Below are 72,089 nucleotides of genomic sequence, written 5' to 3' on the forward strand. Positions count from 1 at the left end.
ACTGGGAAAGTTCTCTGTCTATTACAGAATAGTCTGATTCAGAATGAGGCAGTTTCTTGCTAAATTATTTGCTTTTCAGAAACTTCTAGGATTATATCCTATGAGAATATAATTTAATTGTTGACTATTGTTACTGTAAAACAGTAACCAATGAATAAGAACAAAATAAAAACTCTCTTAACCCGAGGTACCACTGCATAGCCATCATGACTGTTGTTGTTTAGTCGTTTAGTTGTGTCCGACTCTTCGTGACCCCATGGACCAGAGCATGCCAGGCACTCCTGTCTTCCATTGCCTCCCACAGCTTGGTCAAACTCATGTTGGTAGCTTCAAGAACACTGTCCAACCATCTCGTCCTCTGTCGTCCCCTTCTCCTTGTGCCCTCAAGCTTTCCCAACATCAGGGTCTTTTCCAGGGAGTCTTCTCTTCTCATGAGGTGGCCAAAGTATTGGAGCCTCAGCTTCAGGATCTGTCCTTCCAGTGAACACTCAGGGCTGATTTCCTTAAGATTGGATAGGTCTTATCTTCTTGCAGTCCATGGGACTCTCAAGAGTCTCCTCCAGCACCACGGACCTCCTCCTTCATGGATCACTGCCTTGTCGTTGTGAAGGGGCTTAAATAACTCAGAGAAGCTATGAGCTATGCCGTGCAGGGCCACCCAAGATGGACAGGTCATAGTGGAGAGTTTTGACTAAGCGTGATCCACCCAGAGCAGGAACTGGTAAGCCACTCCAGTATCCCTGCCAAGAAAACTCCATGGACAAAGACAACAGACATCATGGCTAGTAGCCATTACTATTCTTATCCTCTGCAAATGTGTGCAATCTTGTTCTTTTAAAGCCACTCAGGTTGACAGTGTGGAGAAGTATTTCTTTCTACTGTCCTAAATCTCCCACCATTCAGCTTGAATGGATGAGCCAAGGTTCGTATAGTATTATGACTCAGTATCTAGAACATTCCCAAGCAGAAATATCATGGTTTGGGGGGTGGTTTCTGTTCAGTATTATCATCTTCCCTTTTCTTATTTCCTTGTGAACATTGAACTCACTGGTTGCACTATGGCAACTGCCATGCTCATCTTTCTTCAACGTTTTATAAATGGAGATACCTGTGTCTGCCACCTGGTCTCTTGGTAATCTCCATAAAGCAATGATCCTGTCCTTCCTCTTGACCCAGTGGCGATGTGGGCCATTGCTAAGGCAGGCACAAAATTACTCTGATATGCTTTCTTTATATGCTCCCTTCAATTTTGAAAAATGGAAAGTGTGAGTAAGTACTTTAGCCGAAAAGATCAAGCCCTGCATGGTATTAAATGGAGAATACATACCTCATAGCAGTGCCTTTCTTGCCAGTTAAGGAAAATTACTGAATATGTCTTTTGTGCAAAAATCTTTGTAAAAAATGCTCTTTATTCTGACCCATTGTCAATGAACATTCTTCAGTAGTACATAACTGCTTCAGCTAGTTGCCTTATGCATTGTTATTTTTGTTGAACAGCAGCTCAGTCAATCACACCAAAGTTCTACATAAATCTGGAAAAGAAGGAAGTCAATTAAGTCAATTTTTTCATGCATATATTTTAAGCATTTCTCTTTCTCTGCTACTTTGAAAAAGATTGCACACGTTGCTGGATAATTCCTTTCCTCCTTTTAATGTTGTTAATTACTTAACGTGCTAAAGAGAGGGATGCTGTTGGCTGTATTTCTGACACAACAACAAGATGACAGAACCTACTTGAAGATAGTTTTGGTTAGATAAAGTAAACCCTTGCTTAAACAATTCATAGCAATTTGTATTTTATAGTTCAGTCCCCAGTAGATATTAATCAAGATGGTGTGGAAGCAGGATACAGGGCACAACCACAACCATTTCCCCTGAGCTGAAAAGAAATGCAGGCATTTATAATCTCTCCCTGCTATATTACGGTAAAAAGAACTTGTATTAAAAAGTCCCATTCATTTCCAGCCAAGTATATATGTTTGCTCTAAAATATTTTTCAAAGTCTAATCCTATTATTTAAGGAGAGAGAGAGAATTGTCTTTCATTCATAATGACTTTAGGACAGATATGCAGTTAAATAGAATGTATGTGCATCAAAGAGTCAGGATTATGCTCATCAATTTTCTAGTATTGTTTTTATAGATTGGATCTATGCTAGTTTTGTTCTGTGCACACAGGACCCCATTAAAATATGAAGTCTAAAATTAAGATCTCATTCTTGCTTTCATTTTACCCAAGACTGTTTCTTTAGATCACAGAAATAAATCACCTCATCTTCAAAATTCATTTTAAAAATGAAGGCATGAGCATTTAATATTTTTTTAGTTTAGTTTTCTTCCCCATACAGTTTGTGTGTGTTTAAAATAATCTGTGCAGAAATCAGACATCCAAATTATACCTCGAGAAAACAACAACAACAAAGCACCCTTGTAATAAATGCATTTGACTACTGTCATTTGTTGCAGTTTAATGTTGGTAACATATCCTTTCAAACTGTGGGGGAAGCCAATACAGTACAGTATTACCTCTTCCTATTAAGCTTGCACTATGATCTTAATGAACAGTCATTATAAGATCATATTGCTAAGTAGCACCTTAACTTAGTAATACTAATGCAATTATGTAAGCAGAGGTATCTGTTAAAAAGTAGATACACACATTTGAGTAGGAATGGAAAATGGAAGTGGCTTGCCATGATTATATTACTAAATGCTATGGAGGTTCTAGCAGTGTAACACAATTATGTTCATTCACTGGTTCTTTATCCATATTAAGCTTAAATTAAGGCTACAAGAAGACTGCTGCTGCAGAGGCCAGCGAGAGGAAGAAGGAGAAGGTTACGCTGGAAATGAAGAAGGAGATCACCCGGAAGCACAACGGTGGAATGCGTGTGACAGACCTCGCCAGGGAGTACGGGAGGAATCCATCGACCATCGGGACCATCCTGAAGATGAGGGAGAAGATCCTTGCGACTGATGTAGCCAAGGGAGTCACCAGGATCGTGAAGAACCGCCCAGCTGTTCTGGAGGAGGTGGAGAAGTTGCTGCTCATCTGGTTAGAGGAGAAGCAGCGTGCAGGGGACACAGTGACTGAGGCCGTCATTTGTGAGAAGGCCAAGGCCTTGCACGCAGACCTTGTCCGGCAACAGCCAGGAACCTCAGGCGAGCCAGAAGTCTTCAAGGCAAGCAGAGGCTGGTTTGACCGGTTCAAGACGAGATCTGGAATCCACAGCATGGTCAGGCATGGAGAGGCTGCCAGTTCTGATGTTCCTGCGGCTGAAGACTTTGCAGCGGAGTTCCTGGAGGTTGTGACGATGGAGGGTTACGTTCCACAGCAGGTCTTCAACTGCGACGAGACTGGGCTGTTTTGGAAGAGGATGCCCAAAAAGACTTTCATCACTCAGGAGGAGGCCAAGTTGCCTGGCCACAAGCCCTTGAAGGACCGTCTGACCCTGCTCTTCTGTGCCAACGCAAGCGGCGACCTGAAGATCAAGCCCCTGCTGGTGTACCACTCGGAGAATCCACGAGCCTTCAAGAAACACAAGGTCGACAAGGAGCAGCTGAGTGTCATGTGGCGATCCAACAGTAAGGCTTGGGTCACACGTGTGCTGTTTGTGGACTGGGTCAATCTTGCTTTTGGCCCTGATGTCAAACAGTACCTGCTGGACAACGACCTGCCGCTGAAGGCTTTGCTTCTGATGGACAATGCTCCTGCTCATCCTAAAGGCCTTGAGGAGGAGTTGTTGGAGGAGTTCAGCTTCATCAACATCATGTTCCTGCCGCCTAACACCACGCCACTGCTCCAGCCAATGGATCAGCAGCTCATCGCCAATTTAAAAAAACTCTATACCAAGGAGCTTTTCAGGCGATGCTTCGAGGTGACTGATTGCACCAACATCACCCTGCGGGAATTCTGGAAGGACCACTTCGACATCGTCACCTGCTTGAAGATGATCACCACGGCCTGGGACGGGATCAACCAGAGAAATTTGAATTGCGCTTGGCGCAGCCTGTGGCTGGACTGTGTGGCACCAAGTGACTCTGATGCACCAGAGTCAACAGTGGTGCAGGACATTGTTTCCTTGGGGAGGACCATGGGTCTGGAGGTCACAGAGGAGGACGTCAGCGAGCTGGTGGAGGAGCACGACCACGAGCTGACCACCCAGGAGCTGGTCGAACTGCAGGCAGAGGCTGCGCAGGAGCAGGCCTCGCTGGAAGAGGAGGAAGCAACTGAGGAACGGCTGTCCTCCAAAGAACTGAGGGACATTTGCCAGAAGTGGAAAGATGTGCAGGCTTTTGCACAGCGGCACCACCCTGACAAGGACCTGACACGTGACCTTGCGAACACTTTTGATACGAGGGTCATGTCGTCTTTCAGGGAGGTGCTGAAAAGGCGAATGAAGCAGCAGACCATGGACAGGTTCTTCAGCAAGAAGCAAAGAGTGGAAGAGGAACCTTCTTTGAGTTGTCCCCCAGAGTCTTAGAAAATGTATGTACAGTACTGTACACTTTGGTGATTTTTAAATGTTTTTCTGTCATGTTTAGAAACTTAAATTATTGTTCCTTCAATTTTTGAAATGCTCTTTACAGTATGTGTGACTTTAAAGAGCACTTAATAAACTCTTTTTGTACCAAATTTGGCTTTGTTTGGACTTTTTTTGACCATAGGAACGCATTAATTGATTTTCAATGCATTCCTATGGGAATCCGTGCTTCGCAAGACAAAAAATTCGCAAGACGAAAAAACTCGCAGAATGAATTAATTTCGTCTTGCGAGGCACCACTGTACATCCTAAGTACTTGTTCTCAATGGATTTGATTCGATATTGGAAACTCATACAAGTGATTTCACATGTCTTGCTGCCTTTTAGTGAGCTGAATGATGCTTGACTGAATGAAAGTTTACCACAGGTTTTCTAATCTGAAAAACATGAAAAAGAAAACCCACACCTTAATAAAAAGTTCATGTTAAGATGTGAAATGGTTATGCAGTATACTGTTAGATGCCACCACAGTCTCAGAGTAGTGCTACAATCCAGGCACTTACCCAGGGTTCATGTTTCCTTTAGAATGAGGTACGGCAGAGAGTAAGTTTCCATCTTACTGTCAGGTCAAGCAACTATGTGCAGGATTCCAGCCTCAAAAGCCTAATTATGAGTTTTCTTACCCTGAAATTAAAGGGGTCGCAAAGTGCCCCAGATTAATTGATGTGTAAATGGAGATGTCAATTTGTGAAACAAGCAAAAGAAAAATCAAGGAAACAAAAACCAAAACACTGCCAAAATATCGAGCCCCTTGAAGATACCAAGTGATTTATTCAAAGCAAACTGCTCTTCTTGTAGGAGGCTAGGGCTCACTAATGACTTCTCAGGAGAATGGAATAAGCTAAATGGGGAATCCTTTTAGATCAGCCAGTAGTAAATTAGTTGTACCAGGATCATAATAGAGACTACATAGAATAGTCAGTACTTGGCTAATTACCTTTCAGAATGAAGGTCATGTTGGAATTCACTTGCAAAGAATGATCATTAGGAAGTGTTGCTGAATTAAAAAAGAAAAAACCACCCTTGCTATTTAAAGAGTTTTGATGCATGGGCTTTGCTCCCACAATTTATGTGGGGTGCTGAGGGGTGGGTGCACAAGCCACATCACCTTTGCCAATTCTCATGCCGCTCTCTAAGTTGCAGATTACAGGAGCTATGGCATCCAAATCAGAGGCAGATGTAAACCTTACATTGTGCTTTGTCAAAGAGGCATTCTGGCTTACATTTTTGGTTGTGTGCTCAGCTGCAGAGCCCCCCAACCATGGCATGCCAACTACTGAGAGGTAAATGAATAGACACCATAACTGTCTGGGATTTGAAATGGCCACAACTTTATTGATTTCAGATGTAGGAAGCCTTGGCATAGGCATTGGGCATGTATCCCTCTCAGCCGCATGCTGGGGAACTAAGGCATGACAGGGTCAATTCAGGGATGGGTCCGTCACAAAATGCAGGTTTATGCAGATGTCCCCCAAATGCTGAGGGAAGCTCTATGGCCCACTAGCCCTCCGCAACTGGCACTTTGGACAGAGACTTCCCTCCAGACCCCTCTAACGGGGTACCCTGTTATCGCCGCCGCAGAGAACAGGGGGTGGGCAAGTCACCGCTTCACCACACCCCAGTTGAATGAAAGACTGTAGGATTCCATCCAAGGCCTAAACTGTCAAAGTTGTGACTAGTACTATGGGGAAGGTGAAACCCGCAGTGAAGGGAAAATTCCTTCCCGGCCCCAAACACGGCGACCGTCAACAGACCACAGCAAAGCCCTCCTAGCTGAAAAGGAAATGGTTAGAGCAGAAAAAAGGCTATTAATGAAGGGAGGGAAAGTGTGGGTGACGCTCCCGGCCAACTGGGTACTGCGTTTGGAGGTCTACTCGGCTAAGTGGACTTGAGGGAAGGCTGCCTCCCTCAGATCCATTCACCATGCCCCCCCCCCGGCAGCTGCCATGGATTGCCCATTTGAAAGGATGGGTTTTGGCGGGAATGCGTGAGCCTCTGCGGAAGCTGAGGGGGACAGGGAGACAGACAAAGATGGTGTGGCGTGCCTGAGGGGAGAGAAGGCATCATGTTGAACCAAGCTGAACCAATTTTCAAGTGGCCATTCCAAACATTCTTTGTACCACTCCGCCTTAGAAATAATAGCAGCAAAATAATATTTCTTTATATCACCAAAAATAAAATATTGTGCTTTTTAACTTGTTCATAAATGATCTAGCGTTAGGAGTGAAAAGTGAGGTGGCCCAGTTTGCTGAGGTGCTAAATTGTTCAGGGTAGTGAAAACGAAAAGGGACTGTGAAGAGAAAGATCTCTTCAAACTGAGTGAATGGGTACTAAAATAGCCAATTAGGAAAGGAATTGAAACTAATGCCACTGTACAATGTCAATAAACAAATGCAAATCTCTACAAATCTCTTGGTGTCACCACATTTGGATTGCTGTGTACAGTTCTTGTCACTTTACCTCTAAAAGGGTATTGTAGAGCTGGGAAAAGGTTCAGAAAGAGGAAACCAGAATGATCAAGGGAATGGAGCAACTCCACTAGAAAGAAAGGTTGCAGCATTTGGGGCTTTTCAGTTTAGAGATTTTTTCATTAATTTATGTATTAAACTCTTAACACTGTAAATGAGAGTGATTTTCACATCCAAACCTGCAAGGCTGGGTGACTTTAGCACATTAGCTACATAAAATCCTTTTTGCAAAGAGATGAATAAGTTGCAGTTTCTCTACTGTCGCCTTAACATTGTAAAATCCCACAATTGTTTTGTTCCCAAGAACATTGCATACAGTGCACATTTGCTTTCAAGCTTGCATTCCCATCCCCTAGTTGTTGTTGTTGTTGTTTAGTCGTTTAGTCGTGTCCGACTCTTCGTGACCCCATGGACCAGAGAACGCCAGGCACCTCTGTCCTCCACTGCCTCCCGCAGTTTGGTCAAACTCATGCTGGTAACCTCGAAAACACTATCCAACCATCTCGTCCTCTGTCGCCCCCTTCTCCTTGTGCCCTCCATCTTTCCCAACATCAGGGTCTTCTCCAGGGAGTCTTCTCTTCTCATGAGGTGGCCAAAGTATTGGAGCCTCAGCTTCACGATCTGTCCTTCCAGTGAGCACTCAGGGCTGATTTCCTTCAGAATGGAGACCCCTTCATGGATCACTGCCTTGCCGTGGCGAAGGGGCTTGAAGAACCCAGAGAAGCTATGAACTATGCCAAGCAGGGCACCCAAGATGAACAGGTCATAGTGGAGAGTTTTGACCAAACGTGATCCACTTGGAGGAGGAACCGGCAAGCCACTCCAGTATCCCTGCCAAGAAAACTCGATGGACAAAGACAACAGGCATCCCCTAGTAGTGTTCTTCAATTATGATTTATTTTTTGCATAACTTCAAGCAAGAATCAAGCACTAGGCTGAATGATGTCCCACTCCAACATTTCACACCTGAAAAACAGAAAGACTTTAGTGCGCTTGTAATGTATTGTCACTATTCCCCCACCAAAGGGGATCTCTGCCTTAGTATTCTTCCCCCACCTCCCCACTTGTTCATTTCACCTGCAATAGTCTGCCCTGCAGGATTTTTAGGAAGCTTTTTGGCAATTCCCTCCTTAAAAAATTCAAAACTTTAGGATGTACCAAATTCATCCAATTTGGGTTGATCTGGGATTCAGCAGGAGCAAGTTGAGGCAACTCTGAATCACTCAAGGTCAGATCAGGTCCACCTGGAATGAGCTGGGACTGTCAAAAGGAGTGGGGGGAGACATCTGCCTGTGTGTGTCCCCTTCTTTTCCCCAACCACGTGTCAAATTGGGCTTTTAATTAGGACCCCTGATTCAGTTTGGGGCCCAGACCCAGGTTAAGGCAGCCTTGCATCTTCCTGCATTAGACTGGATCAGGGCTGTTCAGAAACACTGGCTTGGGCCCCAAATTAGGTTGGGGGCACCATCAAGAACAATTGGACACTCTGATCCTTAGGTGTTTGGGATGTTGGTTTATTCTGAGTCCATTCAATGGTCCACCTACTTCAGTATTGTCTATACTATTTGGCTACAAGTCACAAGTATTTTAGGCAGGGGATATTCCCAGATTGACCTGGAGATGCCAGAGATGGAACCTAGGCCTTCTGCATGCAAAGCAGATGTTCTACCAGTGAACTTCAGTCCTTCCTTCAAAATGTTAGATTAAGAGGTTTTTATTTGTTGTGGGTGTTTTTTCAGCACCCCAAACCTAGGAGCTTCGAGGAAGACATTCCTCTTTGAGACTCACAGTATGATGAGCAGATAATACATTGCCTGCATGTCCTTGTGAGGAAGCCAAACAATGCAGCACTCATCACAGGTCAATGTCTTCCTTGCCAGTGAATTGGCATGTGGGAAAGGCTTTATGCCTTCTCTGCAAGCAGAATCTAAGTGGTGTGGAGACAGTGTGGATCTGGTCTCTTGGCAGTGGCATGGGTGCTGTGTACTGGGGTGGTGAGGGGTGTGGAACAGGGTGGCAGTGAGATTGGGTGGCAGAGCCAATCTGGCAGTTTCACCAGTTCACCCAAACTTTCCTAACCATACTGTCCCCTGCAGTGCCTTTTCATCATGTGGCAATGCTGTGTCTCCCTGCTGGCTATTCCTGGTGGTGGTGGTGGTGGTGGGGTGGGTGTGTGTGTGTGTGTGTAGAAGAGAGTGGTGCTGTGAGCAGGGCTTTGTGTTTATATATGTGTGAGACAGTGAAAGTAATAAACTTATTCTGTAAAACTCTATCCAACCTGTACTTGCAATTTATTAATGCTGTGATTAATGCCCCCCCACCTGCCCAGTCTTCTTTTCAAACCCATCAGAACATATACATCTATGTCAGGGCTTGGCAGACATTTTCCACCTGAGAATTCCTTTTCTTTCTCCTCACCCCTTCCGTCTCTCTTTTAGATTGGAAGCTGAACAGGCCTCCAGCCATGTTACCACCTGTTAGGGAAAAGGTTCGGAGCTGCAGAACAACACACATTATCTGAAAATTACTCTATGGTGAGTACTTTCTTTCATCTGGCACTATGATCGATTCAAATGGGGAAGGCTGGAAGAGAGCATTTCTGCTTAAATGCAATATTTTGGTTCCTGGGTTCCAATTAGCACATGCACCCCTGAGACATATGACATTAAATGGGCTAGATGAAATAGTTGTACTTTGGCTGGCAACTGGAAGTCGGCATCTCTAATTCATTTCATAGATTTTTGCTTGCAGCAGTAAGCTCTGCCTATGTTGTTGTGTATGTGCACCTGTTAAATAGGGGGTTTGCTTTGAGGATAACAATCACAAAGTAGAAGTGGGGAGCTCCATTCAGTCCCCCCTCCACGTCCCAGAAAGGTGATCAGCCCTTTCATAGCTGAGTATAATGGTTATCCGTTTCACAAGTATATGTGCTGATCTAATTGTAGGAGGGACTTTATCAAACATTTTGCTCATCAAGAGTCTGATGAATGGGATAGCTTTGGTTTCTCTCTTTTTCTTAATTTCCCAGTTCATCCCATTTCCACTTCAATTTGCATTTTTTTTCTTTAAAAGGTCTGTATGAATATTTGAATGCCTTTACATCCACATTCCTCCTAATATGTGCATTTTCTATATGCAACGTTGCCCAATGCACACTTTTTAAGGGGGTGGGCTCAAGGAAATTTACCTAGTGTAACTTTTATATGCTATATCCACTAATGTTTGCATTTTTGTGTCTGCTTTCTTTTTGAAGAACTGCATCTCAAAAATTTGGAGAAGTCCACATTTTGAAGGATTGCAGTTTTCCAGTTCACTCATTGGTTCCAGAAATGCAAATTAGGTAAATTCACACTAAAGTGCAAACTGAACAAAATTATCCCCCATCCTTCTGTCCATCAACACCTACGTATGACGCATATGTATGACAAGCAGTCTCTTAAGGATCACCATTTCCAGACTGAAATGATCACTTTTAACTTCTCTCTCATTTGTGTGATTGATTGTCCCCCCTCAGCAAAACTAAATTAACAAGATATCATTTAAAAATGCTGGCTTAGCTGGGCAAACTCTGTTTTCCTATCATGTTTGCATTATTTGTTCCAAGAATATAATTCTTGAAATTCAGTACACAAGAAGACCATAGCTCAGTCATTTAAAAATCTGATTTACATGCAGAAAGTCCCAGATTCAATCCCTGGGACATCTCCAGATAGGAATGGGAGAGACTCCTGTGTGAAACTCTGGAGAGCTACTGGCTATTAATGTAGACAATACTGAGCTGCTTGGACCAACAGTTTGACTCAGCATACACCAACTTTCCATGTTCTTAACCCAGGCACGACCCTGGTCAAAAGTTTCCGCCTCCAGTCAGAAGCCTAATCCCAGATACATGCCCAGTGCCTCAACCAAAGCCTACCTACACCAGTAATCAATGAAGTTGTGGCCAATTTTTAATCCCATAAATTTGCCGCATCAATTTGTAAACCTGTCAATATCTCAGTCTTCCATCCATGGGGAGCATGCTGTGCATGGGTCCGCAATGATGTCAACATTAAATGGCGTCATCAACCAGCATTCAAAATTCATACAGCAATCAAGTCTTCCAAAAAGATCTATGTTGGTTTGATGAACGTGTTCTTAGGGATTATTGTCTATATAAGAAAAGAAAAAAATACAACTCATCCATCAATAGTTGAGACCAATTCTGTTCATCCATCAGGCACCCAAACTCAGTCAATTTGTCCCTTGAAGCAAAATCCCATCCCCTTGTGTAGCACTGAGCAAATGAGTTATGATTCTTCCATATATGAGCAATTGCTAAATGTGCTGCCAACAGCGACAAAACATACTATATCCTAAGTCACTAATTCACACCCTCAAAATAAAGTAAGAATTGCTGAATGGTTTTCCTGTCAATCTTTTCATTCCCAGAAAGTCTTTAGCTCATCCACATTATTGCCCTGTCTCCCATAGGCCATCCACAGACACACTTCTCCTTGACTGACCTAACACCAGAAGGCAAGGAGGACATGAGAGGGAGCAGCAATTGCCACCTTCTATTTCTATCAAAGAGGATGTATGTGTCTTTGAATCTGGAATTACTGTTATCTTCTGAAGTATTTCCACCCCAACCACCACACAAACACACACACACACACACACACACACACACACAATGCCCCAAATAAGTTTGTCTCTACTTACAGTGAAAAAGATATGATGGCCAAAGAGTTTTGCCTCAGGGAGCTTTCAGACTGGCTGTTTATCGGGTGTTCATCTCAATATGTTCATGCAGAGGTTGCATGACTTTGACAGCTAGTGGTTGTTATCCCATACTTTGCACAAAAAGAAAAGAAGAAGTGATGAGATAATCTGAACGTTGCAAAATGCAGCAGTTAGGTTCCTTTGCAGGGTGACCTACCAATCATCAGCATATATCACCGCTGCAGAAAGAATTGCACTGTCTGCCTATATGCAGCCGGGCCAAGTTTAAGGACTTGATCTTAGTTTATAAAGCTCAGAAAAACTTAGGTCTAGGTTATCTTTGTGGGCTTCTTGCCACAGAGGCTCGTGTCTAATCTTAACATCCAGCAGATGAGGCCTTGCTAGTGGTGCCATATGTTAAGCGTAAAGCTTCAGGCAATAGGGGCTGATTGCACCAACTTTGTGGAACTCTATTCTGTTGACAGTTAGATAGGCAATGATTCCCTGTTTGCTGATGCCTATGGAAGCCTTTTTTATTTACTCAGGCTCTTGTCTGCTGGATCGTTGTTAGTTTTGCCTGTGGCAGCTGACACTATTTATAATGAAGAGAGTTTATGTGTTGCCTAGCTTTGTCACGATGCTTTCAATGCATTTGTATATTTTGTTCACGGCTGTGAAAGTTTTATAAACAAGTGGTCTATACATTTGCATATACATGAATAAAAATGAAATTGTATCTAGGCTCCTGTAGTATACAAATTCTGTGAACAGCTACCTGCAATCATCACATAAAAAGGGGATAAGTAACATAGCTTGCTTTATATATTGGTGGGGACTTGCAACAAAATAGCTCAGTGTGGAGTGCTTCCGTTAAGGCTGTTTACATAATTTCAATTTGCCTTCCCCTCAATTCTCTCCCCTCTCCCCACAACAGTTAGTCAAAATGCCATGCCACTGGCCATTGGAGTTTGGGGTATATAAGTGTTGAAAACAATGGTGCTCAGTCTCATGTACCCTGAAATCTTTTGATTTCTCATTTGATTTCTATTGGCAGCCCCCCCCCCAAAAAAAATTGTCTTTGAGTAAATTTTAAAATAGCTTCTCAGTGTGAACTAGGAAACAACCTATCCGGACAAGGGGATTGTTCTTTCTACCCTTTCTATATTTCTTTCTAGCAACTCCATGCAATTTCTCATTCTACCCAGCTCATACCCAAAAGATAGCTGAGTTGGTTACAGCTTAGTGCTGATAACGCCAAGTTTGCAGTTTCAATCCCCATATGCCATTAGGTTCCTATGGGTCTGTGGGTCTGTTTGGTATACCCCCCCTCGCCTGCCCCTTAAGGTTTTTTCCTAAAGTTCATTTTTTTTGAATTGGTAAACCTCCCCAAGGCTGCTTGTAAATCTGTTTTGTGGGTGGGGCTTTTTTGGCTCACACACCTGGGATGACTTGAATCAGTGTTTATAGGGATCGTGATTGTGTGTGTGTGTGTGTGTGTGTGTGTGTGTGAAATTAATGGAATTTGAAATATGTCTTGATGAATTGACAGTTTTATAGGAACCCTATAACAATTAATTAACATTTAAATAAATGAAAAAAATAACAGCCCATTAGTCATTTGATGAAACTGGCCCTTATTCAAAGTAATTTAGTAATGATTAGGACAGCCAATTCAGCTAATAAAACTGCAAGATGATAGATGAAATTTATTGGTAATTTAATAAAACCAGAGAGATAACATGTGCGTATCCCAAATATTATGGACTGAAAAGTTGCAATCTAGTATTTCTCATGTTTTATTTTGCAGTGTTTTCATTTGCTTTAAATTGTGTATATTGTGTGTGTGTGTGTGTGTGTGTTTTTTTGTTTTAAAAGCTGCTTTGAGATCCAGAAGAGGTGAAAAGTAGTGTATAAATGTTTAAACAAATACACATTAACTTTACAAACCAAATCATGAAACGATTCCCCCTTCAGAAAAATAATCATATTACTGTTCTGTGACATTATTCTGCTTTCAAACACATGGCATGCCTGTAGAAGGTTAGTCCATTGGGTGCCATGCCTACTGCCAGACATGTAGTCCTCAAGAACCTAGAAAGGCAGGCAGAGGCCCCTGAACCCAATGCTGAGGATACACTTCAGGGACCCTCTGACACCTGATAAAGAATCCCTCAAACTGTCAGAGGAAGAAGTGGAGCCTCCACCATCACAGGTGCTGGCGCCAAAAGCTTTGCATCCATGCTGAAGAACGATGATACAATATACATCCACAGATCCAGCAATTCCTAATATGTCTTCACTGCCGGCAGCTGTAGATGCTGTGTGAGTAAGATATTCAGAGAATATAAAGCCTCCTTCATAAGCCTTGCAATTGTTGGAAACAACACGGGTTCTGCTTTTAGGTCTCCCCACCTTTGCTGAACTCCCGGTGATACTGAGTTTGGACTGTTTCCTGGCCTTGTTTTTGGATCATGTTTTAAATACAACCCAGAGCCACTATAATTCCCAATAGCCACAGCTAGCACAGCTAACAGAATCTATAGCCTAGAACATTTAGGGGATGGCATGGTGAAGAAAGATGATGTAGAGTAAGCAAACTTTCCAGATACAGGCAACTCCCAATTTATGCAGGAGTTACATTCCAATATGCGCAGTCATGCACATATTGGCCTTGCCTATAACGGTTACTGTCTGTATACAGATGCCACCAAAGCAGTGAGTGAGAGAAACAGCCCTTTGTTAGTTTCTAAATGGCATCCCTGAAAAGGAAGAGTTGGAAGGAATGATTTGAGAATTTTAGTCATGAGGGTCTTGCAATAGTTCTGAAGAATAAAGCTTTTGAGGAGGGATGTAAAGGTGACTAGAGTTCATGGACAGAAAAGGGGCACAGTTCATTCAATAAGGGACTTCTACACAACAATGTGAGATTCTAAAACAGAATTTTCTAGACTTTGCCTTAGTGGTACTAGTGAGTGAATGAGCTGTTTGTTTGCTGGTTCAAGGATTGTGATTTTAAGGTGCAGATGGTTGAATTGACTATAACAGCCGTTTACTGCTCCTGCACTCTCCAGAGCTTTAAGTTCAAATTGCACCTATAAAAATGGGTAATTAGTCCTTTCTGCTTTATAACTGTTAGGGGGAAAGGAGCAGTTTCTGTTAACTACCACCTCGACACCACTCCACCTTAAATATCATAGGTTCCAATCCTTTCCTTGGGCCTTCAAATACCAAATAGAGTATTCAAGAGAAAGTAGAAAATGTCACCTTCCCAAATATTATGAAATGTTAATTATGTCTTTTCACTTTAATTTATCAGGGGAACTAAATGAAAGATATTAATATCATTCTTAGGAAATTATGTGGTGGAGACAAGGTTAATTCCAGTATCATCTGTACTAATAAAAGAAATAGGACATGGAAGAAAGCAAAATTAATGTGCAATGGAATTGTTAACAGCATGTGCTCTTTCAATAATTACCAATATGCATGTTTTTATTACTGTTCTAAGTTTTAACAGTTTGTAACTAGAAGCTTAAGTTTCCAAACTCAGTGTCTGTTTATAGATGCCCCCTGACGCTATCCTTCAGGGTTCAGTCAGCTGAGGCCACAGCACAATATGAACTTGATTCAACACTTCAGCAATAAATATGAGAGGTCTTTTGCTGGTGCTGAGGATCTTACTGCCAGATATCATGATCTTAAATAAACTGGCTCAAATGTGTTGTGAAACATGGAAAATTTATTTCTTAAAAAGGAGTATTTTTAAAATAAAAATGAGGCCTTAATATAGGAAAGAATGTGGCTGTTTAGACTAAAGGTAGGCTGTAAGCACATGTTTTACTCAGAGGGCCTTGCCATTTCATTTCGGTGATCAACTTTAAACATTCCACAGGCAATTGGAAGCTTGAAAGAACTAATACTCATCAGTTAAAGAACTAATTCACTAATACACATGCCTAATTGAATATGTATTTCTCCCAAGAATGGTATATAGGAGTTACAGAAGAGAGCACTGTGTGGTTAGCAGTTCCACTCACCTAGCAGGTCAGAAGTCAGTTTCCATTTAAATGAGCTTGGAAACCTGCACTTTTCTTTCAGGTTTTTTTTAACAACAGCAGTGCTTGCAGCATTACAATCTTTACAAAGCTATTATGGACACATGAATAATGCCATTCAGAAGTTTGGCCATCTGCTTTCCGAGTTTGTGTCAGATAAGCAGCAGGAGCAGAGAAAAATGTGAGACACGCTGATTCAGTGATAGAGGCTGCAAGGTGTTGTTTATATCATTGCCTGAAAAATAAATAAAGCTTCATAACATATGCCAGAAACTATTTTCCCGTTTGGGTGTGTAAAGGCATTGCAGTTGTATCTCCAGTACTGGCATCACCACAGCTTACCTGAATGAGGCTGGACTGGTGGGAAAGTGGCAGCAAGGTCTGTGCTCTTTGGCCACACCAGTAGGAGGGTCGGCTTAACTTTCCTCATGTGCCCACATAACCCTGACCATGCTGTGTCATGCCAGTTCAATTCAGGTAAGCTGCAGCAACCTCAGTGCTGAGACTGCAGCTGTGTCCCACCACATGGGGCCTCCATGCAGAATCTCTGTGTGATGACCAATGCATGGAATTCCTTTAACCTGTTGTAGTCTCCCTCTAGACCCGTGGTTCCCAACAGGGGGGCAATCTGATTTTTAAGGGAGGGAATTCGAGAATGAGTTATTAACAGTTAAAGGCCTTTTGGCTTCCTCCATGTGAATAGGAGTTCACTTTTTGAATAATAAGAATTATATGTCACGGGGTGGGGGCATCAGGATTTTAGAGATGCTTAGGTGGGGTATGGCCCAAAAAAGGTTGGGAACCACTGCTCTAGACCTTCTCAGAACTTCTTTCACGTGATATAACTAGATATAGGAATAAGATCAGAGGGACTTAATCTCATGATTTTATTTTTTTTCTGGGGGAGGAATTCAAATATCCAAAATAGGGGGGGGGGGGAATGGAAAAGAAAGAAGGAAGTGTAGTCAAGAGATGAAGCCCTTTTGCGAGTCAAGTACTTGCAGATGGTGCTCTCTTTTCACATTTCACATACTACATTGCATGAAAAGATTAGTAAAAACATATTCATTAAAGTACTAATGTGAACATATGGACAAAATTCAAAGTCTTGTGAGTGAATTTTGCAAGTGTTGAAATAAACGCAAACTGCTGAGATTAGAACAAAAATATTTTGCATTCAGGAGATGACAAGTGGTCTTTTCAATGAAAATGAATGTATAATATAACCTCTGCTGGAAAATCTAGATATTTTAGGTGCTTATCAAGCCCTCCTGTTTCATGCTGCAGGGGTAGGGCAACCAGGGATATGTGACCTAGAAAAAGGATACATAGTTGGATTGGCATTCAATCTTGAACTGTGCTTTTTTTTCTAGAAAAAAAGTACTCACCATGAGCATTGAGGACCACCAATGTGGTGCCCGGTACACTCCCCTGAGGAGGTATTTGCACAGGGGGGTCGCCAACTGTGGGGGGCGCCCAGGGCAGCAGTGCCTCTTTGCAATAGCAACTTCAGGTGCTCACCCAGTTCCTTTGTATGCTGTGTTTCCAAGGGGTTGTACCCTGCAAGAGCCAGGTAAGGAATCAAAGTAGAGTTGCCTTGGCACCCAGACATGGCATCTGCTGGGCCATGGAGCAGGTGGAGCAGGTGCAGGGCTGGTGACGGGTCCTCTCCTTGTGGCTCACAAAGAGTGGGGTGGGGTGAGGTGGGGCAGCAGGCAGCATGGCAGTGTGATTGGTGCAAAGTTTGGGGGTTCATTTTTAGAGTGATTGCCCACAACTCAGAATTTGTGCCCATTTTGTTCTTTGAATGCTCTTACTGGTTACGGTACAGTTCCTAGATACCACAGGGATGAGCAGATTTCTTCACGTTATTATATCCACTTCGTTGTGCCTTGGATTCTGCTCCAGTTATCTTCTGACCAGACAAGAGAATTTCTGAAGGTTGACAATGGTGTATGTGTGTGTATGTGTAGATTGCAATCTTAAGGCTTAGAGTGGTGGAGAACCAAAGAAAGTTTGTTTGCTTAATCCAAGGGTCACCAACCATTGGAGCCAGTGGGCTCACTTGGAATTTTGAGAAATGTTGTCATTCAAAGTAAATAAAGAAAAAGTATGTATGTTCTTATGTTTATGCTTACAAGGAAGAAGCCATGTTTCCTTTACATTTACAAGTGTTATTCCATTTACAATAGAATATTTGATATCTATAATGAATCTCATAATAGCTTTCAACAAGACTACATTTTCTTTCTATTCTTTTTTTTTTGCCTTTCTTCATCAGAACTGTAGAGCACTGCAGTTTTTCATTTCTGCTGGGGGGGGTCATTTGAATTATTTAATTATGTACTCCTTGCCCTAAGGATTTACTTTAATGCAATGACTTAAGTTCTTCCTCTTTGAGTTCATTTATCATTATGTATAGTTCAGATTCTTGAAATACAAATGCAGAAACTATTACAAATTCAGATAAATTCAGAGTTGGATGAGCCGAAGATGCCTACAAAAAGTAAATAAATAAACCAAACCTTAAATCTTGACCCTGCCTGTTAAATAGGAAGTAAATGTCTGACATTTTGGGCAAAATACTGTATTTTGGATTATCAAAAGGGTAATTAACCCTGCATGTGAAATCCTCACCCAACATACCAGGCAGCAATGTTAAGACAGACTGATGCATAAGCAATGACTTTGGCTAGACCTAGTTGATACTCCTCATTGAAGACCTGCTGTTGAAGCATCTGGTGCTTATTATTCTACTGCTAAACAGCCACTTGGGAGGCAATGACTTAGTCAGAAGAACCAGATTACTCATTCAATTATGGATAGACCATAATGTCCTATGGCAGCTTTGCAACAGTTCTGTCTCAAGACCCAAAGAATTTTATCGACATTATTTCCATGTGGCCACAGATTGCCAGAGGTTTAATCACACGTGGCATGCAATCATTTACATTATTAGCATTCAAAATGGCATTTGGAGCTTACACCAAATTTGTACTGATGCTAACTAGAGACTTTGATGAAAGTGCTCCTGAATTATGGTGGTTCCAATTAAGAGGACTCATTAAGGAGAGATGATTGTGCCTGTGCTACCCAGAATGTTTGCAAACCAGCGGGCAAACATGTCCAACTCAAGAGTAATGAACCACATTGTAATTTCTAAACTAAGATTACTTATGAACTTTAGAAAATGGAGGGCCATAGGTTCTCTACCCCTACCCATTGCTAATAATATTCAAACTAAAGCGAGGGATATGTGCGATGAGCTACATATTTAGAACTTAGTGGTGGTCACAATATGATTCGTGTGAAATTAAATAAATTCTGTAGCTGTTAGATGGTAGGAATGGGGGAGGATTCACTTTGTGTAAAATTATGTATTTCCTTTGTTTTATTTCCCTTTGTTTTATGTTTGGAAATATTTATGTATTTCCAGAATCTGGAAGTCTTCCTTAATTGTAGAACTGCAGGAAGCAGAAGACTAGCAGGAGTTAAGCCTACACTTGAGTAGGACCCTGGCAGAGACACATGCCCGACTGGCATGTTCCCTCCTTCCTGGTCAGTCGGGAGCTTCATAAGCTTACTACAGCCCGAACATCACAGCGACCGATGCCAACCAACACCGGAACACTTAGGGTTCCACAGAGTTTGTGAATCTCTCATGACAGACCTCAGCAACTCAGCATTATGGCTAATCTACTTTATTTACATATAAACACACATGGAGCACTGCAACATGGCTCCCTCTCGCTCTAGTATCAGACAGCAAAGAGAGAAAGAACAAAGGACAATAGTCCCACTTCACGGAACACAGTAACACAAACATCCTGTCTCTGTCACTTCCCATTCTGTGGAGTCAAAACATATACCGTCATGTGAAAGACAACAATCCCATGACTGCAATCACGGAGCAGGAATTCTAACACCCCACACTTGCTTTGCTGTTCCTATCAGGTCCTGTTGGATGATAGATTATGGTTACCAGATTTTTTTTCAATGAAGCCTGGCTCCAGGATGCTGAGGCTGCCGCTGCTGCTGCCACATTTCCCGGGAACATTTAATAAAATCTGGGGATGGAATTTGTCCGGGGACATATTTGCAAATCCAGGGACTGTCCCCAGGAACTGGGGACATCTGGTAAGCCTACACTACACAAGCCAAGAGCCCAACAATCCTACCTGAAATAAGTCAGCAGCTTAATTTACTGGCTTGGCTGTGCAAATATACAAGCGATACTTGAATGCATTTGGAAGAACAGGTCTCCACAAAGGTGTTCCTCTGATGAAGGAAGACCAGGACCAGCTCAGTAACTTTTTCTGCCTGAGGCAAGATGGCACCCTCCACCAAGGTGCGTACAGAAACCAACTGGACTAACAGCTGTTTTTTTATTTTTTATAAAAATTTTATTGGTTTTTCAACATATAATATAAGACAATACAAACAACAAACACTCACAAACAAACATATAAACATGTATAATTTCATAAATTTTTTCATATACCCAATTTCAATGACTTCCCCATGCCTCCCTTTTCTGCATCCCTGTTTTAAATTTTTATCAGCAACCCCTGGTCTGAATTACTTATTAATTCCTTTCTTTAACCCTTTTCTTTCCTATTGTCTAATCATTTATCGCTGCAAATCTGCTATGCTTTACCCATGACATTTTAACACTCAATAATTTTACAGGAATTTTTAAGATACAATTTAAATTTCTTCCAGTCTTCTTCCACCGTCTCTTTCCCTTGGTCACGGATTCTGCTCGTCATCTCTGCTAGTCCCATGTAGTCAATCACCTTCGTCTGCCACTCTTCCAGTGTGGGTAGTTCTTGTGTCTTCCAATACTTTGCTAGTAGAACTCTTGCTGCTGTTGTAGCATACATAAAGAACGTCCTATCTTTCTTTGACACCAATTGGCCAACTATGCCCAGGAGAAAAGCCTCTGGTTTTTTATGAAAGGTACACTTAAGCACCTTCTTAATTTCATTATATATCGTTTCCCAGAAGGCCTTAATCCTTGGGCACGCCAACTGGACTAACAGCTGAATCATACCCCAGTTCTGGTGAAAGTACAATTTCTTGCAGTACATTTTAGGGCAGCAGGTTGGCACAGGGGGTACAAAGCAGGCCATGTGGCTCTCACTGCTCTGTTCCCTCCCCACCCCTCAGTATCTGCCACCTGAGGCAGCTGCCTCACTTGCCTCATCATAGGGCCAGCCCTGAGAAAGACCACCAGCCACACATTGCAGTTTGCCCAGGGCAATTGCTGCCTGGAAGCAAGACCAGAAAGCTTATCAAGTCCCCTGGTGAGCTACTACAGTGGTACCTCGGGTTACATATGCTTCAGGTTACACACTCCGCTAAACCAGCAATAGTGCTTCAGGTTAAGAACTTTGCTTCTGGATAAGAACAGAAATCGGGCTCTGGCGGCACAGTGGCAGCAGGAGGCCCCATTAGCTAAAGTGGTGCTTCAGGTTAAGAACAGTTTCAGGTTAAGAACGGACCTCCGGAACGAATTAAGTACTTAACCTGAGGTACCACTGTATAGATTTGTAAACTTCTCTGGGAGCCTACCTCCACCCCACCCCCCCGATGAAGTGTGGGATACATATTATTATTACTATTAATTGTAATAAGGACATAATATATGGTCAGTTGGCTGTATTCAACATGGTGCTGGGTCACATCGGGGCCTTAAGTGCTATGTAAAATTGACCAACTACAAAGAAGTTGCCTCTTTGAGTACAGTGGTACCTCGCAAGACGAATGCCTTGTAAGACGAAAAACTCGCAAGACGAAAGAGTTTTTCGTTTTTTGAGTTGCTTCGCAAGACGAATTTCCCTATGGGCTTGCTTCGCAAGACGAAAACGTCTTGCAAATTTGTTTCCTTTTTCTTAAAACCGTTAATACCCAGGGTGCATTGCTTGAAGAGGTGCAGTTCCGTGCTTCGCAAGATGAAAAATTCGCAAGACGAACAAACTCGCAGAACGAATTAATTTCGTCTTGCGAGGCACCACTGTAGTGGCATTTCTGTCTATTATGATGCTAATAAAATGGGTGGCAGTTTTAGAGGCAGGATAAAATCTTGGAAGCCAGAACGGGTCCAATCGTGTGCAGATGGAATAGGAAAAGTTGCAGTAACGCAAGAGAGGAAGAAACCGCTCAACTCCCACAATACCATTGACTCGATAACTGAAATTATTTAAAAGAGCAGCTGCCAATGTACTACTGATCCAGGCAATGTAACGGAAATACTTTAATTAATATGCAGGTAATAATTCTCAAACACTCATATGAATCGTTGAATATTCAATGGCAGCATTTAAAACACTATATATATATATATATCGTAAACTGCCCTGTGATCTTCAGATGAAGGGTGGCGTGGAAATTTATTAAATAAAATAAAATAACCACAAGGTGCACTGTAATACTAAAATTTATGTAAGTTAAAGGTTTTTTTAAAAAAAGTAAACGGAGAATGAAAAATAAAATATATAAATGAGATAAAATGCATTTAAAACAGAGTGATATACATACTCAGATAAATATACGTATACTAAGGTTACCAGATTTATTTCAATGAATCCAGGGACATAATCAATCAATTTTTTTAAAAAAAAAAGAGAGAGGGAAAAGGTTATTAAAAAAAATAAAGAAGTAATATCTTCTCTTCTGTGGTCTTCTCTGTTGCGTGGCCTTCCTCTGGGTCCTGGCCTTTCTTGGAATGCTAGGCTTGCTTCCCCCCTCCCTCCCTCCTTGCACTGCTATCCCCTACAGGCTTACTCAGGAGTAAGCATTAGCAGAACCCCCTCCTCCTGCTGCTGCCCTGACCATCTGTCTAGGCATCTCCTGTGCAGGTATCATCCAGCGACCGCCCATCCGTGCCATGGCATGCCCAGTCAGCGGGTCTGGGGCAGAACTGGCTGCGTGCGAGCGGGAGGAGGCATGCTTGGGCCAGATCAGCCCGTCTTCTGCTCATACATTTCCAAATAAATAAATAAATAAATAAAGGAAAAAAACCCTGGGTGTACATTTCCAAAATATAAGATAAAAAACAAATAAAATAAAAGCTACACACAGCAACAGTGTTTTGTGTTGTGTAGGCTCCTATGATGTAAGTAATGGGCCCTGAATGAATGTTTTGGACCAGCAATTTGTTCTAGCTCTCCCAGCAAATTCAAAATGAAAATATAAGTTTTTGCTAAAAGATCCATGAGATGGAACCAGCCTGATCTATGGTTGTGTACACATTACCAGATAAAAATGTGATTAGGTCATTCTTTTTCTCAACGTAAATTGAAGCTGGTTTGGGGGGAAAGAAAACAAAATGTAGTATTTCATATGAAACAACAGGATAGATACGAATGCATCTATCACCATTTATGCACCACTTCCCTGACCAGCAGTGAGAGTGCACTGGATGCAGAGAAAATGGGAGTGCACAGCATCAGTCACAAGTGAATTCCACAATGTGGGAGTTGCTGCCAAAAGTGCCTGATTCTGTGTGCCTGCCATCCTTCATCAATGGGCACTGCAAGCAACAGCCTCACTGACATTGATTTTAAGATATGGGTAGGACAGTATGGATGCATACAGTCCTTAAGTTGCTCCTAAAACAAACTTATGATGTACAAACAAGAAAACAATGGTGGACGCTCGGGTTGCAAACGTGATCCATGTGGGAGGCACGTCCGCAACCCGCAGCGTTCACAATCTGCAGCGGCGTGTCTGCACACGCGCTGGTCATGAGTCGGTGCTTCTGTGCATGCGCAAAGAGTGATTAAGCAGTTCTGCACATGCACGAGAGCCGAAACCCAGAAGTAACCCATTCCAGTACTTCTGGGTTTGGTGCAGTGTGCAACCTGAAAACCCACAACCTGAAGTGTCTGTAACCAGAGATATGATTGTACAATTTGTTTTTGAAATTGCTGTTTTGCAATTAATTGTCAGGCTGCCAGGCAAGGCTTACCTTCTCCCTCTCTGTAGATAACAGCACAAAGTGAAAGCAGTCTTTTGCAGCAACAGACAGGTTGCTCCTAAAACAAACTTATGATGTACAAACAAGAAAACAACTACAGTGCAGCACAAACATTCAGTGTACATTCTCCCAATTGAGTTCCTCCCACTTCCCTCTAGTTACTTCCATATTCCTATCTCCTCACCACTCCTCTACCACTGAGCCTTCTGAGAGGCTACCCTATCCAGACGCCGGGCTCATGGGATGCATACTTTTTAGTGAGGGAGATTCAACCAGCTCTCTCTCTTCCTGTTTCTCTCCCCTTGGTTACTCTTCTGGTTCCTCTCCTCTTGGTTGCTCTTCTGCTCTTCTCCCAGCTCAGCCCAACTGTCAGTTCCCAAAATGTGTCCTTCCACAAACCACTGCTCTAGGTTGATACTATCCTCCTGCTCCAGAGGAGCTTCAGGATTAGGCCCTTGAGCAGAGGGAGAGGGGGTCTCCCACCATTCTTCCTCAGAGCAATACCCCTCAGTCTGGTTCCTGACATTAATCAATTAATTTTTTAATGTATTCTTCACTGTACAGTGTAGCTGCCCTTGCTAAAATTTAGAGTGCTGCCCTGGAGGCCCTTTCAAGTTGTTTAGCAATCTGCAAGTTCTACGTAAATCTATTTGTATCTCTATCTTGCATCTTTACATAGCCTGGTGGTTGTTACTATGAAAAATATGTAATGTAAAATTGTTGAGTTTTCAAGCTCTACTGAGCATTTCATTAGAAGTGTGCAATGTAAGGGCGGGGGGAGAGGCTTGCATAATTAAAACTCCAGGCATCACCAGTGAAATTAGCTCATGCATCCAGATGTCAATGTGACAGTGGTTCTCCCTCCAATCTAATGAACTTTAATGATTATTGCTAAGTTGTGCAAGATAAATCACATAAATTACCGCAAAGCAACTACAGGGTAAAAGTCTGCAGTGACATTTTACTGTGATCCCTTTGGAAGATACACATCAACATGCTTGCACAAGGGTATACTCTACAAGTAAAATGCTAAACTGCATGGACAATGTGTTGGTTGCGGACAAAAATAGGCATGAAGGGTGGTCTTTTAGTAACTTGTAGTTCATTAGGTGTGGCATTACGAGACTCTGTTCTCTGGAAAAGGAATGAAGAACTTGATCATGAAGCTTTAGAGAAGAAGAATTAATGCAATTGAACCACAATCTAACAAGTCTCTTTAAGCAGTTCTGTCACTCTCTTTGTTTAAGAAGCAAAGGTTCGCTCTGGGATCATGCATATAAGTACTTCTTGCATCACAAATTATGTCAAGTTATGACAAAGGGAATTGACCAGTAGCTTAGGTAGGAAACTATGTGACAGAGAATGAAATTAAAAGGGCTTCAAAAGCAGTTTACTTCTTTTTTATTTCTACTTCTGTGTTGACATTTGTTCTCTTCAACATCTCTAGCTGTATGGAGAAAATGGGATATAAGTTATGCATTTTCAAATAATAAAACAGATGTGAAATACCAATGATACATATGTTATCATTACATGATATATTTTACAATAAAAAATGCATGGATTTCTTCCAATGCACAACAAAAGTATTGTAATTATGATAACAGATACCCCAAATAAAAGCAGAGTCCATTTTCATTTAGATCATACTACATATTTGCATTTCCCTTCCCCCTATCCCTTTCTATGTGTAATTGGAACATACTGATGTTCCTTTCTTTTAAAATTGAATACTCAAAACATGCATGTCTCACTTGAGATCTTAGAAGGTTAAATGCAGGAAAACAAATAGTCAGCTGGTGACAAGAGATCCTTTGCTCCAGACTGTTCAGTTCAGTTTCACAGAAACTGCATCTGGCTGATGTACCCTATTCTCCTGAAAAATATATGCACTTCATTCATTAAGAAGAATTTTCTGCTTTTAATTTCTATGGCTTGCCAGAAAGATTAAATAAAATTCACTAATGTAGGCTAATGTAGGTCCCCCTGTGTTGGGAAAGCGGTTTCATAGTATCTTCACAACACAATGCAAACATCTTCTTTGGATATATTCAAGATTAAATAGAAAAAGAAATGTATATCAAATGTGTGACATAGAATAGACCTATTCATCTTAATGAACAGAACCTATTTAGGTTTGTTAATCTTAATGGCTCTACTCGGAGTAGAATATAGTTAAATAAAGCTTTTATTTTCTTCTTTCTATGTAAAAATTATAACTGTTATCAACCTCAGACAGGGCTTCACCCCTCTGTTTCCCTGCCCCTTTATTGGCGCTAAGGGATTGTGTATGTGTGTCTGGCTTTGTAGTTGAGTAGCTCTGTCTAAAATGTACCAATTTTTGTTTTAAATTTGAGTGGGTTTTTTTTAAAAAAAACTTTGCTTGAACTGTAGTCTTAAGGAGTCTGGAAAGTGTGCTTTTCTTGTCTAATTTGTTTCTTAATTCTATTTTGCCTATTTTACAGCTGAATTTGGCATTCTTTCCCATTAGGTATTGTGTGGAGGGTGTCCCAGAACAATTTGGTATGTAATTTTGTGGTCCCATTTTACTAAATATATCACAATATTTTTACAGTACATATGCAAAACTTCCTTTCCCCACAGTTTCAGCTGATAGAATTTCCATGCAATCATGGGTCGTATTTTAGCAATGAGCATCTTCTATTTCATTGATTAATCTTAGGACTTTAACAAGCCAGAAATACCATTCCCAGCTAAACAAGACATCAAAATACTTCTGTGAAGATAATTTAATTTTAAACTTGATCATCACTCATTCTTGATTGCAATTAGACTTTAACTGATTAGATACCATCTGTTGTCTAAACATCCAGAGGTAGACTGAAAAAATATCTTTCTAGAGGGAAAAATGATCCCATGCCAGCTTGTTTATCACTGCTTTGGATCCTGGATTTTTAACCTTGTAACAACAAAAATTATAGTTGACTGTAGAAAGTAGTAAATGAAGTACTTAATGTGAGGAGAGCTCTATGAATAGTAAACAATTTCTTTCAGATTTGTTATATCCACATCCTTTTAATGAAGCTGTGAAACAGCTAGAACAACATATGGGTTTGAAGATATTTTTGAATGTTGCAATTTATTTCTAAGAAGCCTATATTGAGTGCTGAGAAAGTGTAAAGGGGGCTTTCAGCTTCACATGGGAGAGGAAATTTAAACAAACCATATGTTAAAGGCTCAGGAGGTATTAAGACAAACGTTTTCCTTCCAAAAGTGTGTTGACTTTTGCAGTTGCCATAAATTGAGAATCAAACAGAAGCAGTTTATAAAAAAAGAACTACAATGGACTCTACATTTAATCTCCATTGAGCAAGCTGGAGTTTATCAGCCTTATCTCATAGATATCAAACATTACACTGAAACACTGCCAACAGTCATTCAGATACTATTGTTTTTGCCAGTTGTTGGGACAGAGGAGAAATTAGTTCCATCTGCAGTTTAAAATGGACCAATCTAAGTCCCAGATGAATATGCTTTCAATTTGAGTATACCCTTTTCCAAATTTTGCAAAGCGATTTTGCTTGAAAAATGGGTACAAACATGCAGGCCCAAAGTTATGGAATACTCAGCCCACTAAGGTGTGTTGGGTATCTTCATTATATAGGCTGCATTCACAGGACAGATTATTCTGTTTTTAACACTTTCCTCTGTTAACTTCTGTGTTATATCTGAGCTTCCACATGGCATATTGTGTCCTTCCTAAAAGAGGGCACGTGATGTGGTGAGACCTGGAGACTGACCTCCTGGTTGTGGGTGGGTCTATTGGATAGCCACAACACCTGATTGGTAGGTCCCTCGTTGCTGGGTGTAATCTGGCCAATGTGTGCAGTGTAAAAGGATCCCATGCACGTGTCCCAAAGCTTCCTCTTTTGGCTTGTGCATCGGAACACCCACCCACCTCTCCCTAATTTTAGGGCATTTTGCAATTGACCTTGCTATGCTGTTGTGTGTCGTTGGGACAGGGGCATGGCAGGAATTTTCCCTACTTGGCTGATTGGCTGTGGCCATTTGGGTTTCGCCTGCCTCATAGCAATTCGTCACAACTTGTAAGGTTGCGGATAGGCACTGGTTCAGGTGACAGGGATGGGAGAACGCTCTGGGTCAGCGCTACCTGCAAGGGTGTAGGGAGCTAGTCGAACCAGAACCCATGCAACCACTCACTTTTCTGTAATCAATAAAGTTGTGGCCTAAATTCTGCCGAAAACCAAAACTAAAATTTGAGTCAAATGTGTCTTTATTTAGGGGGGAGGTCTCTGGGTCGGAACACGCAAAAAGCCATTCCTGGAACTATAGTGGAATTTAGTGTAATGTTAGTGTACATTTCCTTGTCATTTGATCCCAGAAAAAAATCCATTTGCAAATAATGTGGAAATGAGTGCTAAACCTGTGCTATATTCCTATATTCCTTTATTTCACTTTGTTCAGAAGCTCAAATATAATGTGGAAATTTAGAGTTGGGGAAACAGTGTGAAAATGGAATAAACTGCTACCTAAATGCAGCCACTGTTTCTCTCATATGCTGGCCTTTGACACTTGATATATTTTTTTAGGACTGACCCTATTCTACTGTGACTACTTTGTTGTAGACTGCTTTCAATTATACATTTTAAAATTTCTGGGACCTGCTCTGGGTCCTTATGGTGAACATTAGGGTAATCAATCAATCAATCAAACAAACAAAAATGTATTTATGTATCACTTTCAATGAGGCTTCCTGAAGCTGTTTACAATATAATAACATATGAAAACATATATGAAAAACAATTTTAGGCCCCAGGCTATATGGAACTTTGTACACCAATACCAATACGGGAAGAATACATATAAAATGTTTACAAAATGCATACAATGTAAATTCACAAAAAAAGGATGAAACAGACCTATGAGTGGGTGCATGAAAAACTGACATGTCTAGTTCAATGACATTTTTTGGGCTGGATTTCATGGTTTGCTGCATCAAGAGTATCTATGCACTAATTCTAGGACACAAAGCTAACCCAACAGCACATCATTCTAGACCTAATATTGAATACCTAATGCATCCTATCACATTTCTGAGAGTGGGTAGAAGACTATGCTAGAAGGAAAAATGGATAATTTGAGCAGATTATCCCCAGAATATTTCATAAAATAGCAAGGTATAATTTTACTGCAATAGCACTTCAAAAATAAGGGTTGTAACCATACAAGAGGGGGAAAGGGGAGGAGACCCCGAGATGTTTTTCCTAGCAATTTTACACATTACTGATTTTGTTACATTCTATTCTGAAAAGCATCAAATCATTAGAGATTATGGGCAAATAAAATAAGATAAAATGTAATTTTTATGCCTTTTGTCTTGCTATTTTTTCCATAAAGAATGTGTAACAATCCGGAAAGTATGAAGTATACTAATGGTACTTCTAATGAAAATTACCCTAGAGAACACCATAAATCACCAGGGCTTTCTCCTCCAGAGGAAAATGACATTGTAAAAGCTGCCTTAACTACATATTGAAAGGGAAGGGGGAAAATATCAATAAGGAGATGCAATCATTTCTGATAAAAATGCATGCCAAGGCACCAGATTTCAGACCTATTTGATCCTCATATAGGTAACCAAAATCCTTGAGATTGTAATATAATCCTGGAATTTCTGGGAATCTTTGGCAGGATAAGATGCTATCCAGAACTCTACTTACAGGAAAACATGGTCTCTACACAACAATCAACAGTATGCAGACTATGTCTTGGAAGATCTGGATGTTCCTCTCTCTTGACGAGCTGAAGAATGCAATCAACTCTCAGGAATGTGGTAAAGCCCCAGGACAGGATGGAATCCCAACAGAAATGCTGAAAGCCGGCTTACATTCTTCCCTCATGACACCTCCATAGCCTCCACTTGCAGTGTTGGGAACAAGGACCTGTGCCATAAGGCATGTGTGACTCTAGCATTGTGACTCACAAGAACAAAGGTGGTCACCAAAACTGCAACAGCTACCATGGATCTCCCTGTTGAGTACCATGGGGAAAGCTTTCCCCTCTGTAGTTCTCAACAGATTACGGCCACTTGCTGACACTATCCTGAGTCACGATGTGGCTTTACAGCTCAGAGGTCAACAGCCAACGTGATGTCCGCAAATGTGACATGAAGGGTGGCAACATCAACCCTACCATTTTGGAATCCTTTGCAGATGACTGCAGTGCCTATAGACAGGCAGTCAAGTTGTGTATCGATAGCAACGACAAGGGGAGAAATGACCTGTAGAAGGAGCGCAGAGAGAAGAAACACCATGGTGCAACAGAATGCCTTCATCTGCCTCAGCTGCAACAAAACATGTCTCTACATGTGTCTGCAGCCACAGCAGGCGCTGTAACCATCCAACAACTTGACCTCACCCACAAAGGCACACTCCTCCATTGTCTCCTGAGACAGACAGATGCCTCCTGAGACAATTCAGATGGACAAATCATTTGACCGGGTACAGTATAAGGCAGCTTCCTGTACTCCTGATTGATAGCTCACTTGTGCCACACTAGCTCAAATCTTTTGGTATATCTTACCCTGCCCCCCCAAATTGTAATGGAGTCAGACACAATGGGCTATCTCCAATGCTGTTTTTCCCCATAGTAGACCCACTGAAATTAATGTACATGAATAACTTAGGCTTCGTCATTTCAGTTGTTCTATTCCAAGTAGGACTAGAAATGGATACAATGCAATATATATAGATTCCATCTCTTTGTGTATGTCTGTCGCTTTCGCTCTCTCTTTCTCTCTTTCTCTCTGTGTGTATTCCCCATGTGCTCAGTCTCCCAAGGTTTGAAAGCACATGAAGCTTGCAGAAGCTAAGTGGGTTCAGGCAGTGCCTGGATGGATGAACACCTGGAAACCACATGAGTTCCATAATGGGATTTCAATGTAAGAAAATGAATTTAAGAATATGTTTCATTGTGGCTGGAAATGAAACATATTTTTCAACATTATTTCTTGAAATTGTAAAAAAAGTGACTCTCTTATTGAGCCCAGAGAGGTTTGCTTTTGTAGAAATGTAGTCAAGGACATCTCTTCTCTTTCTCTGCTTCTACTGGAAGAAACCCTTCATGAAGAATTTGACTGAAGGTGGAGAGGGGAAGAATCAGCGGCCCATTTTCAAGCAATTCCAGGCATTTACATCCCAAAGAAAATGCTAAAGCGCTGCAGTCTGAACAACCAAAGTGTGAGATAATGAGAGAGCACCTGCTGACAAAACCCTATAAATAGCCCGCAGCAACATATTCATATCTTGTTGCAAATCAGAATGGGAGACTAGCAAGCATCATAAGATTGTTCTCTTGCTGTTTCATAATGCCTTCCATTGTTGATTCTTCTCTGTCTCTCTCACATGAGGAGCATTTTGATTTCCTCTGTGATGAAAATACTTCCAGATGTAATGGTAAGAATAACAATAAAAGAAAATACTGTTTTTAAAGCCTGTGCATTTAGGATTGCTTCTAAAAAAATAAGTGATAATATAACGAGGGACAGATTGTAAGGTATGCTTTTAAATAGGAAAAAATAGGAGTACTCTCTGTGTGTGCATGTTTGTGTGAGAGCATTTTTTTTATAATGGGTAAGTCAAAAAATTAGGCTGAATGATTTAACTAGCTGCTACTTCCTAACCTGGAGGAGAGTCTCATATGATATCAGTGGTCAGGTAAACCAATGAGAACAAATATGGTCTAGCAGCTACCAAAGTCTAATAGTTCCAGCAAAATAATATAATTTGGGTTACATCATTGGAGCTAACCAAGCTCGATACATAACTGGATGAGAGCTACTGATCTTAGTTTGAATCTGGGTTAGATTAACCATTAAGCAAAGTCAGTCCATGCTTAGGGTGTCAAGGAAAGGGGGACACCACAGAAATTTTCCATTGCCAGATTTTTAACATTAATGGTCACAGATTGCTCAACTGAGTGATCATTTTCTCAGTATATTAAAGTATATTAAAAAATCCCAAAAGAGAAACCATGCAACAAGGCAGGCAGGATTTCTTATCTCTACTAAGTATAGAGGCAGGTGTGTTATGTAAGATTAGTTTGAGGTTCTGATCAAATACTTTGCAATTAGAAAAAGTAGGAGAAAAATTTTGAATATAAATAAAGTGGAAGTATACAAGAATAAACATTATTTTTTCATGTTACTGTAGGTTTGGTTCCATTTTGAAAAATAAAATTTTATTTTACAGTTTATTATTGTTTATATTTTAAATTTTTTAAGTGCTTAGGGCCACTAAAGGTCTTAATATGGCCCTGGTATGAATCCTGGCAACCTTGTGAGTATGTCTGAGGTGTGAGATGTCAGTAAGTTGCCTGCCCTGGGTTGAATTACAAGTTGCCTGAAGAAGCAAGTGTATAGTTTGGCAGTGCTCCTGGACCCAGCTCTGTCCCTGGAGGCTCGGGTGACCTCAGAGTGTGGGAAGCACCTATTATCAGCTTAGGTTAGTGAACTGGATCAGGACAGCTTGACCACAGTTGTCCATGCATTATGCATTAACCTCATGGTTAGAATACTGTGATACACTCTACTTGGGGCTACTCTTGCAGTTGGTCTAGAGGCTGCAACTGGTACAGAACACAGTGGCTAGGTTGCTTATGGGGCCAAACTACCACCAGCATATAATACCCCAATGGTGTAGCATGAGTGTGGGCACAGGGATGGTCCTGCCTCAATATGGCTACATGCTTATGTCACGGGCTCAGTTGAAAATGGCTTCTCCATGTGAACTAGGAAGTGACCTCTCCAGACAATGGAACAACTCTTCTTTTCTTATCTCTGTGACTGTAATCTTCTGGTGATGCGAATGCCTTAGGCTGCTGAATGCACATGTGTACTCTGTCCATTTCCCTCCCACCCCCATCCCTGGGCACTGGCAGATAGCTGTCAATTTACAGATTTGAAAATAAGGGACCGACAGCCTTGAAAATAAGGGACCAGCAGCCAAAATAAGGGACCTGCAACCTCACGTGTTCCAGGCACTCCAGTCTTCCTGTCCTCCTGCAATCTGGTCAAACTCATGCTGGTCGCTTCAAGAACACTGTCCAACCAACTTTGTAACCAGAGGTTCAACTGAATAGAATCTGAATCACATGCAACACAAGGCCTATGCAGCCTCAACTTAAGATGGCTCCCCGGCCTGGCTTTGCACTGCAAAGTTTGCAGCAGCACATGCAACAAAATGGCGTCCAGCATTCAAAAACCCCCTCAGCTTGCATTAACTAGCCACACACAAGGCATGCAAGCTCCACCCCCCAGTTGTTCTTAGACTTCTTATTGGGTGAGCAACACAGCCAAGCAACACAGTTGGAGCCTCCCTCCTCCCTGGCCAGTAGGGAGGGAGGGAGAGGAGCTGCTTCCTTTGAAATTTAAGGGACATCATTTAAGGGACATTTAAGGGACATCCATCAATAAGGGACAGCAGCGGGACATGGCGCTGGAATAAGGGACTGTCCCTTCAAATAAGGGACACTTGGCAGCTATGCACTGGCAACACATGCTACACCACTGTAATACCCTGTTTGTGGGATTTGCACTGGCTATCAGTCTGCTTTGGAGCCAAGATCAAGATGTTTGTTGTAACATATAAGGCCCTATAGGGCTCAGTATCAGGTTACCTGAGAGACTTTCTTATCCCTTATATATCCTATAGGTAACTGTGGTCTGCAGGAGAGTTCTTCCTGCAAGTTCCAGAGACCTCAGAATTCAACCCCACACCAACCCAGAACAGGGCTTTTAGTGTGGCTGCCCCTGTTCAGTGGAATAGCATCCCTGTTGGGATACAATAGTCACCCACTATCTTTGTGGAAACAACTGAAAACATTTTTGTTCTGGCAAGTTTTCCCAGCTGGATAAATAGGTCTTTGCCATGAGAGTCTATTTGGTTTGGGTTTTGTTCTGTTTTAACTGTTTAAGTGTATCTTTTGTGGGGAGGGGGGGTATTTGAACTTTTAATCGTATCATTATCTGCTTTTGCTGTTTTTATTCTGAACCACCCTGTGACAATTGTATAGAAGGTGATTAATAAATTGATAAGCAACAACAGCTCCAGTGAGCTGCTAAAATGTCCTACATCTAAACTAAAACAGTGGCAAATCGGATTGAAAGACCATTTATTTTCACACTGTATCAGCCTTCAAGAAAAAGCTTGAGCTCTTGAATTATATATGAACAGTTCTGTCTCAGTAACACAGAAACAAGAAGAGATTTCAGATACTATAAACTCCTTAACACAACGTTCTAGTGCCTTACACATTTATTTCCTTTCCATGCTCATCAGTGTGCATTTTGTGTGGGTGTTTGTTGGAGGAGGAAAAGAAAGCATTCCCCTCCCAAAGATTCTGGAAGAGACATTGTTTCTAAGAGACTGTGATAATACAAAACATCTTAGCAACTGAAATAGCATGTTCTCAGTAGAACAAATCAACTACACCACTTAGTTTAGCCAACAAGAAGGTTTTGTTGTTGGAATCACGATGATATATTTATTTATTTTAAAGAACTCATGGTGGGGATGGATGTGTGGTAAGCTTTCACTCAGGATTTTTTCCTAACCTAATAATGAGAGCATAAGCAATGTGTATTAACAATACTCCATTAGACTATTATGCTGCTTAGAATGCAGTCCTATACACCAAGCATGGGAACCTCAGGAACCTCAGTCCTGGCGGCCACTTCTCTCTTGGGCCATTGGAAGTCTCTCCAGGAGTCACCTCCTCACTGGTCTTGCTTTGCAACCAAAATGGTTCTGCCTACCAGGAATGTGTCCTTGAACTCTGAGAATGTCTCTTCGTAGCGTGGATTGGGGGTGTAGGACATAGAGGTGTGTGTGAATGTGTATAGAAGTGTAGCATTTGCGTTCATTGTTCCACCCACTGTTGCCTCTCGCTCTGGCCATCACTGGCATGTGACCCAAGTAAATCTGGCTATATGCCATTCCAGAGCATTTTCAAGAGTATTTTAAGAAAACATGTGTGGATCTGCTTCCAGAAAGCCCCTTCCCTAGCAGGGGATATATCTTGACTGCACAGGAAAGGTGCCTGAAGTTTAACTGTTTTGCACATTGTATTTTTAAATTGATGTAACTCATACTGTGATCTCATGGTGAATGCAGAGAGAAATATAATAACTTTGTGACCTCATGGTGAATGTTGGGTAAGATGTCCTCACAATGACATCTATAACCTTGTGTATATGAATCCTCCCTGTTTTTTTTTTTTTTTTAAAAAATATTTTATGAGCCAAGGTTGTTGGATTTCATTTTGGTTTGTTCTCTAGAAACCTGTTGTGATTGATGACTTGCAGTAATAAAGTGAAGCCTCCTTGAGTTACCCATTTTATTAGGGCAGTAACAAGGTGTTACTTCCAAGCCAGCATTTTTGACAATTGTCCTGAAGGTGGCAATAAAACCATGAATGCTTACTAAAAATATAACTGGCCTTAAATAATACACACCACTGCTGTAGTGCAATGCTACTCAGAGTAAGTAAGGCCAGCTCAAACCATTTTGACACCAGAGGCGGACCCAAGATTGGCTTCTCCCTCCTCACCAGTGAAAAGGAGGTGAGGGAAGATCTGCATCTGGAACAAGGGGCAGGGGAGAAGCTCGACATCAGGATCTGCTACCCCAGTAAAACTTTCTGCCTGAGGTAGTTGTCTCCCTTGCCTCGTGGTTGGGCTGGACTTAAATAAATATGTACATCAGGATCGGCTGTGCCAGTGAATCCTGCCACTTGAGGCAGTTGCTTCCCTTAGTCTCATAGGTGGGCTGGCCCTGAGTGTAAGTGATGTTTCAAGCATTCTTCTTTTTTGAACAAGAACAGAATAATGTCAGAGATTTGATAAGATGCATGGTAGTATTACAACCTGATCAGTCTCTAGAAGAACCTTTCAAATAACACTGAATATAGACTGGAAATATGGGTTATGCTTACATAAACCAAAGTATTTTACAGTGTTCTGATAATGAAAGATAAAAGAAAGATAACACTGTTAACCAATAAAATGCCAGTGATATAATTTCCTCAGTAAATTATTCATGGAGAGGGAAAGAGAAATTCCAGCCCTGTCATAAAGTTCTATTGTATCCAGGTACAACTGGAGATTAATCTAGTGTTGCCCTTGTGATAGTCCAGGTATGGGCAGTCTTAGGCCCTGGGTTTAAATGCAGCCCTCTAAGCCTCTCTTATCCATCCCTCAGAGTTCTCTTCAGGCCATAACCTTCCCAAGTCACATTCCTCAGCAACTCTATACTCTCCTTGAGTATTTTTGTGTAACTGGAATGTGTCCCTGAACTCTTGTCATGCTCTTTAGTTACCTGGTAGAGAGGGATGTGTAAGTGTGACTAAATGAGCCTACTGTACAAAAGTAAAATATTTTTTTACTCTGGCAATGTTTGCTTCTGGCCCTGTCCACCACTGGCTTGCAGCCACTGGGGGCTTCTCATAACAGAATGTAGCCCTGTGATAGTGTTTTGACTGTTGTTCCTGAACTGTACGGTTCATTAAATTAGGGCAAATCAACAAAGATAATTCTGGAATCAGTGCAAGCAAAAGGGATTAATAGGTGGAAAGCAGGGGGCAGGCAAAGCCATGAGACATTCACTGAATGAGCATTGTAGACTCATTGAGTTTTGGTTGTCATTGTTTGCTCCCACCCTAGTTTCCTAGCACAGAGACAAAGGCTGTATACCCATGGCATATGGTATTGAAGCAGTGCAGACCATGTATTAGCTTAATCTGTGTAGTCCACACACAGTGTAATGCTATTGTGTGTGTGATATATATATTGCCCCTGAAAAGCACGTCCTGAAAAGCTAGTTTCATTCCAAAAATAAAAGCTCATTGCAGCTTGATTCTTCATTACCCTGCAGTATGTCCATTAGAAAACAGAAGTAGGTGGTCCCAGGTGACAATATATCCACACCTGGGCAACGACATTGTCGGTGAACTTATACCAAGATTGCAGTCAGCATTTCCTCTTCATTAGCCTGGGAAATGTGATGGTGTGGATATCCTAATCAAGGGGAGGGCTTTCAAATGCACATCAAGTAACCATACCTACCCTTGTATACAGCATGAAAGAGAATCATTCTTGTTTGAAAGTAGCATGTTGAGGACAAGCACGGACAATTCCAGATTAAGAAAAAACTACATTTTTTGGTGCTACAAACAGGCTAGCCAGCCCCAAAGAGTGGAGCAAATGCAAACCTGGTCTCTTCCTTAGTGTGCAAAAGTAATGTAAGATCTTGTCATAGCAGAATATTTGCAGAGTGCACTGCTCATTTGGAGTACAAAACAATTTCAAAATATGTCTAACAGCTCTTTCTGAAGATCAACCATAAAAAATGGTGCAAGATGGTTTACACGCTGAATCAACTTTAAGTGGAATGGTTTTTAACATTCTCCAGGAGACAGGTCTTTAGTGAAGATATACAGAGTCTATATCTGCAGATATCTGGGAACATTTTTCTTACAGTAAACTTTAGTACTGGTGAGGAGCCTTTGTGACTCAGTCCCATAATCTACAGAAAAGGGAAGCAGGGCACAGATGTGCATGGCCTCCATGTGGCTTAGCAATGCTGCATCCTTGACAAGCGCAGGGCATCTCTTGGGACCAGTGGATAGGTTAGTGTCTCCTTGATGATAATGTCTTTAGTTTGTCTGCTGAGACTGTCAATAAAAGAACCAATTAGTGCAGTATTATCATTACATGGACATCTGTATAGGAACTGGAACCGAGCCAAACGGTCATTAGATGATGACTTTCAGGTGTTATCTGGACCAGATACTGGATTAAACCTCATTTCTATAGGCCGAGTGGTATGCATTCAGAAGCAACATGAATAGTGTTCAAACAAGATAGAAAACTCCATATATTCTATTGTCAACATAATCAAATTAAACATGCTCAGGGAAAGGGGGTAATATATCAAAGTATATTAATTCATGCAATCTCATACAGTTTAGTGGAGCACAGTTGTACAGAAAGGCCTTTCTATAGTGAGCAAAATGAGGGCTCAATTTAGAAACCCCAGCTAGCAGTTTGCAAATGTGCAATTAAAATCCTGGCTCTTGTCTAATTATAGAACACTTAAGTTAAATGATCTTAATAGACACATAATGATAGCTTTATAAACCTACTGTTACTTATAATCCAAAGTAATTTGTAGTTCACTTTAAAAAGCATCCATTAAATGCCTATTATGATCTTTATGTAATTTAAGGAGACATTTAATGAATGCTTTATAAACCTAAATAGCAATTATTCCCAAAGACAACTGGTAACCATCTAGAGAAACACAGTCATCAATGTAAATTGGCCATTCAGATGAAATTGGGGAACTAATACTTAAAGTCCATTGAACTGTATGAAAAACCAAATTGCATGTATTTTTCTTGATACAAAACCATTGTTCTTCTTGTTGTCGTTAATAGGCAAAATTGCTGGGGTATCAGTTCTGACCAGTTTTGTTAATTACAAATCTGATCCACCTTTAGTCTTAATCAATCAGAAGGCCAACTCTGTGTGGAAGATGCTCCAAAAATTGTTGAGCTTTTTTTTATCTTTAGGTCACCTGTCAGCCTGTCAGCCAAGCAACTACAGTGTCTCTCCAAGTGCAAAGGTTGTATCGCCTCAGATTATAACCTTGATAGTCAATCCTGAAGTAATTATCAGCATTATTAAACATGACCAGCTTGTATGGGCCAACACCCAGTCCTCCTCTGCAGCTAGCATAGTGTAAATCAGGAGCAGCTCCATTTAGCTGTCTAGGTTATTGCTCGCTCCAAAGCCCCAGCAGCAATTTGGAACTAATCCTCCCTGGGCATGACACCAAACTAAAGATTCCTAATGAAAATATAAGGATCCCATTACACCTTAACGGTGTTTTAAAATAGTCATTATGCTAAAAGTCTCCAGCCAGCAACTGCATGTTTTCATTATCATACACGTTTGACCAGATAGTCCATTAAAACCCAGGGGCAGGGAGGAATGCTTCCTAAGGTGGTGGAATTTACAAATGGCCATTCTGTCATCAAGTATTGCAAGTGCTCTTGTTTGATTCTCATCTATGACTGAATTCATCTATCAATATAAAATCTGTAGTTACGTAAAATCAATGAGCACACAGTTAATGTGGCAGGCAGCATCATATCTATAGGCTTCTTCAGTGAGCCCAAAGCCTAATGCAGACAGAGTTAGGTGGAGCACTGAAGCCGTTTTTAACAAGAGCTGAGCTCAAGCACCCTCATAATTAGAAGAGCTAAGGAATAAGGATCACCATTAGCTGGTTCCACCCACCTTTCATCCTCCATAAGACTTCCCAAACTGCCCGTGTTTAGAGTTGTTTCTTGCCATCTGCATAGGATTGGACCCATGCTGCCCATGGAGGGCTGATCTGGATGCTACTTCACCATTGTGAGAGAAATGAAAGACCTATAGCAATTCAAGGGTGAGTTGCAGCCCTGTTACTACAGGGTGCCCAGGGAACTCCTGCAATATTATGCTACACATAGCAAATCTGGGCTGGAGGCTGAGATCTCAGGCATCTGATGAGAGACATGTCTGAGTACAGTGGCGTAGCGTGGGGGGTGCAGGGGGGGGCGGCCGCACCGGGCGCAACATCTGGGGGGGCGCGCTTGCACTCGCACTCGCAGCTCTCTGCCCCCTGCTAAAATCCACGGGTTAGGGGGCGCAAATTACTTGCCTTGCCCCGGGTGCTGACAACCCACGCTGCACCACTGTCTGAGTAGGACAAGGAGTTGTGGTGCTTGCTGACCCTTCCACTCCATTTATGAGGCCAAGGGAATGAGAATCCAGGAGGACCAAGAGGGAACCAGGACAGAGGCTGTGTTTAATTCTACCATGACTGGAATAGTTCTAGAGCACTACAGTATCTCTAGCAATCCTCCATTTTGTTCTGCATATGGGAAAGCACAACAGTAGCACATATACAATGGGCAAGATCAGTCAAGAGGAGTTAGTAGTTGGTTGTCCAGAGCCAACAGATGCTTCGGTTGGCCCTCCGTGCCTGGCTCTAACTCCATCCATGCCCTGAAGATGCTGGAATAATATCTTCCTGTCAACTCTCTCACACAATCGATTTTGACATTTGCCTCCCAGCAGAGGCCCTTCTATCTGGAGGCTATTGCTGTTGCTTTGAGGGGCAAGTGAGAAATGAGTTACTAGAGCTTCAGTTTGTGTCTTTGCTGCCTGCTTTCCTCCCTTCATTTAGTTGGTATGGCAGCTGGGAGTGCCACTTAAATGGGGAGAAGGAGACAGAGTCACCAAAGGAAGCTGAAATGTGAGCTATTCAGGAAAAAAAAATGAAGTCCTTCTTCACACATAGTATAGTTAAAATATGAAATTTGCTTTTGCAGCATATGGTTACAGCCACCTATTTAGACACCTTTAAAACAGGATTAGACTAACTGATGGAGAAGACTATCAATACCTACTGGTCATGAAGACTATATACCATCTGCAACATGCCTCTAAATAACAGTCACAGGGGAACAACAGTGGGGAAGGATTATTGAACTCATGTCCTGCTTGGAAATACAATGCTGGACTAGGTCTGTGGTCTGATCAAGAAAGGCCATTTTGTGTTCTTACAGTCTCCATTTCTGGGTGACAGAAGCAAAGGGAAAAACTGGACAGTGAATTAGGGGCTCTTCCTTACAAATGAAATTAAATGGATCCAATTCACTTTTATGGTGGAAAGTGACACAACTGGAGTAAGGGCAAATTTTGTACCCTTATACTGCAGTCACCAGAAACTGTTGGCCTCCACAGTGTTCCAGAATGTAATGTTCCTTTCCCACTCACTCGTTCTGACTTATTATTGTTAGGGGAGAAAAATCATTTTTATGGCTGATAAACCTGCAGTTTGATGACCGGAATCCCCATGTAGTACAAGAATCACTGCTGGTGTCAGGCTTTCTGCCATAATGATGGTGTTTAGACAAGAGATATGAACAGGGACGGCAAAATGGATTGTGCATGAACAGCTAATTAAAAGTTTTAATAAGTCCACCGAAAGCTCTCTGACAACTTTGTAGACTTTCTTAAGATTGTTTACATTCATCTAAAAGAAAGCTGAAGGACATTCCCAGGAATACATCACCATGCTCTGCCTGAAACTTGTCACCTCTTCTATTTGTTATATTTTACCTGCTGTGCATTTCAAAGGAAATGAAGGGAACTCAGCTGTTGGGGCCTTAATGCAAAGATTCATTTGAATTTTCTCCTGGTTTTGCAAGAACAAAACAGAAGTAGCTTACACCAAGAATATAACATGAAAGTAAGTCCCACTGGCAGGTGGATGATCATTATCTAGCAAATATTTATTTTGTGACATAAATCAAAATTTAAAATGTGAATAACACAGAAACATGTTTTCAGTGATGTCTCAGTTACGATCATCAACATTATACATAGTACAGCCAAGAAGAACAATAGGGTAGGGAAAGGACAAAACATTTCTTTGAAATCTGACAATTTATTTTCCTTACATTTTTACCCTGCTCTCTCTCATGTGCCAGAGGGCCAGAGAAGCCAACAAAGCAGAAATTCATTCTACTAATTTGTATAATAAATATTGCAACATAATTGCTAAGACTGAAGTAGCTCACTAGGTGGGAGGCATCTGCTATGCTACACTAGGTTCCTGGCAGATGGGTCACTTTTGGTTACCAGGAAGAAGGGAGGAAGGGAAAGGTTAGGTGAATGTGGTGCAAGTGCACTGCTAGTGGCAAATCAGCATTCCTGCAGATGTGCTTGAAACATGCCAAGCTTCACAATGCCTTGCCCCTCTACTTCCCAGTAGCAAGCAATGGATGTCCACCTGTCAGAAAGCTGGGGTAGCAGCTCCATCTCACTCAGTGAGCTACTTCTACTGAAACCAGATACAACAGCAGTTCAAAAAAAGTAAAACACATGTTTTTAAAGAAAATCCCGGTCTTTCAAGATAACACCCACACAACACAGTCAACAGGTATACAACCTGTGTGGCTGTGTTTGTAAATAGCTGACTTATGCACTCTTACAGTTGTTAGCATGTAACATTCAACAACTATGCAGACTTTGGACCTGTGTACACAATCAGTGAAATGTACTCTATCGCACAAACACTTGAGCACTGTGTAATATGTGAACAAGCCTAGTGTCTTCATCCTTTTGCATTCTAAATATTGCAGTGTTGAACACAGGTAGGTTTTCGTGGGGAGAGGATTACCCTTGTAGAACCACATCTGAGAAGGCCCTGCTGTAAATCCTCACAAAAGACCCATCCTGAATGGAAGAATACAGAACAGTACTGCAATGTATTTGACTACTGCAACACATGATATTTATGAAGCCACATCTGTGATAAGGAGTGCAATAATTCCAGTAGGCTCCAAATTGTTATTTGGGACTTCCTGTAGGTGTATATTTCCTGAGTACTTTAAAGATCATTACTGGCTTCCAGTTTATTTCCAGTCACAACTCAAATGGTTGTTATTGACTCCCTCCCTTGGCAATCTTCGCGGAGCTCTGGCCCAATGGTGGCCAGTGGCTTGAATTTAATTAATTTTATAATGAATGATTTTAGAGTGTTGTTTGTGCTGTACTTTTGTACTGTTTTATTGTTGTTAGCCGCCCTGAGCCTGGCTTCGGCTGGGGAGGGCGGGATATAAATAAAATTTATTATTATTATTATTGTTTTAAAAAACCCTTAAAGCCTGAAATACAACCAGGATATCTTGTCAGTTCTGAAGCTGCCCATTAATTAAGATTGTCACATGAGGTCCATCCCTGGGTCACTTTCCAGAGGCTGGTAGTTACAGAAAGAGAGAGAAAACCTTCTCTAGGTTTGCATCCTGCTGCTAAGTTCCATCTCCCGGACAAATTTCACAGATTGCTCCTTTTAATCGCTATTAGTTGCAAATCTTGATAGTTTACTAATATTAATGAAACACCGATTGAATTTAATTAGGTTTCTCTGCTCTCTGTTGATTTTTCAGTTTTTCATAGTGTTTGACTTCTATTCATTAGTTCATTTTAATTATTTTGTAAGACAGATTGAAGACTCCCAAGTGGAAAGACCTGGTTATTTGAATGAGTTCCTTCACAGACCTGTCAGGTGATAAGCATCTCAGGATGAGGCCCTTCCAATTGTTCCACACCCTGCTGGAGTACATCTGAGAGCAACCAAGGTGAGGGCTTTTTCTGCTGTGAGGCCTAGTCTGTAGAACCATCTCCTTCCTGAAATAAGGCAGACACAAACTGCTAAATTTATATTGCCTCCTGAAAATGCATGCATTCATTCAAACCTTTGTGGGCTATATAGGACCTTATAGGCAGAGGTGTAGCAAAGTCAGGTGGTACCCAGTGCAAAAAAAAATTCTCCCCCATTGCAATTTTTGGGAATGTTGCCCAGAGTTGTTGAGCTTTATTTAGGGAGGGTACTCCAAAGTTTTTGAGTTTTTTTTAGGGAAGGCGGGCAGGACTCGCAGCCCTGGTGGGCTGATTTTCGGGATTGGCGTGATTGTTGTCATGAAAGTTCGCCCAAGGAGCTCACAGATATGCCCGGCTGTCCGGATCACGAAAATTTGATCGCTGATTGCATAAAACCGCCTGCCAGGGATGCGACCGCCTCACGCCAGTGGTGTGCCAGGCTAATCACCAGGCATATTTGCGCGATCAGGGGACAGATTTTCACAACCACAATCATACCGAGGGGAAATTGCCACCCCTCTCCCAGGCATGACACCCAGGGTGGACCGCACCCCCCTTGCAACGCCCCTGCTTATTGGTTCCCATTTGTCTTGCCTTTTAATTCCTAGGTCATCCTGACTATTGTTCACTTCAGGCTCTGGATATGGCTGCCCATAGTGCCAGCCTTTGGCTCTGACACTATTCTTCACTCTTCAGCTTGCACAATTGTAAGAAGATATATGATTAGGATGAGATATGCCAAACATACTGATAACGAAGAAATATTCTATAAGTCATAACCCTATGCCAACATCATAGCAAATTTCAGAAGTACTAATAGGCACATAAGCTGCCATAAATGTTTATGATCAATGAGCTGATCAAATTAAAATCTAATATTTCAGTTTAACTCACTGGTGGATTCAGCAGTTTTTTTCAAAAAACAAAGTCATTTGCCTACACATTGCTTTTTCAAAGACTCACATTTGACACTAGAATGGATCACATTTGCATTATTTTAAATATTACTTTTAATTAAAGACACTATTTTCTGTTTTAAATAGCAGTGGATTTGATACAGGCCCCTTGCAGTGGGTTGTTGGGTCAAAAGTGATAAGATTAATTAGCAAAGTGTTCAGCCAGTTCCTTTTATGTCAAAGGATATAATTAAAGTGGCAAGGAATAATATAATTTATCAGTTGAGTCATGCTGGATGATTATGATCTGCATAATTAAAACATAACAGTAGGCCATGCTGCTCACTGCTGGCAATACAGCAAAACTAGCTAAAGCTACCTATTGATGTATTTTTGTTACCATTTTATCCAAATTTATTGTGTGGCTGGATTGGGAAAATGTTTACTGCATGAAGAATGCATTAAAGTTCCAGAATTAGAGAACAATTGTGCTGATGAAGCTAAAGGGCACACTTAATTATTTAGAAAACATTTTTCATAATATTTCTAAAATAGAGAGGGAGGTATTTTTGGGAACATGTGTCATCTTGAACTTTTTCTAAACTCTGGAACTTTATCAAGTACCGTATTTTTCCCTCTATAACACGCAGATTTTTTCTCCTAAAAAGGAAGGGGAAATATCTGTGCGTGTTATTGAGCGAATGTGTGGTCCCTGGAGCCAAATGGCGCGAGGGGAGGCAAAAAAAATCAGGCAAAAATCAAATCGCGCGTCTCGGAGAAGGGAAACCTGAAAAGAGGAAGCGGCTGCTTTCCTGCATTCTGCCTCAGGGTCTTACTGCCCACCCTCCTCTGTTCCCTTGCTGTGTTTGCTCAAACGGAACAAAGAGCAGGGAAAGCCCCTCCCCTCCAGGCAAGCAGAGGGGAAAGCAGAGTGTTGTCTCTGTGCTCCGGTGCTGCTGAAAACATGCAGGAGGGAGGGAGAGAGAGAGAGAGAGCGTGCGAGCTGGCTGGCTTGGGTGGGTAGGTGAGGGAAAACTTTTGCCTTCCTTTCCTCCCTCCCGTTATACCCCTCTCCTGCATTCTTAGCCAGCTGCTTCTCTGCACACCCCTCTCCTGCTCCTTGTCCCTTCTGTGTTTTTCCTTCCCTCCCCACTTAAAATGTGGTTAAAAAGCATGGATCCACATGGATCCTCAGGATCTTTGCATTGGGTCACCCCAAATTCACCATCAAATCACATAGCATGTCCATGGCTACAGCCTGCCCCCCAAAAATCACGCACCCACTGTTGCCTGGGGCTGCAATGGTGCAAAAATGTGGTTACAAAGCATGGATCTACATGGATGCTCAGGATCTTTGCATTGGGTCACCCCAAATTCACCATCAGATCACATAGCATGTCCATGGCTACAGCCTGCCCCCCAAAAATCACGCACCCACTGTTGCCTGGGGCTGCAATGGTGCAAAAACGTGGTTACAAAACATGGATCCACATGGATCCTCAGGATCTTTGCATTGGGTCAGCCCAAATTCACCATCAGAGCACATAGCATGTCCATGGCTACAGCCTGCCCCCCAAAAATCACACACCCACTGTTGCCTGGGGCTGCAATGGTGCAAAAACGTGGTTACAAAGCATGGATCCACAGGGATTCTCAGGATTTTTGCATTGGGTCACCCCAAATTCACCATCAGATCACATGTCTGTGGCCACAGCATGAAGCACAAAAATGATACATCCACTGTTTCATTCAGAATGTTTTTTCCCTTGTTTTCCTCCTCTAAAAACGATGTGCGTGTTATGGTCAGGTGCGTGTTATAGAGCGAAAAATACGGTATTCACTGTAATATAATGCTTTTTTTCACTATAGGTATGGCTGCACTCATGACTTGGTTAAGCTAAGTGGGAAGTGATCCTAATTAAGATACCACTGTTCTATGGCTTGGATCTGGAATCAAAGAATCACAGGATGGTTTCCAGTGCTGTGGTTCCACTTGCACAACAGACATCCACTTTCTTCTCCTCTGCAGCAACTGTGCACCCTTGGGAAACTCTCTGGAGCAGAATTTGAAGGTGCATGGAGGGAGGAACCCCATTTCATGAGTGCAACTCCATACCCTCATTGTTGGATACAATTTATAGGGTTGTATTCAATGTAGCACTAAGCAAGCTGTTCCGTTGGCACAATGATTCTTTCCTTGTGCAATGGTACAATTTTCCTCTCTTCTCCCTGTGCACGCCTATATCTGTTCTTGTTAAAGTTGCAAGCGCAAAAAATACAAAATGTGAGAAAATATAAAAAGCAGCTGGAAAACCCCACTTTCTTAAAAACTTAGAAACTAGATACTGTAAACAAACAAACAAACAAACAAACAAACAGCAGCCTCCTGACCCACCCCCAAATGCAATCTGGAGCAGATTTGGGGACAGCATAGAAAGTGTGGGAGTGGGTGTGTATACATACACACAGATACGTGCATTAATGATACATTATTTAAAACAAAAAGCTACTGTCAAACTAAATATGTCTTTTAAAAAATTTTAAGCATTTAAATGTATCCTCACCAATTGATTCACCATCGCAGACGTGTCTAGTGGCCATGACTGCCACATCTAGTGGCAAATATATATATTTCATTCTGTGTGCTAAGTCAATCCACACATATGGCTTTTCCAAATGGCAACTACTGCAACATGGAACAATTTCAAGTGGCTTCCACATACATTGTAGACCAGGGATGGGAAACTGGTGGCCCTCCAGATACTGTTGGACTACAACTGCATGATCCTTGACCATTCTCCCACACCTGATGGGAGTTGGTGTCCAACAACATCTGCAAAGCCCCAAATTCCCTATTACTGTCATGGGCTCTTGCCCTGAAATCAGATTGTGAAAAGCACTAGACAAATGCCAACAAAGCCTATATTTTATGTCACTCATCTACTCTAAAGATCTATCATCTATCTCTATCTATCTATCATCTATCTATCTATCATCTATCTATCTATCATCATCTCTCTCTCTATCATCTATCTATCATCTATCTATCTATCATCTATCTTATTTTCAGCCAATGTAACAACAATAGCTTATTGTTCTCACTTGTATTACTGATATTTTTCTCCATTAGGAAAGGGGTTAAATATTTTAAGATAACCCTTTATAATTCAAAACACTTCCATTTATATATTTTCTTCTATAAAACAAGGACTGGTTTTAAAAAGTCATGCAGAACATTTATTCTGACAATAATTTTGTACTAGGGGAAAAAGAAACTTTCCTCGAGACATTTGTGGATGGTCAATAAATCATTTAATCTACTTGAGTTTATTTTGCACAATAATGTCCAACCAACATGGGGATATGCCTAAATCTTCTATTGACAAATAGTAAACTCTCTCATTAAACTTAATCCATTGTACTGCAAATGTCACTCCCTCAAGCGTTGCTTCCAATCAATATCTTTTACTCTCTGCTACCCTGCCAGATAAGATACAGTTTACATACAGAGTATTGGCTCTGGTTCCATTAGAAGATAATAGCACACACATTGAAATCTTCAGGGAGCTTACAATGGAATACAAACACCCAATCTGAAATCCACTAAGTCCCCCCTCTCTTTGGAAAGGTATAGCAATTATAGGGAGGGGGGAACTGTTAGGTTTCTCTCTAAAGATATTTCCTTTTGCCTCTCATGTCCCAGTTGTACAACATGGTTTTGTGTGTCTTCAAAATACAAAGAAATAGCATTGTTGAAGCTTCTCGCTTGATATATGAGCAATATATTGTGCTCCACTAGATCATGAGGATTATGATAAGGGCAAAAAGGACTTCTCTTGAGAAACTGAAAATTAAACCATTTGTTACACATCTCCTTTTTCTTCTTACATTTCTAACAACAATTGCTTTAGGCAAGAGGTGCATATAACAGATGCTGTAGCCAAACAACACTTTCAGATTAATTGTATAATGTTGTAATCCTTGCCTGTGTGCTGTTTGTCTTCAATGAAGTTATTTAAAATATCAACTGCAAAACAGAGAAAACATTGTTTAAAAGCTAACATGGGTCAGACAATAAAAACAGCGAGGGGGAAAAAATATTGCTTTCAGCTGAAGTTTTGTGAGGAGGGAGGTCAAAATTGGATGAACTTAATTATAATTGCCTTAGGGTTCTTATTTACATAAAGACAAATATTTTACAAAAAGTTTAGGTAGTTAATAAACACACTTCACTTATGGCTACAATCCAAAGCATAATTACTAGGAAATATATCCCATTAAATTCAGGGGACTTCTGCGTAAACCTTTATATAATTAGGTACACACTGTATTAGGTAATAATAATTAGGTACACATACATGTACTTCCTTTTTACAAGGCTGCATAAGAAGTCACTGAAAATGTCAGCAGCGCAAAAGAGATCAAACCAAGGTTGCTAAAAAACAACAACAGGGCTTGTTGTTACTTCTGTTCTTCATCGCCCATGTAAAAAGTTCTTAACTTGCTGTTTCTGCTTTTTCTCTCCCACAAAAACAAACAGCTCTTAATGGCCTTCTCAAAAGAGACTTTTTGGTCCTGATTCCATACGTTTGCTGCTTTAGTACATGTGGACATTTATTTTCAGTGGATTAAGTCTGTGCAGCCAAAGGAATACATATACTGTGTAAATTTACTTCTTCCATTGATATCAGTGGGAAGCTCATTGATACAAAAATTCATATACTTGTAAAAAATTATGGGTTCAGACTGCATTAATATAGTAAAGTAACTTGCTGATGGCATTAATAACAGTAGATTGTGAGATTATTTTTTAAAAAAAATGTTTGAGGGAAATTGCATAGACTCTGTTCGGAAATGCATACTGTTACACTGACAGAATATGAACATCAGCTTTTGGAAAATCCTGGAGTGGATAAGGGGTTTCCACTGTAATAATGTTTGAGGGTTTTGTTTTGGTGAAACTGCTGCCATGTAAGATAGACTATAGCTACTGCAGATCTATTAAAGAAAATACTGGTAATTAAATATTTTAGATGAAGGCATTGATTTATTGTATTTAGAAGTTAGAAAATAAAATATGAAGCAGCATTGGATAGTATGGATTAGGGAAAACACTGAGGGATTTTAAGGTTTGTTAAAAGTGTTTCGATAGGAGAATGGTGGGATGGGTTTATATTACCCAAATTACAGCTGAATATCACTTTATGAATTCTTTTGGGGGAAAATTGGAAGTTCTGTCAGAGAAGATGTTAAAAGTAGTTGCAAGAATTTAGAGAAGATTTCCTAGCCAGGTTTGTACAAGTTCTTTTATGATATATTTCTAGAAGAGATTTGGATATACAGTATTATGAGGTGAATAATCAAATCACTAAAAATGGGTGCTCGGTGGGTAAACATTAACAGATTGATGTTACATTGGAAAGAGACACTGAGATACCATTGGAGTCAGTCCTGGGTCAGCACTCCTTGGCTCTTAAATCAATGATGGATGAAGCCGTGTACTTAGCAAAATTGTGACTGATGTAAAAGAGTAGGGTAGTATAAATTGTGTTAGGTGGTGAGCAAAAAATTCAGAAGGATCTGAAACTGCCAAGCTGGGTTCATAATGAAATAAAATCTGACAAGGACAAATGAAAAGTGTTGCACATAGGAAAGAAGAATCAGATGCAAGGGTATAGAGTGAAAGGTTACTTTGTGGATCATTGCTAAAAACAACAACAAAATTATTTCTGAGGAGCAGCACACAAAAATATGCCACAGTAAGCTATGTTTAAAGCAGAATGCCCTTTAAGACCCGCCAAGCAACAATGCAGCTTGGCTCGACACTGGGACAATCCACGGAGAATATGAACAGGTGAGCATCACATACCCAGATCATATAATAATAATTGCACCACTTGACTTGACACTGATGAATCCTTTGAGTACAATGTTATGTTCTGGACACCACAAAACAAGGTGGATGCATAAAAAAATGGAATTGGATTCTACTAAGTCTTTGAGAGTAAGAAGTTATGCTTATTATGGAGCATATAAGAAATAGGAGAGTACTGTTGCACTCAAAACTGCTTTGCAGGCTTCCATAGGCATCTGGTGAGCCATTGTGAGAAGAGGTTGGTTGCCTGGGCCTGATCCAGCAGGGATCTTCTTATGATCTTAAATAGGCGAGTGAGCTTCCTTGGAAATATCTTGAATAAATTTTCCAGTGTTAAAATATTGCAATAACATTGCAATGATAGGAGTCTTTTGGCTTCCTTGATTTGAGCTTTATGAGTCCTTTATTGTAATAATATTTTATTCCTTTTTGAATATAGAAAGTTACATTCGTTACTCAGCAATTATATTCCAATTCAGTAAGAATAAAGACTTCCTGTTCACCCAACATCAATGTTTATAACTCAAATTACATACAGTTGCATTTTAAGCTTCCATCTTATCTAATTTCACTCTCTTGTAGTATTTCTTACTCACACATTTCCATTTCCCACGTACAGGGTGAAAGCAAGCATTTGCCCCTCCCTTTGTTACCTTAATGACCCATACTTAGAGGGTCATTACCAAGAAACTTGTCTGCTATTCCAGCAATTGGCTCCTTGCTGGACCCAGGAATTAGAAGGAATTCAAGCACACAGCCTAACCTTCCCACTCCCAAACTCACAACACTATGTACATTTACTTAGAAGAAAGTCTGACTGAAGTCCAGGGGGAATTCCTCCCAGGTAAACATGCACAGGGCTACAGCCTTGATTTCCCTATTTTCATGCAAAATGTTGTCTTTATTCTCCCCTTACTCCGCTTCCATATTTTATGGAAAGTTCTGAAGGGGGGTTGGGGGGAGAAGCATCTGAGAAGATAAATGGCTAATCTTGGCATATTATGCTTAAGAGTGAGGAGAATAGCAAGCACTGAAAAGGGCTAAACAATGTTCCTTTTTGAATAAATACCCCTGATTGATATTTGCTGCAGTAGGCCAGGTATTATAAAACATGATTAGGTCTGGCGTACTACTGATGTATTATAGATGGAGGGAAAGTTAATGGCATAGTTAGCCTGGGCTTGCTTGCCTTTCTTTTCTCATTTTCTAAGCTGCAGTGGCATAGCCTTTAGCCAATAACAGCAACTCCCTACTGAGCTTGCATTAAATTGAACAGATGAATGGCAGCATTTTAAAGCAGATCTGATAACCCATACATGCTTGGAAGGGTTTAAAGTGGCCACATTGAACAGAGAAAACTATTGGGCACTTGGGGATTGCCATATTTTTCTGGGAGCGGGGGGAAGAAAAGAAGAGAAAATACGTTTAGAGATCAATTGTACCACTGATAATATTTGAAAGGGGTTGGGTGGGAATCAAATACAGTGGTACCTCGCAAGACGAATGCCTCGTAAAACGAAAAACTCGCAAGACGAAAGAGTTTTTCATTTTTTGAGTTGCTTCGCAAGACGAATTTCCCTATGGGCTTGCTTCGCAAGACGAAAACGTCTTGCAAGTTTGTTTCCTTTTTCTTAAAACCGTTAATACCCAGGGTGCATTGCTTGAAGAGGTGCAGTTGCAACTTGACTTCGAGGAGCAACTCATAGCACGCGGTGTGGTAGCCTTTTTTGAGGTTTTTGAAGACTTTGGTGATTTTTGAAGCTTTTCCAAAACTTCTATTGCAGCCATTTGGTAAGTTAAACTTTTAAAACTTTTTTGGGGGGTTTTGGATTTTGGGTTGGGGTGTTTTCTAGGAGGTTTGGTGCTTTTGAATTTTTTGGATGTGAAGCACTGATTTTTTTTGGGGGGGTTGCGAAGGTAGGAGCTGTGCTGCCATGGGGTCCAAGAAGACTGCTGCTGCAGAGGCCGGCGAGAGGAAGAAGGAGAAGGTTACACTGGAAATGAAGAAGGAGATCATCCAGAAGCACGACGGTGGAATGCGTGTGACAGACGTCGCCAGGTAGTACGGGAGGAATCCATCGACCATCGGGACCATCCTGAAGATGAGGGAGAAGATCCTTGCGACTGATGTAGCCAAGGGAGTCACCAAGATCGTGAAGAACTGCCCAGCTGTTCTGGAGGAGGTGGAGAAGTTGCTGCTCATCTGGTTAGAAGAGAAGCAGCATGCAGGGGACACAGTGACTGAGGCCGTCATTTGTGAGAAGGCCAAGGCCTTGCACGTAGACCTCATCCGGCAACAGCCAGGAACCTCAGGTGAGCCAGAAGTCTTCAAGGCAAGCAGAGGCTGGTTTGACCGGTTCAAGACGAGATCTGGAATCCACAGCACGGTCAGGCATGGAGAGGCAGCCAGTTCTGATGTTCCTGCAGCTGAAGACTTTGCAGCGGAGTTCCTGGAGGTTGTGATGATGGAGGTCTACATTCCACAGCGGCTGTCCTCCAAAGAACTGAGGGACATTTGCCAGAAGTGGAAAGATGTGCAGGCTTTTGCACAGCGGCACCACCCTGACAAGGACCTGACACGTGACCTTGCGAACACTTTTGATACGAGGGTCATGTCGTCTTTCAGGGAGTTGCTGAAAAGGCGGATGAAGCAGCAGACCATGGACAGGTTCTTTAGCAAGAAGCAAAGAGTGGAAGAGGAACCTTCTTCGAGTTGTCCCCCAGAGTCTTAGAAAATGTATGTACAGTACTGTACACTTTGGTGGTTTTTAAACTTTTTTTGACCATAGGAACGCATTAATTGATTTTCAATGCATTCCTATGGGAATCCGTGCTTTGCAAGACGAAAAAACTCGCAGAACGAATTAATTTCGTCTTGCGAGGTACCACTGTAGGGAGAAAAGTGTTTGATCAATCTTATTATCAACAGCAACCAGCAGAGAGGGATGAAGCCCAGGTGAGAGATATGGTGTCATGTAAACTGGCTGGGGCTGATGGGAGTTGTAGTCCAAAATATCTGAATGACACTAGGCTGGAGAAAGCTGGTATAAAGACAACACTCTCCCAGCATTGCTCCAACCCTGGGTGGCATTTGTGTGCCCCAGAATGAAGGAAAGACTAATTGTTATGACTGCAGTGTTCCAAGTAATAGCCACATACCTAGGGAATGTCAGTAATAGCCACAAAGACTGCTTAGTGGGGTGCAATTGGCTGGAACCTTCTTCAGATTGATGCCCTTTAGCAACAACAGCCTCAGTTGATTCATTGTGACCTTGTTGCACTACTCTTAGCTGCAGCCCACTTGAAGGTTGCAATCCACTGAAAAGCAACAGAATTGTCCATGAAAGGCTGGCTGCATTGCATCATCACCCCATATGGGAGAAAGTAAAGCTAGCTAGTTGCACAGCACAGAACTACATCAAGGATGTAACATTTTAGTACTGGATGAAAAATAACATCATAGAGATAATGGTCAACAAGATGGGAAGAAATGTCAGCACATCAGTGGACCTTTTGGATCACATAGCAACCAAAGGAGCTGTCTTCCCCTGATCCCTAACCTCTCACTCTATAGCTTTACTCTGGTTTCTTTCCATCTCTGCATGACACATGACATTCATTGTCATTGCACAGCCCATGCTTGTGCTCAACTGCTTTTTCATTCTGAAATTGTTCAGAAGGTGTACTTGGATTTTATCAATATTGATCTCCTTGTTTATTTTTTAGCATGGTAGTCAAATTCCTGATCATATTCCTGATCTGATTATGCAAGAACGGATAGATTTCATGAGTTCAAGAATGCTTTGTTTGCACCTAGTGTCAAAGTTATTTGGATGCATCTATTATCTACCATCTAAAAATGCATAACTATGCAATCATTTTTTCCTCTCTAGGGTGCTAAATACAGTGGGATAGACCATAAGACAAATGGTAGTGTGATAAAGAATTCTGTTATTTCAAGGTGTGATTAAAATGGATATGTTTATCAAAATTTGGAACAGGAACACAAGTCTCTTTTAATTTCCTTTAGACATAAGACATGCAACAGTTACATAAAATGATAATCAAACAACAGTATATGCTCAGATAAACATTTCTGGTTATATTGACAAAGCTGTGTTATATACCATACTTTTCCATGTATAAGACTATGTTTTTTTACTCTAAAATAATGATCAAAATCTGGACTCTTCTTATACACAGATATTATCTCCCCCATTTTCTTAAATAAGAGTCCCCCCAAATAGGAGGCATATTATACACGGGAGTGTCTTATAGACAGAAAAATACAGATATGAATATATAATAATTAATACAGATATGAAATGATGTATAATAATAACATTTATGCTTAAATTGTTGTAAAAGGTATTTTGTTTCAATAACAATTTTAATTTATGAGGATTTATAGGAATCAAGAGAGAAAACAGGAAATTAACTGCATGTATTTCAAACAGTGCTGTAAACTATGAATACTGTTCTGCCATTATTCATATAATCAATAAAGTCACACCAAACTGCATAAAATTTGTTGTGCTTCTTTTGGCCTCTTGCTACTTTTAATTTTTCTGTCAGTTTCCCCAGTTTTTCCAATAATGCTGTTTGTCAAACTGCATTTTACCATTGCTCCATAGGCAATAGTTATAATGACTTCCACTTCCTGGCAATGGTTGTTCTTGCAGCTGTTAATAGATGTGTTTCTAATTTGCAACATACAAATTAGACTGTACAAATTTAACTATACAAATTAAATAGAGCTAGTCCTGGGAACTGCTTGCCTTGTAATTAAGGATATTTCTGTGACTATATTTTCCCCAAACCTTTCTATTTTTGGACACTCCCACCACATGTGCTGATACTGTATTACTTTTTTAGGGACACCATCTATTTCCAAGTTCTCTAATGTGCTCCACTGAATTCCATTATTACCGGACATTAAGTCTGTCATGTGACTAAGTAAATAAGCATTATAATAACTGTTTACATTTGGGGTTTCGCAACTTCCTACAGTTGTGTACAAGTACAGAAAAGGTTTTTTAATGCATGGTTTATCTGATTAAAATACGATTTTGTTAAGTTTTCTGTGCCATTTGGACACAAGCAAATCTTCCTGCTATCTCAGCTCAGTCATTTAGTACAATTTGGTGGGTGAGCCAAGACCACATTATTGTTGGAGAAATTCATGGCATTAGGTCCCTCCCTCATGTGGTTCATTCAAATAGATTGGGGGTGGGGGACATTTCCCACTTGGCAGGCTGCATCCTTACCTCCCTCTACCTCAGTGGGCCACTTTGACAGGTGGGTGGGGTTGCCCACCTGTTATTCACCTACTGGGTCTAATTAGGATGACAGCCAGGAGGTTCCCCACTTCCGAAATAGATTGTCAGCATTTGAATGGAATAATGGCCACAGGACTGCTATTTCACATGGTTTGGGACTACAACTCCCACCATCCTTGACCACTGGTCCTGTAAGCTAGGGATGATGGGAGTTGTAGTCCCCAAACATCTGGAGGGCCGAGTTTGCCTATGCTTGCTATAAAGTATAGATCTGCTCAGATTTAGCCAGCTATTGGTCTTGACAATGCAAATTTCTTTTGCAATCTGGAAGGTTTGTGGTTTTTGTTTTTGTTTAGTCTTGATGCTTCAGTCTGTATATACATGGCTAAGGTGACATTTAAATACGGCTTTATCACACCAGTAAGCATTTTAAATTAATGTTCAGTTTTATGATTAAAAAAAATTTGTTTCATCATCTGTGTTTTGTTTTTTATGTACTGCTCAGAAATGAAAGTGATTCAACGGTATATAAATGTTTTATATATGTTGTTTCTTTTTAACTCAGTAATTCCACCTAACAAATAAAGTCTGTCTAGTATAAAAAGTGGCACTGCTCCTGAATCGGCCCACAGGCCAGCATCTGGCATGGGAAGCTAGTCAGATGGAGAGACTTAAGTATGCCTTGCTCTGTGCTGGATTGCAGTCATTTTCCTTTTGCAGGCGAAGTCCCCCAGTAGAGGTACTAGTGATGCACTTCAACAATTCAAAGGATCATTTTCTCTTTCTCTTTTTTCTTCTCAAGGAACTGCTAAGAGATCTAATAGCTCCTTGAGGCTTACAAGAAGAAAGGATACACCCCAGGAGGTCCTCCTGGGTTTCTTCCATCAGGTCAGTTATATATCCTATTTGTGGAGAAAGACACAGCAGCCTCATGGTGCAACTGCTGTGTGCACCACGACACTTCCTTGATTGATGGCAGGTAACAAAACACTTAAAAGCAGGGAGCAGAAAAGAAATAGGTCCTTTCAAAATCCTTGCCATCTTTCTGCTATGTGTACCTGCAACTTTGAAACTTTTTATCTTTTTTCCATAATTTTTTATTGAAACTTTTTCATTATGCCGTACAATTAAATAAAAACTAATCTAAATGAAAAAAGAGAGAGAGAAAATAAAATGCAAAGTCCTCTCTCAATGGTAGATCTTAACTCTTGTCTCACACAGGAAGGAGTGGATCCTCCCACCTCTCACCTGGGGGTGAACTTCCCTTTCTTCTCCCAGCTATCCACCCTGGGAGCTTTTCCCTTCCCTGTCCTTCACCAACCACCTTCAAGTGTGTACAATCCCCACAGTTACATCGAATAGAAGACACATGGGAAAAAAGGAAAGAAAGGAAAAGAGAAGGAAGAGAAGGAAGATAAAAATAAAACAATATTCCATAGTTATTTACTTATTTTACAGTTCTTAATTCACACATAGTTCCATATCTTCTGATCACATTTCTTGTTGGCTCCGATTTTCAATTCATTTTTTTCTTTTTAAAAAAGATCCTTCCATTTCCTCTTCTTCCATTCTTTTTCCAGGAGAATTGCCAGAGACTTGGTAGCTTTTTCTACTGAATTCTTTCCAAATTGTACAAAGAATGCTTTCTCTCTGCTTGCTCAGGAGGTCCCTTAATCTTTCTTTAAATGGCTTCGTTTCACTCCTCCAACATAATAGCTCTGCCATTTGGCTGTTTCATTCCTCTAGGCACCAGTGTGAAGATGTTCTCCATTTCCTCATCTACAGCCTACAATTTTGCCATTCCAACCTCTCCTTTATCAATATTGTTCTCCACAGGTTTTATGTCTTCCTTCTCTGGTCCATTTGCATCCACAGTTTTATCAATCTCAGCTCTGATCTCTTTTAGTTGCTCATCCAATAATTGCTGTAAGATGCCAACTCTCATGGGAGTGTCCAACATTTTGGTCATGCTGAATGTTCTTGGACTTATTAAAGTTCAATCCACTTTAAGGTCTTTACAAAATCTGGCTTAAGACCTTCAGTCACCAGTCTCCACCATAAGGCCTTCACAATGTTCTTTATCAAACCATATCCCTACCCGCCAGGAACCTGGAGAATTCAGTTTCAATTTGAAGACAACACTTCATCGAGGAGAAAGAAAGTTTAAAATAAAATAAAATGAAGATTTCTAACTATCAGAACACCCCTTAGCTGTTAAAAAACTTTCTTGGTCGAAAACAAAACATGCTTTGTTTTGCTTTCAGCCTTTTGTCTATTCCTAAGCTAACAGTCAGCTCACACTTCAGAATTTCAACCAGCACATGGATCACCTCAGTTGTGTTTGATAACAGTTTCAAAAGTAATTAGAGAAAGGCAGAGCTTTGCCAACCTTATGCCCTAAGAGCCGACCTGAGGGCTATAAAGCCTTTCCTCCTCCCAGGAGGGGAGGGGTTGTGAGCGGGAGACGATTCGTGCATCATGCAGGGGGCGCTCCACCCCCTGCTTCAACTCCAGGGCTGGCGCCACGCCCCTCCCCAGTTGGGCACCCAATAGGGAAGCTCTGCGGGGGCGTGGCTTGCTGCTCAAACGCAGCCACGCCAGCCATCCCCACCATTGCACACACATTTTCTCCGAGTCAGTTAGGTTTTCTAAGACCTCGTCCTTCAGCTCCAGGAAGCCTCGCGGTTCATCAGCACAAGACAAGCCAGCAGCCCCTTCCCTCTGGGAGCAGCGGATCAGCCGAGCTGAATCCAGAAGAGACTGCAACAGTTGCGAAGTGGGTACCTGCTACCTGCTCCAATTGTGAGGTTTGGTGCTGGGAGAGGGAGGCTGCGGGTGCTTTTTTCCCCTTGTTGTTTGGGGGCATGGTGGAGGTTCCTCTGCTCTAAGTCACTCACCTGCATCCAGGTCCCCTAAGACTTCTCAGTTTCTTAGTATGGAAAGTGGCTTTTTCAGAGCATCAGAGATTCATCCCTGGATCTCTCTATTTTTCCAGAGAGAATGTGATAACTAAGATTCATGGCTTTCATATCATTAATCACCATGTACCGGTAATTATACATGTTGAACTGTCAACAGAAGATTTCTACTCTGCCATTTTCCTCCCCAGAACTTCCCAAAACTTCAAAACTTTTAAAACCACATTTACACAAATGGAACACAAGAGTGTGGATGAGCTCTCTAGGTCTGCCTTCTGTTGCTATCTCTGCCACCCTCCATGAGTTGGAAGGGGACTGTTTGGTGCCTGCTTCTACTCAGGTGTCCTGTTTCTATTTAAACATGTTCCTTATATAGGAATGGGCAAATATGACAATATAGTGTCTCTCAGTTTTTCATTTTTCTACTCTTATATTCAGTTCTCCACATTCCCAAATTAGTTTGCATTTTAAAACTAAACTAAAAGCCCTCATGAAAATTCACCAGCATTTTAGGGTGATTTCCCCCCCGAATATATACATCTTTGAATGCAATTTTGCCCAACGTGCACATTTTTACAATGCAATTTTCCTTAATAAAATGCATTTTCGTATCTTTCCCCCCACTAATATATACATTTGTATGCATGCTTTGTTATATGCATTTTTGCACACGCTACTTGGCTAGGAGATTGCATTGCAAAATTCAGGCTAAGTTAGGCACAGCATGGAACATAAGAACATAAGAGGAGCCTTCTGGAAGAGACCATCCAGTCCAGCATCCTGTTCTCACAGTGGCCAACCAGGTACCTATGGGAAGACCACAAACATGACCTGAGTGCGACAATACTTTCTCCTTCTAATGCTTCCAGCAACTCGAATTGAGAATCATAGTTCCTCTGACCATGGACACAGAGTATAGCCATCATGGTCATGCCACTTTCACCTGTGTGTTCACACACAAAGCCTTTCCACCCCACTTTCAGCAAATCTGAATTTATTTATTAACTTTATATCTTGTCCTTCCCCGCAAAGAAGCCCAGGGCAGCAAGCACACCAGCAATAAAACAATCAAAATGTCTTAAATCAACTGAAAAAGAATTCCAATAAAGAAACAGACTGGGAAGGAGCTCTATTTAAAAGATTTGTTGAAAGAGGAAGGCATTTGTTAGGCATGAAACAACAGAGGTGGTGCCTGTGTAATATTCAAGGGTAAGGAACTTCAAAGGGTTGGCGCCACTGTTAGGATATTTCCGTTCCACCTTAAAAGGGAGCAGGCTTTGTGAGTGACAGAGTCTGCGTATTTCCTGTTCACAGGATGTTTATGTTGTGTCGTTGCTTTCGTTTCTTGCTTCTTCGTGCCTGAATACCGATGCAGGCGGTCATGTTTTTCTTTGTTCTGATCAACGCTGAATAAACTTGGAAAAATGCTCTCCTGCTGTGCACCTTTTGCTGTGTGAATTCTGCTGATAGAGTGTGCACCAGCCTAAGAATGTGGCAATCTATTATTGAGGCTTCGTGTCGCTGATTGCTGATACTGCGTGTCTACGGGAGATCGATGGATCGTCCGGCAGCCGGCTTGGGGGCTAAGATGGACTTTGTCTCCCTGGCAGTATCCCAACAGCCACAACACTAAAAACCCAGTTCCTATATTGTGCAGAATGGGTCTCCTGATAATATGGTATCTGTTTGAGGCACTTGCCTGTAGAGTGCAGTGACTGATTAGGTGAATAATGGGTGAATAATATCTATCAGCTATTCTGGTCCCAAGCTGTTTGCAAAAGAACTAGCACCTTGAACTGTGCCTGGAAAAATAAATATTTGGATGATTTTTTAAAATTAAAAAATATAAATGCATATGCATATTTTCACATCATTTTCTCTCAGAGTACACCTATCAAATGTTAAAATAAAATCTCTCTCTCTCTCTCTCTCTCTCTCTCTCTCTCTCTCTCATTTTAGCCAAAAATGGTGTAGTAATATTTGGAGAAGTACAAAATTCAGTGTTCTGATGTGCATTCTGATCTAGAGGGTGCAAATCAGGTCAGTTCCTAATGGAATGCAGAAAAATCAAATTTCTCAAGCATCCCTAGCTGGATCATTGAGTCCCATGTTGTGCTGGTCCAGGGGGGAGGTTATCGTGGGGCGAGGTCCAGGACCTGAGTCGAGGGTCGGCAGACAATCCTCCACAGGCGAAGCGGGGTCCACAGCGAGGAGCCGGGCAAGGACAGGAACTCTGGGGGAACAGGACTGGGTGCTGGCCGAAACAGCTCTTCAACAACATTGCTACCACAACCTGGGACCGGGCTGACTGGCCTTTATCTTCTCTGAGGCCAGGGGCAGTCCCGGCCCCCAGGTGACCAGCCTCTCCTGGCCTTAAGGCGAGCACTCCTCCTGGGAGAAACCAGTTCCCTCCGCCTCTCTGCCCTGAGCCTCTGCAGCTCAGGAGAGGCCGGTGGGTTACTGGACCCAGGGGGAGACTCACTTTCCCCTTACAGGGCTGGGAAAGGCGCACCTGTAGGCAATGCGTCCTCAATCGCCTCCGGAGCCAGAGTGGATTCACCTGGTGTCTGCTCCTGAGGATCCGGCACAGGTGCAGGCGCTTCAGAATCAAGGCCCTGCCCCAGCTCAGCCGGCCCTGGAGGCGGGGACTCCTGTGCAGGCTGCGATTCCTCCGGTTCAGCCTCTGAATTGGATTCCCAGGCCATCACACATGTGTTTGTAATAGCCCTTGAAAATCTATATAATGACTAAGAAAAACAGTAAAATTGCAGACTTGCACAAAGCTGTCTTACATATATATTTTTAAAGCATAATTTATGCTTTATTCCAAGATAGTCTTGAAGCACAATATTTATACCCAAACCAGTTTTGTGGCTATATTTCCCCCTCGATTCTGCCTCATTGGGAAATATTGTTTAATTTGGTTGTTTCATATTTTCCAGTAAATAGCTTGCTGGGTCCGAAGAAGCATTTTAAAATATTAATGCGGCTGAAATGATCACAAACACAACATGTTCCAAATCTTGTTTATGAGTGACAGAAATAAGGTGACATTGTTAAATAATTTACAAGGACTTTGAGGACCTTGAAGAAATGGGAAATGGTGCATTCAGTAGGTGGTGTAAGAAAATCACAACTAATTAGGGAAGGAGCTTTCAAGTTAAATATATTGGTTTTGGAGGATAAAGAAAAAATACATATCTGCAGAAGGATGTGGTTTCCAATATATTTTCAGAATGTTGGATGATAATTGCAGCACCTGGTAAAGAATGGAAAATGACTCCTTCAAGTTCATCTCCTGAGCATTCATATTGGTGAGAAAACAGGTCTCTGAGTTCAAGTACCAATAATCTTGATAGATACCATTTAATTGATTAGCTACTGAATCTGGTAGGGACAGATTCAGATTTGTTTTGCTGTACCTCCAAACTACCACCAACTTCAGTTTCCTAGATGGTAGGCTCCATCTGTGGGGCTACTGTTAGAATTCCTGTCTCAACTAACCCAACCAATCATGGCATTCAAACCACAGATGTCCTTTCCAAATGCATCAATTCTGCTAAATATTCCCTCTGTGGGTGCTTGAGGCTCACAGGAGAAGAAGTAGTAGCACATGGTGCAGTGGGGTGGAGACACTTATCTGATCTCCTAGAAGATGAGTCACACTACTTACTGAGACAAGGAGGCAGAGGGAAGAAGTGGCCAAGGGGGTGGTGTAGTGAAAATGCACCAGCAGGAGCCCCAGATTGACTCGGCTAGTGTGTTTGCCCCATTGCCCCTCCCCCCTCTTCCCAGTGAGAAGCAGTGACTCACTTGCCAAGTGGTCAAGTAAGCACTTCTGCCCTGCCATGTCATCCCTATTGGGAAATAGTGCACAGGTTGAAAGTTCATGTCAATCTGAGAGATTACAGAACCTTGGACAGCTCCAATGGGCTCTGCTAAAGCAGTGAACAAACATGCTATCTCCATAGAGAGCTAGAGTCAACTGAAACGTCACACCAGCTGATCAGACATAGTGTTTGGAAAGCTTCACTGCTCTGGAGGTGTGAAAGGGTTCTCACCTGCTTTTATAACCAGTGACTTCTGCTAGGCTGGGGCCACAAGAGATATTTGAGGGGATTCCAAGAATGATGGAAGGGCTGAGTCCTCTGGCCAATAGGGTACTGAATGACATACTGTTGCTTCTTCCTGCAAGAAATCATCATTAAGCTTGTGCCCATCAGAATTCTCTACCATGTTTTACAACAACTTTGGTTCAAGAGTCATGATGGTCTTTTTTGCTAACTCCCCAGAGCCATCTGTGTAGTCTCTTACCACAACTTTGCTTTCACCACCAAGGTGAAATTTAAAAGTGTGAGCTTAAAATGTCTGCTTTACTTATGCTAGCATGCTCATTAATATACAATGGACACAAATGTCCACACAGTTCAAAAGCCACCAGTGAGAAAAAAACTGGCAGCCAAGTAGACTTTTAATTCAACCTGACTTTATCCATTCTGAATAACCTGGAGCAATAAAAACTACAGATCTAGTGTTATAAGTGATGCTGGAAGCTTCTGAGTATGCCATATTTTATTTTACAAAGGACTGAGATTATTGAGGGGGGGCATGCAAAGAATGAACTCATTCCAAATCAAGATTTTTGTTTTTTAAGGGAGGCAATATTTTCCCTTCATTAATTTCAACCCTATGATGTGACATTTTATTCCATGTGCTTTTTATTACACAGCTATTTCTTTGTAGTCATGTTCATCCAGTAAATGACAGCAAGATAAGGGATAAACTTATTTGACAGATACCTTTGTGAACTACAGTATCAACACAGACACGCTACAAGACATCACTCTTTTTCTTGCATATATCCTAAAATTTACTTCAGAAGCTCCATTTGGAAGCTATGTGCTGTGCTGAACCTCATGGTGATTTAAGGCCTGCCATTTATCAATCGAAATATCTCTTAAGAGAAAATACAGCTTAAATGTGTGAAGGCACAAAAATACATTGAGAGGTAGATAGACAATTTAGATCAATTCTCCTGTTTCACTTTAGACCTCTTCATAGACTTGAAGCACACCTTGGGCTACATTTAAATAGAAGAAATCTATTTAGAACTTTAGCAGCTTTAATAGCTGGAATTTCAAGAAATTCCTTTTAAGGTATTGCATTTCAATCAGCATTTATTTTTATACTCAGTAAGACCTGGCATAGTTTTAGTTTATTTCTGGCTATTGAAGGTTCATTTTTTTAAACAGAGAAGTACTCAACTGACAGTTTGTTTATTTAGTTAACTGAATTTTATTTATTGTATGCTGTTCAGTGCAATATGCTCTGCTTTACAGTGAATAGTGATGCTGGTGAATCAGTTTATATTGTTGTCAGCAAGGTAGGCCCAGCCATATATTCTTGGATGAAAACAATGATTTAACCTTGAGAAGAAATCAGGTCTTTCAGAATGAAATCATAGTACCTCTTTACAGTTTTGTTCTAAGGGGCAGTTTACAAAACAAACAAACTGAAAGCTACTTTGATTAATTGTGCTTTCTTGATCTTCCTAAATACTTATCTTAAATATATTTAATTGGAAGCAAATCCACTCATTTCAATTGGATAATCCTGTTGAGATATCTGGGATTGCAGCTTCAATCCTTATTTGCTAATCTTGAAATACAGGAAGAAATAGAATCCTTAGGAAAAAATAGATAAAAAATAATCCCTCTGGTTTTTGAGATATCAAACCTTGTCCAAACATATATGTATCTATTTTCACATCAAAGAAGGCTAGAAACTTGTAGGTTTTAAGGAGCAGTAACAACAAAGATTCTTGGGAACCTGAATTCTGTAGCCAATCCCAAATCCTGCTGATTTTCAGCATATGTTTAGAACCATAAAAGACATACTGTAGCTCTGGTAATACAAACATAAGATACTAAGGAAAGTTGCTTTAGAGCCCAAAGATATTTAACTGCACATGAGATTATAACATAAGGCTACTTTATTTTGTTTTGAACCTAAGAAAGGAGATTTACTCTTCTCTCATTCTGTACCAATTTCACAATCTCATGGATTTCAGGTCAATTTCAGTAATGGACTTCTATGCATGCTTCCCCGAGGAAAGCACTAGGAACTGTTGGCATGAGCACACATAGTGAAATGTACTTTTGTGCTTTGCAATGCATTTTTTTTTGGTCCACTTTATGTTCTCTGGAGCCCTTTTAAACCACATGTGGAAATGGCAAAGGGAAAACTAAGGCATCATTTCACAGTCGCAGTTATGAGCAGAGAACTCCGAGAGGCTTGAGAAGCGAGGGTTCAGTTATCATGGAAAGGCAGTTAATTACTGGCTAGATTTACAAGGCTGCTCAAGCAATGTGTGCAGTGCGTTTTCTAAGCATTATTAAGAATGTAAGCTTAATATTGTTGTGTCAGTACAATATTGAAATTATGCTCTTGGGGGTACATGGTGTTTGGAACAGAAGGGTTGCTTCCTTCCCTCCCACCCTCCAAACATTTAAAAAAGAATGAGTCAATAAAAGCAAATTATTTCCAAAATTGGCTTAGCATTTTTATGTTCCTTTGAAGTTTCTGGCACATATGTGCAGCCTGGTATTCCAGAGGAAATAATGGTGTTTGAAATGGATGAAATTCCAGTACAGCTACTGGACACTGTCTTTTCAAAACAAGAGAAATCTTTAAAAACGCTTCTAAAGATGTTTACTGTGGAGCAAAATAACGTCAAGGTCAATTGGAGATACTTGCACATAAATATGCCTGAGAATCTAGTCTTAAAAAGGGAAGAATGCTATTCAGAGTTGTTATGGAAAAACAGTTGGCCATGAGCATTGTGTAGTTTCATTGCAATAACCTGGCACAAGTGATAGAATTGCAACATCAGTTACCTGCCAAATGCATATCAAGGAAAAATAATGATATGAAAAATTATTATTATAATGATAGACCTGCACCTGTTATTTTGCATTGCAAGCCAATGTTGGCTACATTTCAAAAACCAAATAAATGTTGTAGCTGCACATGAGAATTCACTGCCAATCAACCTGGTCTCTTTATTGCCTAAAGCTGAATGTTTGCAAGGCTACAGGTTTTCCATCTGTTACTGAAAAGAAGAATACTTGGGATGTAGTCCTTAAAACACCTTCTGCAATGCAGTCTTACTGACCCAATAAAGACTGCATTTTGCATTTCCACAGGAGACTTGTGCTCTACCTTTCTGTATATTTGCAATGTATTAGGGTGAACATAATGCAAAGTTAGCCATTTTAGAGCTATTATTCAGTGGGTTTAATTAAGCACTAATCTAACTGAAAAACTTCCATCAGTGCTACAAAGGGGCATAATAAGATCACACAATTAAAAACTGGCACACAACAACATAGTGATTTGGACTTAGTTCGCCTGAATAGAACTCATAAGGCCAAAACTCACTTTTTAAAAAAGGAAAAGCGAAAAATCCATGACCAAAATAGTTATACAAAATGTGAAATATGTTCTGTAATTTTAAATCTATTGCGAGTGTAGCCTTGATTGTGGCTTTATGCTAAAAGTTTGGTGAAAGGTTGACCACAGCTGCTAGCCTTTTCTCTAAAGCCTACTTGTTTGGAGTAACATCTGAAAAGGGGCTTCTGTGGCTGCATAACGACTATTACAGTGCATAGCCCTAGGCTCTCTGCACACTGGGAATACAGCTGTACACTCATAGATTTACTTTTCAGATCTCACACTAAACTTCTTTCATATTCTTGGGGTTTAGGCTGACAGAGACAGGCCTTCTATCTCCTTCATACATTTAGCATGGACATGTAGACAAATGCTTCAAAGGGGTTTGTTATTTGTGGGACATTGCTCGGTAGGACTTCCCCTTCCTTTCCTTACACTGTAGCCCCCACCACAATATACTTTGGATGATAAGGGGACCCCTCTGGAGCAGATTTGGAGGCATGGGGGAAGAATAAGAGGGGGAAGCCTGCTCACATGACATTGAATATCATCCTATGTTTTCATGTTTTTCCTAGTCTTACATATTTTTCTAATTTTTTTTTAAGCAGTAAGAAATAATCTCAACAACAAACTTATGCTTTCTTGAAGTTTGGCTGTAATTCTACCCTCCAGCTGTTGCTGTATACAGTGGTAGCTCGGGTTAAGTACTTAATTCGTTCCGGAGGTCTGTTCTTAACCTGAAACTGTTCTTAACCTGAAGCACCACTTTAGCTAATGGGGCCTCCCGCTGCCATCACACCGCCGGAGCCCGATTTCTGTTTTTAACCCAAGGTACTATTTCTGGGTTAGCGGAGTCTGTAACCTGAAGCATATGTAACCCAAGGTACCACTGTATTTAAAAATGTTACTGACCTACCAATCAAACAATTACTAAAAGGAATTCTAATCCACCTTGCATGATATGCAAATGTTTCTATATAATAAATTATGGAAATAAATTATGCTCACTGGCAGCTCCCTGAGCTGGTCAGCTAGTGAAGAAGGCTCAATTCAAACTTTGGGGTATGATTCCTGTCAACCCTGGTCAGCATGGTCTCAATGGTCAGGGATGATGGAGGTTGTAGTCCACAACATCTTGTGGTCACCACATTGTCTACCCCTGATGTGATGTATAGTTTGTACCTTGGTGTATCTACATGCTAACATTTCAAATGACTTAATGAACAGGAAGGGCAAATCATTCTTTTTCAAACCAACTGCATGCCATTTGCTTTGAATTTTGTTTTCTTCATAGTGCTCATTCATTGCTTCCACACTGAGCTGACAAATTACATGAATCATAACAAGCTTTTTGGGTTCAGCGTGACTCTGAGCTAGGCGGGGGTTTTTTCCTTAGGGAAGAATCCCGAGCTTTTCGGAGAAAATAGGGGTTCCACAGGGCGCCGTGGTCCCCTGAAAAGTATCTGGTGGGCGTTCAGATACACTGGTTCCCGCGGAGCTAAAAAGCGGACCTCCCGGCCGTCAGGTAACTCCGTTTCGGAGCGAAGAGTACAGCGGGGGGAGAAGCGGGCTGAGGGAAGCCATAGCTGTCTCCGAAAAAGCGAAGCCCCGAGCCTGCAGGAGAAGCGCTGGATTCTCAAAAGAAAGAAATTCGAGCTTAAAAAGGATAAAATTAAAGTGGATGTCATTTAAGGAAAGACTCGAAGAAGAGGAAGTCAAAAAGAGCTCGACTTTTATCTGAAATCAGCGTGGACGCAGAGACCTAAACAAAGCGGAGGAAAGTGTAAGTGACGCTAGCGGTCAAAGTTCTTCTCCCCGCTCTACGTTCTTTGAATGAATGAATGAATGAATAAGTTTATTACGGTCATAGACCAGAAGAAAAAAAACCAACATAAAGACAACAGTAGTTTACGAGGGAATGATGGTGTCAATTAAAAGTTGTAAAATTATACATAAAAACAATGCACATATGCACACACACCCACACACACGCACATATATACTCATATATGCACTACCATATATGTGTAGACTTAAAAAGAAAAAAAAAAAAAAGAAAAAAAAAAAAGGGGGGGGGGCTTGTCCAAGAGTCAGATCTTTTACTTTTTTACAACTAATGCCCTCCGCTTGATCGCGGCCGCAGAAAACTTGGCCACTTTCAGTGTTACTTCTGGGTTTTTATCTCCTAGTAGGATTTTCAGCCGCTGGGATTCAGATCGACCTGGAAATTTCTGGGCGATAGGAGAGATAAACAGTGACCTGATATCCCCGTAAAGGTCGCAGTGTAACAACACATGTGAAGCCGTTTCCACCTCCTTCAGACCACATGGGCAAACTCGTTCGGCATAGGGTGTGCCCTCGTATCTGCCCTTTAGTAAGGCAGATGGCAGTACATCAAATCTGGTAAGGGTAAACGCCCGCCTATATTTTGCGATTTGTAGATCCAGCAAATATGGGGTTAAATTAAACCCTTTTTCATAATCTTGGATAGCTGGATATTTATCTATCTTGCTCATATGGTCCTGAAGCTCTACATCTCCTATTCGCTGGCTCACCATCATTTTAGCCTTTTCAAAACCTGCGGCTATAAGTTCTTGTGGGGAAAGCCCCAGGCCCTTCAATTTTTCATAAAGCGACAATCTCCATTTAGACTGGAACGGGTCTAATAAAGTCAATGGAGCCACTCCCACTGGGAAAAATATGAGTTTTAGCCAGAAGTGAATCTTCAGGATCCATATCCTGGCATTAATAGGGAGTTGACCTACCTCCAGCCTAATGGCAGTGTTGGAGACACAGGTAGGTAACCCTAGTAGGGAGCGGTAAAATTTAGTTTGTACAGATTCCAGGGACTTGAGTTTTTGACAATTAAATATCTGGGTGCCATACATCAGTTGTGGAAGTATTTTTGCAACAAAGACCTGGGAGGCGGCAGGAACATATTGACCTCCTTTTCTGTAAAAGAATCTTATGATAGCTCTAAAAGATCTTTGCGCATTGACAATGGAGTTCTTAATCTGATGGCACCAAGATCCCTTCTCATCAAAAATTATTCCAAGATATCTAAAAGATGTTACTTGCTCAATAGGTTGGTTATTAATTTTCCATTTATGTCGGAGTTTTCTCTTGGGGAACACCATAATTTTTGATTTAGTATAATTTATTATTAGGTGTTCAGCTTCGCAATACTCTGTAAGAGCTCGTAGAAGTTTTCTTAGACCCACACAAGAGAAGGAAATAAGTGCCGCATCATCTGCGTACAAAAGGACTGGTATTGGTATATTGTTTAGGTTTGGGGAATGAGTACTTGCTTCCTCCATCTTTCCGACTAAGGAGTTTATATAAAAGTTGAATAGAATGGGGGCAAGAACACAGCCTTGCTTGACACCATGGAAACTTTGGATTTCCTTTGATAGGTTCCCATAACGATCACATCTAACACGGATCCGAGTATTTTCATGTAGTCTACGGATAAGAAGCAAAAGACGTCTATCGATGTTTGTGGCATTTAATTTTTCCCAAAGTCTATGCCGGGGTATCGAATCGAAAGCTGATTTGAAATCTATGAAGGCTACATAGAGAGAGCCTCCTTTCTTTGAGGTGTATTTCTCCACTAGATGTTGCAATACCAGTCCTTGGTCTAGAGTTGATCTATGTGCCCTGAAACCAGCCTGGGCTTCCTTTAGGATGTGCTCCTGTTCCAGCCAGTCCGCAAACTTTTCACGTAAGTGAGTTGCATAAAGTTTGCTAATGATGCTTAAGAGACTGATTGGTCTGTAATTGGCTGGATCAAGTTTACAGCCTTTCTTGAATATGGGAACGATGATTGCCAATCCCCAGTCCTCTGGTATTATTGCTGTTTGATCTATGCTGGTGAAAAGGGTGGCAAGGACTGGGGCCCACCAGTCAATATTGGCTTTGAGAAGCTCAGGAGAAATATTATCTGCTCCCGGGGCTTTTCTATGTTTGAGTGCCTGAATAAGCCTCCTAATCTCCGCAACCGACACCGGAGGCCACTCATCACCTGCCGCACACTGTATTAGTGGCTGTGTCAAAGGCAGAGCTGAATATAGAGATTGGAAAAATGCCTCCCAAGTCCCTGCAGGTATAGTAAACTCCACTTCTGAGGAAGTAGATCGCACTCCATTTGCTACCAGTCTCCAGAAGGTGGCCGAATCTCTCTCTCTGGATGCATCTATTAGGCATTTCCATTCTCTTTTCTGTGCCAGGAGTTTTTTGTTTTTGATCAAAATTTTATAGTTTCGTTTATCTTCAAACCAGCCCGTGGGGAGTTGGGGTAAATTGGCAGATCTATAATTCTTGTATTTTTTCAGTAAGTTTAGCTTCATGTCCTGACATTCTTGATCAAACCAGGGTTTGGAGTTTTTATATACTGAAGATTGCCTACTTGGCCTGTTCCTTTTTTCCTTCAGGGAATCTTGAAGGAGTGAAATTAACTCCTGAAATAAATTTATCTTTAGTTCATGGCTAGAGGAAGTTATAAGGTTTTCTCTCTTAGTGAGGAATTCCTTTGAGCATAGCCTGCTTGAAATTTCCTTATGCAGTTCATCTGTCCATCTGATACGCGAATATCTAAGCTCCAGAGCTGTAGGGCTCGAATGCTCGATTTTCTCAGCGCAGGATAAATCCTTCCCCGCAGCTACGAGTGCACTTAATGGCAGATGGTCACTGTCTAAGCGCTCCTCCACTTTGCATTCCAGAACTTTGTTTTGAAGATCATACGACACGATTATATAGTCAATTGTGGAGGCGCCATTGTTAGATATAAATGTGAATTCTCCGACCTTCTCCCCCTCTGTACGGCCATTCAGTATAACCAAGTCCAACTTGTTGACCAAGCGTAGTAGGCATAAGCCGGCATAATTGCAGCCTTTATCCTTTGAGACTCTAGCTGGTATTGGGTGGGTTTCCTCTATAATGGGGACTGTTTCGTGGAAATGGGCATACAAAGCCTCATCAGATTGTCCAGTTCTGGCATTTAGGTCGCCTGCCACCACTACAGAGGCATCAGGAAATTGATTTAATAGTTTGTCAAGATACTGTTCTAACTGAGCCCAAGTGTTTCTTATCAATCTTTTCTCTCTTTGTGGGGGTAGGTATACGTTAATCAGCAGCAAGCTGTGGGTTCTCCACTGTACTTGCACAGCTGTGGCCAGATGGTCTAGTGGGTCTAGTTCTTTAAATATGGCCCTTAGCCTTGTTGAGATTAAGGTAACTAACCCACCTTTAACTCGCCCCCCTCTAGTACTTAAAAGACCTGGGAGGGAGAACGCAGAAAAACCATTTAGCTCCACTTCACTTGTGCTCCAGGTCTCCTGGAGGAACACAATGTCATGTCTCTGGATATATTTAGCAAAGGATTGGTCAGAAACCCTCTTTTGCCAACCTGCAATATTCCAAGTTAGCAAGGCAAGGTTGCACGTTGTCTTGCCAAACATTGATCTTAGTCAATTTGCCTTTAAAAGATTTTTTGGGCCTATCTTTTTATCTGTTAGTTGGATTTCATTCATTTTGGCAATGTCCATAGATGTATTGTCGCCCAGGTACTCAATGGAATCAATTGAAGGGTGCAGCGTGCTAACATTAGTGATCAATATTCCTTTTTTTGGCGAATCAACCTTGAGGTGTTCTATTTGACTGGTACCAAGTTCATCCTCATCCAGGTATCTCATGCTGGTCCAAGAGCGCGTTGTGGTTGTCATAGGGATGGTTTCCTTCTTAGATGGTAGATTGTTGCTGTCCCTTACGCACTGTGTTAGATCTGTTGCTGTCAGGTTTATCTCTGCAGCTGCAGAGGTATTATAAAGGTAATCTTTCATGGTTGCCATAAGGATGGTTTCCTTCTTAGATGGTAGTTTGTCCCTTGCGCACTGTGTTAGATCTGTTGTTAACAAGTTTATCTCTGCAGTTGCAGAGGTATTATAAGAGTAATCTTTCATGGGGTCTGTCTTGGCTTTTTCAGAGAGGTTCTCTTTCTTTAATTGGTCCGTTGCCGGTTCTTTCTCTCTTACTTTTTCCTGAGCATTCATCTCTGTTAGCTTATTTCTAAGGGTCTCCAATCTTCTCAAGATCTCAGATTGGGCAAGGAAAGGCAACAATCCAAACTGATTTATTAATGCCTTTTCTTCTGGATAGAAGTTATCCGTCCCCTCATTAGGCAGTCTCATCTCCTGTCTTAGTTTCAAGGACCCTTGCTCAGTATGTTCCAGTTTGTCTTTTGAGTGTCCTCTCTCCACCTTTGATTTACAAGAAAATCTTATCTCAGCTGTCGTAAACTCATCAGGAAACAATTTCAAACATGTGCTGTTTTCAAAGAATCTTGTTACCGTTATCCTTTTCTTTAACAGCAAATGTCTTGATCTATATATATATTTAGCCAAGTTTTGATCTTTGAAGGAGGCAATCACTCGCAGAGAGTATCCATTGTAGAATATAAAATCTACTGAAGTAATGTCCTTTAATTTTATTTTCCCTGGCAGCATGTCATCTAAAGTATTCACAAAGTGCACCGAGCGTTCTTCCTGTGTAAGGAAGCCCTTTGGCTTCGGGTAGTTAAGAAATGCTAACTTCCTATCTGCCAACATCAGTTTCCATCCTTTATCCTGGGGCAAGTCTTGCCCTGCTACTGGCTCATCTTGAGAT

The 72,089-nt window shown here is 41.3% G+C and overlaps 1 long non-coding RNA gene across 1 annotated transcript; it reads right to left on the reverse strand.

Annotated features, from left to right (window-relative positions):
• Positions 1–37,150: 37,150 nt before the first annotated feature.
• LOC128412363 (uncharacterized) lies at positions 37,151–43,033 on the reverse strand. The gene is made up of 2 exons (XR_008330060.1): positions 42,908–43,033; positions 37,151–37,461 (listed from the first exon to the last, which is right to left on the reverse strand). It is a non-coding gene; the product is annotated as an uncharacterized LOC128412363 (long non-coding RNA).
• Positions 43,034–72,089: the final 29,056 nt, after the last annotated feature.

This window comes from Podarcis raffonei, chromosome 4 (assembly GCF_027172205.1).
Source record: "Podarcis raffonei isolate rPodRaf1 chromosome 4, rPodRaf1.pri, whole genome shotgun sequence".
Lineage (NCBI taxonomy): Eukaryota > Metazoa > Chordata > Lepidosauria > Squamata > Lacertidae > Podarcis > Podarcis raffonei.